The sequence below is a fragment of the Tripterygium wilfordii genome, chromosome 1, assembly GCF_013401445.1.
Source record: "Tripterygium wilfordii isolate XIE 37 chromosome 1, ASM1340144v1, whole genome shotgun sequence".
NCBI lineage: Eukaryota > Viridiplantae > Streptophyta > Magnoliopsida > Celastrales > Celastraceae > Tripterygium > Tripterygium wilfordii.
Genome location: NC_052232.1, coordinates 1,933,182 through 2,000,040, shown reverse-complemented (window position 1 = coordinate 2,000,040; position 66,859 = coordinate 1,933,182). Strand labels below are relative to the sequence as shown.

At 37.1% G+C, this 66,859-nt stretch overlaps 6 protein-coding genes and 1 pseudogene across 10 annotated transcripts in view; 4 read left to right on the top strand and 3 right to left on the bottom strand.

The window, feature by feature from the left end:
* Positions 1-4,316: 4,316 nt before the first annotated feature.
* Positions 4,317-5,058, bottom strand: LOC120002545 (transcriptional regulator SUPERMAN-like). Its single transcript, XM_038851315.1, has one exon. It carries the CDS (start codon positions 5,056-5,058, stop codon positions 4,384-4,386), a length of 675 nt encoding a protein of 224 aa, XP_038707243.1. The 3' UTR covers positions 4,317-4,383.
* A 2,339-nt stretch (positions 5,059-7,397) lies between these two features.
* LOC120003334 (serine/threonine-protein kinase BLUS1) lies at positions 7,398-9,365 on the bottom strand. The gene has a single exon (XM_038852287.1). The coding sequence runs from the start codon at positions 9,363-9,365 to the stop codon at positions 7,629-7,631; it is 1,737 nt and encodes a 578-aa protein (XP_038708215.1). The 3' UTR covers positions 7,398-7,628.
* Positions 9,366-10,649: 1,284 nt separating this feature from the next.
* On the bottom strand, positions 10,650-19,284 carry LOC119995676 (annotated as a pseudogene).
* Positions 19,285-23,304: 4,020 nt separating this feature from the next.
* Positions 23,305-36,780, top strand: LOC119997326 (TNF receptor-associated factor homolog 1a-like). Of its 3 annotated transcripts, none has more exons than XM_038844272.1 (13): positions 23,305-23,653; positions 24,448-24,649; positions 25,907-26,018; positions 26,919-27,007; positions 27,105-27,173; positions 27,249-27,378; positions 29,513-29,671; positions 30,121-30,469; positions 31,217-31,329; positions 33,500-33,650; positions 33,725-34,188; positions 34,268-34,460; positions 35,157-36,780. In XM_038844272.1, the coding sequence occupies exons 2-13, from the start codon at positions 24,475-24,477 to the stop codon at positions 36,555-36,557; spliced, it is 3,405 nt and encodes a 1,134-aa protein (XP_038700200.1). In that variant the 5' UTR covers positions 23,305-23,653; positions 24,448-24,474; the 3' UTR covers positions 36,558-36,780. The 3 variants fall into 3 exon arrangements, with proteins under 3 accessions (XP_038700200.1, XP_038700207.1, XP_038700191.1); XM_038844279.1 differs by having other exon boundaries at positions 24,441-24,649; XM_038844263.1 differs by having other exon boundaries at positions 23,306-23,653; positions 24,432-24,649.
* Positions 36,781-46,533: 9,753 nt separating this feature from the next.
* On the top strand, positions 46,534-48,216 carry LOC119996933 (crocetin glucosyltransferase, chloroplastic-like). Its single transcript, XM_038843715.1, has one exon. The coding sequence runs from the start codon at positions 46,584-46,586 to the stop codon at positions 47,973-47,975; it is 1,392 nt and encodes a 463-aa protein (XP_038699643.1). The 5' UTR covers positions 46,534-46,583; the 3' UTR covers positions 47,976-48,216.
* A 4,411-nt stretch (positions 48,217-52,627) lies between these two features.
* Positions 52,628-61,982, top strand: LOC119999905 (CWF19-like protein 2). Of its 3 annotated transcripts, none has more exons than XM_038847721.1 (11): positions 52,628-52,918; positions 54,106-54,185; positions 54,305-54,713; positions 54,812-54,960; positions 55,205-55,408; positions 55,490-55,657; positions 55,760-56,137; positions 56,977-57,059; positions 59,669-60,023; positions 60,586-60,798; positions 61,278-61,982. In XM_038847721.1, the coding sequence occupies exons 2-11, from the start codon at positions 54,141-54,143 to the stop codon at positions 61,605-61,607; spliced, it is 2,334 nt and encodes a 777-aa protein (XP_038703649.1). In that variant the 5' UTR covers positions 52,628-52,918; positions 54,106-54,140; the 3' UTR covers positions 61,608-61,982. The 3 variants fall into 3 exon arrangements, with proteins under 3 accessions (XP_038703649.1, XP_038703657.1, XP_038703641.1); XM_038847729.1 differs by having other exon boundaries at positions 55,202-55,408; positions 59,696-60,023; XM_038847713.1 differs by having other exon boundaries at positions 55,202-55,408.
* A 3,448-nt stretch (positions 61,983-65,430) lies between these two features.
* LOC119981885 overlaps positions 65,431-66,859 on the top strand; it is a 5,432-nt gene continuing 4,003 nt past the window's right edge. Inside the window, exon 1 of the mRNA XM_038825346.1 lies at positions 65,431-65,988. Within this exon, the coding sequence (XP_038681274.1) occupies positions 65,603-65,988 (386 nt within the window). The 5' untranslated portion in view covers positions 65,431-65,602. The remainder of the gene's footprint in view (positions 65,989-66,859) is intronic.

Sequence of the window (66,859 nt, the reverse complement as noted above, 5' to 3'; positions counted from 1 at the left end):
GTAAATAAAAATTGACTAAGAGTTGTAAGAAGTATAATTGATCAAAGTGATGGTGATGTAAAGAAGGAAAAAGGTAAGAGTGAGAGTTTAGACGGGGTGTGGTATAAACTTTGGAGTTAAGAGGGAGACTGCGATGTGCGCCGACTGGGGGTATAGAGTGGCTTTATGCCATACCATGGCTATGCGCCTTCACTTACACGAAAATAGATATATTGGTATCTTCATCTCCCTCTTATTTGTCTCTCCTTTCTTCTTCTCTAGTCATCTCTAGATTCACCATCTACTTGTCATGTGGGGCCCTCCCTCACTAGCTCTTCGCGGGCCACTATTAATTAATTTAACTCATATATTTTCTGAATATATAAATAAAAAATTATATGTATATATATGAATTGTCCTATGCGAACTTAAAATACGAATAATTTTTTGATAGTGTTGAAAAGTTAAACGACAATTGGGGTCTATTGCTTTGGATTCCACATGTTTCAAATCAACGGTGAAGATATATCATTGACCATCTGTAGACTGTAGTGGTGCACTGATGTGGCGGCTTGAGACCGAATCCTTTGATGGAAGTAAGATTTGCATAACACATACAATGGTAAATGTTACCAACACCCTCTGTAATTTGAGTCATTTCTAGATATATACACTTCCTATAGTGCTAAAATTTTGAGCAACACCCCTTGTACTAATTAAATTTATCTCTTGCGAAATCCTTCTATCCATTCACCTAAAAGGTACGCCAAAACATTCTATATTGTCATTAAGAAATGAAGTTCTCACCTATAACAAAATATGGATGAATGTACCTCATAAACGATAAATCTAAGTATGAGAAGAGCCTTTCAAAGTTTTTGAATGATAGGGGTGCACTTAAAAATGACCTAAACAATAAGGAATACCTGTAACATATATAGCCAACATACAATACCTGGTTCAAATTTTTTAAGGAAAAAAATTTTGAGATCCACGATTACAAATATGCACACATTTTCTTTTATTATAGATAAAACCTCGTCGGATGAAATCAATTGCTGTGTACGTCAGGGTTTGATCATTGTATAAATTAAGGAATTGATTCTCGAACAGAATTGAAGCAGTAGCAATGTGGCCTTCTGTGTAGTAATGGCAAAACATTTTTTTGGTTCATTTGCTTGCAACATATATTGCCAGAAATCTAAAAGGACCTTGTATCATTGTATGTGTAATGATAAGAACATGACGTGGTCTTCAGCCTTCATGAGGTTGTATTGTACTCGATCACATTTCAGTATCTATCTGACTTGCTAACAGACCTAGCTGGGTAGCTTTTTTACATATGGTCATAAAAGAGATGTCATTAATATGTTTTCAAGTTTCAAAAAATTTAAAATATGCTTTTCAATTTTTCTTGCACTTCTTTTGGTTCACATTGAATCATGCATGTTAGAGGGATTGAAGAGATTCAAGTGAGTGAGGGATGATTGAAATCTAAAATTTCTTAAGCATCTATAATTTTCATCCAATGATAGAGAAAACATAAAAGTATATATAATGTGATATGATACATCTCGCAAACCATTAGATGATAATTGTATGAGGATTATATACTTTTTAAGAATTGCAGAGGCCCCAAATCATTCAAGTGGGTCAAGTCGAGTCAACTGAGAATGAAACAAATCAGCTATGAAACTTGGGTTTTCATTAACTATGGCGTTGGCACTACAAAAACCCATCCTGTAATGGCTTCGTTTAGTAATGATAGTTGTTGTGAACTTATACGTCGTGAAAAAAAAGTTAGTTTATAAGTTATAAAATAAACTAGTTTATAGGTTGTGAAAAAAATTGGGACAAACTTTTATTTTTAACGCTATCATTCACGGATGCATAATTTTTGTGTTTGGTTATTTCAAAACTTATTTTCAAAATGCTGCCCCAAAACGCTCTTACCAATACATAGATTGAATTGGTTTTTATGGTTTTTGTTACCTGAATTATTATTTAAAACTTTGTGAAAAAAATCCATAAAAAATTAAAATAAAATAGGCCAATTAATGTTGAATTCAAATGTAAGGACGACAAACAATGTTGGGTGGATTTGTTAGTATGTGTATGTCTCTGCCTTGACTGAGTACTATGTTGGGAAATACTTGGTGTCTCTCAGTTTTCTCTGAAATGCTTTGAACTGACCTCGACTTCTCATTCTATTTAAGGAAACTTCATCATACCATTTCACACCCTCACATTGTCGGGAACATGCAAACCCATCACATTTTCGGGAAAACCATCCAATCACAATTCACACCCTGCACCAATACATAAATACATACATATATATATATATATATGTATCACTCATCATCTCTCTCACCATTTGCTATTGTCAAATAGTATAATAGTAGTGTACCATCTCCATGTAATGAAGACAGATATGAATGATAGAGAGGGATTGCTTACGTACATGCATCCCCTCCACATGAAATGCTTCATTTTTAATCATTTCATGTAATGTGAATAAAAAAGAGTACTATAATTGATACACTATCTCCCTGTGAAAAGCATGTTATGATTCATATCTGAAGTGTTTTTTTTTTTTTTTTACTTTCCCTCATCTTAGAACAGATAGTGAAACGGTGTCGTCCTCCAAGCTAGGGGGGTTTTATCCAGTTTAGAGTCATGATTATGAATTGGTGTTGTGTTGGAACTTGGTTCCAATAATGATGTGGTATCATCATTGATTGATATAAAGTGTTAGATAAGCTGAATGTGCGGAAAATGACTTGTCAATATGTTTATGGAAGTCAGTTTTCCTCGGTCTCTTGTTTGCTTTGTAGGTTTCAAACAATCCAAAAACTAATATCTCTTTTTTATTTCCTTCAACACAGTCTGTGTGTGTGTGTATATATATAGCTACTCAGTGCAATCCTTCCCCTAGTTCAATGCATGCACTCATGATGACTATTTAATGTCAAAACTAATTTATTTAATGCACACTTACAATGGCTAGCTAATTTACTTATGTTTTGGGTTGCTTAACTATAGATATAGTTGGGCAATGCGAAAAATATATACATCTGTAATCCACAAACCACCTAGTTCAACATGTCCTTCAGATAGTTAAATGGGCGTAAATATCGGGTTGTTAGCACAGTCTGCACCACATTAACATATAAGATTAGGCCAAAGCCCTTGCAGGTAGGGACCCGAAAGTGAGACAAGCCCACGAAACCAATATTTTACAAAGAAATGTCTCAATTAATTGGTTCAAACTCCCAACCTAGGGTACCGTAGGACCTAAGTCTGAACAAAAAAACCAACTAAACTATGGTTAAGTATCTATACACCAAATAAGCAAAAATTGTCCAATAAAATTCCACTAGAGCCTCACTAAATGGCTCAATTTCTACATTCATATATATATATATATACAATAATTGAAGGCTTACTCAAGCACAACACTTCAATTCATGCACCAAGCTTTCCAATCATTGCATCATCTGTCTTTGTTGTGTTAAGTTGTTATCTCATGTTAATTAGGTCTCAAGATCATGATGTTGCTGACCGTCAAGTTGATGCTATAGTCATCTTAACTCATTTTACTAGGACAGCATATATGCATGGCATTTTGCAAGAACAAGATAACTCAACTAATTATTAATAAACTAATTCTTATCTTCTTCTTTTTTATCATCATTTCACATATATAACGTACCAAAGAATTATAACCCAATTGGAGTTTCTCTTTGGAGTGGCTATCAATAGAAGTACAAAATTAGGAGGTCAGCCCAGTTAAGATTTTTATTTCTTTCTTGCTTAGTTAAACCATAAATGCAAACCTTATGTTGTTAAGTTGCAGTTAACCTAACAAGAAACACTCACCAATAGCCATACTTGCTATACCTAAAATGAGAAGGGATCCAAATTGAAAGGAGAAATCAATACTTAAAAATGAGATATCTCTTTGGAAAATGAAATAAAATTCCCTCTCTAATATCAATCAATAGCTTACCATTCACAACTTAAGAACTAAAGTCATCATAAATTCACACAATAACATAGACATTAATGATTATATATTAAGCAGAAGCTGTTAGTTATCCATAAAGGAAGAAAAAACAGATGCCAAGAGAAGCAAAATTAATCCAAATGACATACTTTCATCCGGGATAATTAAGTACATTAATTAAGGTGCAAATTAACTTGAAATTAATTAGTAAATAGTAAATACTAAATTAAGGACTTGAAGTCTTACACATTAATTGAACATCTCTCTTCTCCATACATAATCTTCATTTTGATTGAGTTCCGAGTAGTAGTAGTAGTAGTAGGTCTAATTGCAGCTCCTAATGATCACAAACTCAGCGCAATCCTCGACTGATAACTGATATTAGTCTTTGTTCATTAGTACCCTAATCGAAGCTCCAGGTCTAAATCCTCCTTTGATTCACTGATTAGACCAATCTCCAAGTCCAATCTAACAATCTCAGCCTTCTTAAGAATCTTATACTCATCTCCATTTGTATAACCCTCAAATTCTTGGTCATCCCCGAAAAACGGTCTTGCACTCTTCATCTTCCTCCCCAAATTTGCGCTTTTCGGGCTCAAATGATCATGATCCCAAATCTTCTTCTCACCAAGTGACATAGAAGAAGGAGAAACCAAAGAAGGTAATGTGCAAGAAAAAGTAGTAGGAGAAGCCAATGATGTTGACGATGAGGAAGAAGAAGAGAAATTAGGGTTAGCACAATTAGGGCTAAGGTTAAGGTTAAGTAATTTAGGGCACTGACCATGAGCATGATGAAGAACATCTCTTGGAGTTGGAGGTGATTGTCTTAGCCTGGCTCGGTCTCTCCTATGAACATTCATGTGTCCACCAAGTGCTTGAGCAGATCTAAATTCTCTCTTGCAAAAGCTACAAGTGTAAGATCTTGGAGGCCATGAAAACCTAGAAAGATAATTGTCTTCTCCATACCATGAATCTTGAACCATCCTGTTAACGTTGTTGTTGTTGTAGTTGCAATCCCTACTACTACTACCAACAACACCATAGCGATCTTTCAAACTTTTTTTCTCCATTTTTTGTTTCAGTCAAACCTAACAAGGAATCAATAAAGGCACAACAAAGTGTCACTCAAATCATATCAAATAAATTAAATAAAATAACTAAAACGCAAAAAAAAAAAACAAATTATAACACTGACCCTAGGGTTTTGGATCTCCAAGAGAAACGAATGATGAAGTGTGCAGAGAGAAAGCTCATCAAAAGCAGCTCAAAATCCCAAAGAGAGAGAGAGAGAGAGAGTATGTGTGTGTGTCTCATATGCTTGGTCACTAGTTACTATATGTAGAACCTCAAACTGGCAGGTTTATAGTCTTTCTTTCCATATCTGGCTCAATCTAGTGGATGTTGTTTCAGTTGCTCTATATACAATATTAGGTCAAAACTTGGAGAGAGAAATAAGAATTTTTGGGTTACAGCCAGTCAATGTGTCCATGATTAATTATGTGACCACAACCAGCGGAGTAATACAATTTTTGGTCATTGAAAAAATTGATCAGGTTCAAGTACTCATTCATCAAATGTTTAAAAGTTCCAACTTGAGAATTAAAAGTTGAAAATTATTTTAATATAAACACTGAGGTAGATTTTCTGGTAAATCAAACTATTGATGTGACATAAAAATTAATATAAGAAATTTATCCGAGCAGAATAATTTTCAATTTTAGATTCCCAAATTGAAATGTGTGAACATTTGGTGATTGAATTTGAAATTAACGACTATTTCAGTGATCAAAAGTTACATTACGTATCCCGACCATGACCACATTTTCTTGTGGTATCTATAATTAGGGCTACTATTATGGTTTGTTGCACCCTTCTTTGTCGACAATCGATCTCATTACATTCAATATGTGTCAATCATGATTAGTTAAGCGATCACGACCACATTTTAGTAACCCAATCATGACTCTTGTGTTTGGTGGGTCTTTGAATGATTGATTAGGGTTAGTGTTAGCAATCCAAACCCAAATACATTAAGGATATCGTTCATCCTAAGCCAAGAGGCGGTGCAGATTTTTTCTTCGTGGCCTATTGACATTGGTTATAAGGCCAAAAAATTCCTTTTGGGTTCTATATATATCACTTGTTAGAATTAACATAAAATTAAAAATCATATCTATAATTTGATAAAAACGTTTACAATTGTGTTTTCTTAGTTCTCATGTTTTGATAATATTGCATAATAATCTCATTGGGAATCAGATCAAACACTTCTTTCTCTATGTATATAACTAGGCAATTATGAACCATTCATCTCCCATTCGATTTTACAATCACTGTTTTACAATCTTAAAAACTGAAAATGCCCTCTCTACAGTTACAGATGCTACAGATAAAGTCTCTCTTAATAAAGGATGGTTCTGCCCATGATTTGATTATGTCAATCTAATATGAGAAAACCTCAACAGTATTTACTTTTCCTCAATTAGAACAGAGCATATTACTAATTAGCTCCCTGCTAATTTTTCGTTTCATTCAATAAAGCATTGATTTACACACACACACACACGAACAGAAAATCTTAGTGCACCCAACCAGATTTATTACCTAGCACTCTAGCAGTACTTATGGTAAGAAAAGAGAGAAGTTTCATAGGAGAAACCACGTAGACAAAAGATCCTGCCCGAATTTAGGTCTAGATTTATTGAAAAACCAGTAGCCAATTGAGTGAGACCATGCCTGCATGTCATGCCATTTGTAGTTGCGATTATATAAGGTTCTACAGCCGAAGCTGCAGTGTTTACCCGCAGTACATAACACGGTGCCGTATCTTCCACTCATAGTTTTAAGACTGAGGTTGACATTTTATGAAGAGCTTGCTTTTGATATATGATTGCCATGTTTGTCAACGAAGGAATTGACAGAGGAAAAAGAGTCATAATTATACACCAAATTAATTGGCCTAAACATGGAGCTGGGAACTGTAAAAAGACACTCATTGGTAATCGGTGGTTTGGCAATTTTTTGCTGTGTAAAGCCTGTGATCGACAGAGGAACTTTTTTTTTTCTTCATTATGCAATATAAGTTTGTCCTTTAAACATGGGTTTAAACTCGTGACATCAAGTCCGTGCGCACAGAAATTTTTCACATGATAAATTGAGACAGATGTCAACATGTGACCACACAGATATCGAACCCAAGATATTCCTTATTACAAGTTTTCAGTGGCGGCCCTAGGGTGGGGCGACATGGACTGACGCCCCAGACCCCCAAATTTTTATAAAAAATATTAATTTTATAATAGTCCCAACACAAAAAATAAACTTAAAAACAATAATTCTCAACATATTTTAACTAAAAAACCAATAAATAATAAATTTCGATAACACATTATCGAGTGCGGTGCTTACTTATGGATCAGGTTATTGGGCCTACACTATGGTTAAGCCCATTACAAGGTCTAGATGAGCCATTCCTGGATTGAAATTGACTGAGCCCAAGGCCTGCCCCAGGTCCACCTCTCGAGCCAAACATAAAGATCGGGAGCCCAAGATGAGACTTCGGCCCGTTTTAAACCCAGTCCATAACTATCGCTTCAAGAAAAAACTGAAACATGCACTCCATGTGTTTTGATTAATGGCTTCAATCAGTACCACCATTACCAGACAGACCTTGAAGCTGAAGATTAAGAAACTCTATTTGCATCTCCAACTCAAACCTCTTTTCCCTCTCATGGTCCAGCTCCATCTTCAACCTCTCGATCACCTGCATCAGCTGGTCTTCTCTGCTAATTATGACCTCCCCTCCAAACATACCAATCACAATATCCACTTCCTGCCTTTGCTCATCCAAACTCTTCTTCAATGCCATCAATCCCTCCACCATTGTCTCTCTGTCAACAACACCACCGTCACCTCGGTCTCCACTCCCTCCATCCACTTGGCTCTCCTCCTCAGATTGGTTTGGGAAACTCAGATTTGACTCTCCTGACCCACCTCCTGATTCACTTTGGTTTTCTTGAATGATGGTTTCACCCCCAAATTCGACCGGTTTGACTACAAATTCCTCTTCACACTCCACACCACTGCGACCGCCAGATAGAGTGCCCTCCTCAACAGCTTGGCAAGGTGAACTCAAACTTGACTCGTCTGATCCACCCGCCAATTCGCTTCCCCTGTCTTGAATGATCGATTCTCCACCAAATCGGACCCGTTTAGAAACAGAGTCATCTAATTTGGAATCGGCATCATCAGTCTCCATTGTTATGAATACCGGCTCCAGCTGAAAACAGTCTCCATCGAAATTCCACCCACTAATTCTTCTCTGTTTCACAATCGGACCCTCTGACTCCACCTCTTCTCCATCGTTATGAATTTCATTCTTGTTTCCGTCACTTACGATCTTGCTCTTCTTGAACCTCTCTTCAACACTGGGCAACCCATTCAACACATTCTTCACCAGAAGATCAGATCCCTTGCAATTCTTGAAGAAAGAATGCTTCAATAGTTTCTCCGCAGACGGTCTCTTGGACGGATCTTGATCGAGACACGAACCCACCATGTCCTTAAAAGCTTTCGAGAACTTCTTGTGCTTATAATCCAAGTGTTTCGCATAGTCAGAGAACCGGAACCTCTTCGTAATCTTCATAATTAAAGACTTCGAAAGAGGAAGATGAGACAGAGGAGGACGACCATGAGCCAATTCTAACGCCGTGATACCAAAAGACCAAATATCCGCTTTGACCCCGTACCCGTTATGCGAGTGAATAACTTCCGGCGCCATCCAATACGGTGTACCCGCCACGTCGGTGAGCTTCAACGACGGTGAACAACCCGAACTCGAACCCGGACTGGAATAATTAGGCTCGTAAATCGATGCGGACACTCCGAAATCCGCGAGTTTCACGGACCCGTTTGAGTCCACGAGAATGTTACCCGCCTTGACGTCTCGATGCAAGTGTCCTTGATTGTGAAGATACGACAATGCGTTCAGCGTTTCTTTAAGAACAACCGCAATGCATTGCTCTGACAAACCATTAGGGAAAGAAGAAGAGATTATCGACTGTACAGAACCAGCGGACATAAAAGGCATAACCACCCAGAGACGGCGATCAACGGTGAAAGAACAGTGTGCGTTAAGGACGTTAGGGTGCGAGAGAAGCGACATCGTCTTGATTTCACGCCGAATGTCGTCGAAACCGGCACGGGATTGATCAAGATCGATGGCCTTGATTGCGACCACATCACGGTGATGATGATAATGATCATGAGTTGAATCAATGGAGAGACATTGTGCTTTGTAGACGGTGGCGCTTACTCCTACTCCAATCTCGTCGAGGAGCCTGTATGACGCGGAGTCGGGTAGGTATTGAGGCTTCATGAAGTCAGACATTGTTAGAGGAGGGAATGGGCTTGGGGTTTTTGTTGAAGAAAAGTAGGGTTTTAGGCAGTTATCCTGTGAGGATTTAAAAGGGGAAGACAGTTAATAACAGTGGTGATGCATGTGAATTACAGGTTCTCTTTCTTAAATTCTGTGTGGATTTGTAAGGAAGTTTATTGTATTGGATAGGCTGAGCCCACAGAATAGTGAATACGGCCCAATGAATGTCTGGTGGAAGTCCATCACTAAAAATATTGATGGGAAAAGACTATGGCCCAACTCTAATTGAAGACCTGTCCAAGTACTGAATAGACAGAAAGAGGCGTTGGTGGTGGTGGAAGGTCGGAGTATGTTCGTGATGATGTGACCTTCAGTTTAGGTTAGATATCAACGGGCGGCCAACAGTAAGGAGAGAGGAGAGAAATGTAGTTGTTGTGGAAGGAAGAAGACAAGGGTAAGAAAGTAATTAGTATACTAGTGATAAGTATACTAGTGATACCTTAGAGGGATAAAATTTCTTCAACCCTAACTTTAAAAAACAATTTAGATTATCTTCAACCCTAGCTTTGAGAGAGATTGGGGTTAAAACCTGGACTTGATGCAGTTCAGCCTCCGAGGAAAGAGAGTGGCTGTAGAGAAAGAAGTAGAACTCCATGCCTTCAGAAAAGATAACACATGACATATGACAAACCACACACATAGACTCCAGACATATATGCAATATATACAAAGTTAAAAGAGAAGCTTTTCAAAAAAAAATTTCGAACTTCCATAGAGGCAAGGGCATTGCAGAATGGAGAGTAAGGCCGCCAGTGGTGGCAGCACGATGGTCACAAGTCAGGGAAATCCCGTCCTAGAGATCAGAATAGAGAATCCGTTTAATCTGAAAGTGGCTTAGGTCTTCACTGGCTTTGGCATAAACTGTGGTGTTGGCATTGGTGTTGGTCGTCATGGTTATGGTTGCAAATAGAGACTGAGAAACGAAAGAAGGAGATGGTCGATTAAGAAGGGTTGAGAAGGAGATGATGGTGGAAAGAGAAGAAAGAGAGAATGTAGAGGGAAACGGTAGGGTCAAAAGAAGGTGTATATAGGCGAAGGTTTTTTGTGTTTTTTGGGGTTTACTTAATGGAAGTTCGGATGCAAATAAGATTCATCCAACTCTAATGCCCGACCTTAGACTCTTTCGCAATCGCTTGGAAGCCATCACATTTTTTTAATGACATGCCAAACATTTTTTTTCAACATAACCCAACTCACAGCACCATAATTTTGGAACTCACAACATAGCAACTCAAAACACAACACACTCCCAAATAGAATATAAAATTCACCACCCCTCCAACAAAAAATATATGCCAATGTTATAAGCTATATTTTTTTTCAGGCACGATGTTCCACAACTTTCCATGAGACATTCTTTGACATAGGCATTCCAGACTGTCTTAAGCCATTTAACCTGGTTTACAAGTTCCTCCAAACCGGAAATAGCATCCTCTACTGTTTCGCAAGACATGGAATTTATGGAACTCCCTCCATCATCTTTCAAATCAGAACTGTCTTTCAAGGTGCCAGTACCAGTGGTTTCATTGCATGCATCTCGAACATGTGAACTTGAAATGTTATCTGAGCAACTGGCCCTTTCAAGTTCATTGTCTGCCTTGTCAAATCTTGAAGTCGTCCCCGGCATGGATTTCTCCCCAGTTGCAGTAACACTCAAAAATCGTTTTTCTTGTTAGTTTCGGCTTGCACGCAGGCAATGAGCTCTCTGAAGCATCAGAACATGGAGAAACACTTTTCTCAAGGGATGCTCCAGCTGCTTCCTGACCGCCCTCCTCACTTCACCCACAACATCAACCATCAAATTTGCAGCATTCTCTATATCAACAAATAAACCCCATGTCAAAATTGTAGGACAAACTGAGAATTTTAAAGAACAAGAACTGAAAAAAATGCAGAGGGAAAAAAAAAAAAAAAAACTAGCTGTAGCCTTTATGAGAACAGAATAACAAGCATAGCTTCAACATTAAGAGCTCAAAGATCATATCAGCTAAGACTGAACATTTCTCTATGAAGCTGGTTACAAAGCAACCTCAAACACCCGAAAAGGGGCTGGTTATGCACAAAACAACTGCCATTAACCAATATTTTTCTCGCCTTAAAAAAACAATAGTTTTCTCATGCTCGAGCATTGTTTTCATGGCACTTTAGATATTTATAAGAGTGGACAAGAAAGAACTGTTTAACAAGGTGAGTAGAGGCCAACTAATCAGTAGTAATTAAAAATAAAAAAAAAATAAAAAACATGCACTCAAGAACTCCATCCGGCTTGAATCGTCCATTCAATATTTTATCCCAAAAGTACAAAAAGAACCAAGCAACCAATATATGACTAGAGTAAGATGTCATTAGTTATGTGCCCATGCAGTGGTATGTAAAGTTCTAAAAAAAAAAGTATGAGAAATTGAAAAGAGGAAGAGACTCTAAGAGTGCATTTGGATTGAGGAATTTTGGGGGGGGGGTGTGGGGGGGAAGAGAAAGGAAGAATCTATGAGATTAGTCAAGAATGTAGATTCTCACAGGATGAATGGTGACAGAGAATTCATGTCATGGATTCCCATTAATTCCTCAAATGAATTTATGTGGAGAACCCCAACCTTATTTTGGATAAAAGATTCGATGACGATGATGGCATTCAGTGCCTACATCTTATAACAAACACAACCCAAACGAACACTACAATGACCACTACAGCTTAACTCAAACAAGTAAATTAAATTCAAAACTATAAGCAACAGCAGAAGAGAAAGGAAGAATAATGACCAAGAGAAAGTGCAAATGAAGAATAGTGTATCCGCAATCAAATTTTTATTAGACAGCAGTTAAGAAACAAAGAGACATCTTTCCATGTCAAGAGTCTTGCCTTTGGAAATCCGATGAGTTGGGAGAAACGAAAAAATACAATGCCAAGAAGACTACAATATAACTTCACAGGTATATATTAATGGCACAAATTTTCGCAGTTCGCTCACCTGGATCAACTGGCCTGATTAATCGAGTACAATAATGACGACGTTCATTCCCCTATTACCAGTGAGGTGGCAAACATATCAGTGGCACTAGGGCAAAGAGACGCATCAACACATCAAGAGTATCTAAATATGAGGGACAAAAGAAACAGCTAAAAGGAACAAGAAAGAGGTTGCATCATAATCTATGTAAGGACTGATAGTTAACTGCCATGGGGGATCTTTATACTTTGAATAAGACAAGGGGTGGGTTCCAATCACGATGGGAGCTAATCATTCTCTGGGTTGCACCCACATGGTGCTTTAAAGAATATTTAGCAATTCAAAAAATAATGATTGGAAGTTTGGAAACTGTAACTCAACAATCAAAGAGTTCATTCATGCTCTGAAAAATATATCATGAAGTCATAATCTCAAAGTATTACTATTACATAAGAATAAGAAGCTACCATAGGAAGAGGAACTGTCCAACCCTGTTCTGGAGACCATTCTAATGATGGGCGTAAATCCTTGGATGATACTTCATAAGATAACCCTTCACCATAAGGAGGCGGCAGCAATTGAATCTATGGAAACAATAGATTTTAGAAGTGTGAGAAATAAGTTTATTGCTCCTTAACATATACTGATTGGAAGAAGTGAGCACCAAAACTACTCACTTTTTTCATACTGAATTCTTTCAACTCTAGGTTTACAGTACACATTCAAACCCCACAAAGTCAACTTATATAAAGTCCTCAAAAACCCTTGAGGCACTTTTCTTAAATAGACATACCCTAACCGAACATCTTATATGTAAATGAAATTAATAAAGAAGCAAGTTTTGTTGAAATACAGAAAACATATATGTTGAAGCATCTATTCCACATTACTGTGATCAAAAAAATTTCTAACAGGATCAAAGAGGAGACTAACCCTTCAAAAGGTTTTGAATACACCCATGTACCACAGGGATAAATCAATGCAGACCTCATTCAACCTTTCTTCCATTGCAAGAAATAAATCACCCACGAAAATTTTTCAAAGGAAAACTGAGAAAGATTTAAAACAATTTTCCAACTCTTTTTTTTGTTCTTTGTGAATTGCAGCAGAGAAGATGAAGGTAACATAAAGGTCAAGAAAAAGTAAACTCAAAGGCCAAAAAAGGTAGATGCTGAAAGCTGATTTGAGCCATATCTCACTATGTGTGGTCTATTTTTGGTTAGTATTAAGCCTTATTCCTACATTTTCGTTTTAATGTCAGACACTTTCTGGTCTTATCATCTTAAGGTTCTCCATAATTTTGTCAAATATAAGTATTTTGACAATCATAGATTTGCAAGATCAGGTAATCCAAGAAACTATTTAGTTGGTCTATTAGTCAGATTTAGTCTTTATTCTGGTTTAACGTTTGGTCAAAACAGCAATATATTAATTTCCTATCGAGAACCCATATCTTAGTCTCTTGGAGAATTAGGATTGCTAAGTGTTTTAAATAGTGATATACATGTAATTAGCTTAGGGGCAGTATTGTAATCTTACCTCTATTATTCATTCATGAAATATAAGAAAAGAGGATCCCTAATTGAAGCAATGCCGCACCAATACTCTTCTTACTACTGTACACAGTATCACCTCTGTATTCTACACTAAGAAATTCATTATTTGGGTGTAATCTTGTTCTGAAATAGATATCAATCCTTGGGTTTAATGTCCAAAAAATCTAAATTCACTTCCTGGAATTGTTATCTTTTTGGGCAATACTACAAAATTTTCAATCAATGTGAAGTATCAACCATATTGGAATATGATTTACACACATCAGAACTAAAATTTCCAACTTTCAAAGCCCAAACCAACCTTACCCTGGTCTCCTAACATCAAAGAAAAAAAATTTGAAGTCGTTTTCCTTGAATCAGTATTCACAATGAAAATAACAGCCCCAAAATCTCCAATATTCCCTTCTTATCCCATCCCAATATTTGCGCAATCGCTAAACCAATACAAACTGCAATAGAAGCATCGTAAGCCCTTAAAAACACCAACTCAAGTCATTGAAAATGCAACTCAACTTGAATGGAAAGGTCAGAAATCAAAACCAAGTATTAACAAAGAAAATTTTAGACTGCCAACCACGAAGCCATTATAATCTGTTTTGTTCCCAGAAAATCATCTAACGGTAGGGGAAAAAAAGTATTTTGCCAAAAAAGGTTTTTTTTCTCAAGAAAACATAAATTTTCTGTTGTTTGAATTCTATATATTCCATAAACATATAACATATATATAGATACGAGGCAAAACATGAACTGTAGCACAGACTAAGAGTATCAAACACGCAAGGCAGAAAAATGATTCTACTTGGCAAAACAAACAAAAGTCATTTGCCACCCTAAAGAGGAGTTTTCCTGTCAACTAAGTGGAATATTTTCTCTCACCAAAGGTTTTTAGGTTTAACCCAAAATGAAATTTGCTAAGCTATCTTTCATTAAAAAAAATGGAGACTAAATAGGAAAGATGGTTCCATATTTGTAAGTTTCAGAACACCGACATGAATGCATGTTTTGTCCACAAATAAAAGAGAGAGAAAGGGGGAGAAAAAAATGTCAATACTTTCTGAGAGAAAAAATAATTGGTTCCGGACATACATTAGTGTTGAATGAGATTCAGAACAGGCACTTCAACAAAAACCAGTCAAATTTCAAAACAACCACCGAACAAGCATTCATGGTTTCAACTAATTTATCTGATTTTGATGAATATCACCTCCTGGAGCAATCACTAATGAACTCCAAGTCAACTCAGGTTTTCTTCTCTCACTTTTTTGGTTCAAACAATATATACGTTTTGAATCATAGACAAAGTCTATTTTAAGACCTAAGAACCTGTTAAAAATCTAATGGCTTGTTACAGATATAGTGATATACATTATTCAACATACATGACGCAACCTGCGAACCTTGTGTGTGCTCGGGCAAAGGCCAAGCAGAAATATAACCAAATTTTGAGATATATAACCAAGAATCATATGAAAATGACATAGAATATTCAAACAGCTAAAATCTACTTCTAATTAAACTCCATGGGTTGTAATCAACGAAACAAAAAATAATGGTTCTCATAATATTGGTTGCACCATACAAAAGGCGTTTCCCCACCGACAGTAAATGCATAGATCAGTTCTTTGCCAGTACAGACATTTCAATAAAAGGGGAATTTCCAGGAAAAATGGTTAAGATAATATCAACAACTTGAACCCTAGAAACATGTCCTGACGAATGCTAATAAAAGCAACTGGCAACTGCACATAAGTAAAATTAACAGCATAAAACTTGGACAAAATCACAAAAATGCTATCACCCAGACCAAATTACCCACGAGACATTGACCAGAAACAAATTCAAATCAGCAATCCGAACAACATGAGCACATAAGAAGATAAGCAAAAATGTCTTACCCGAAACTTCTCAAGACCCAAGATTTCAGTAATTCTTCCAAAAGCAACCATCAGAAAACCAATCCACTGGATCCCCTACCTTCCAAATATCATTGACAATGACTACCACTTCTGAGATTGTACTGATGTCAGGTATCAGACTTTCTTGATAAACAGGAGGAAAGCGAGGGCATGCCATTAACTGCCTTTTCGCTTCTAACTTACTACCAGAAGATGGTTGCTTTTGATATAACTTTGTCCATCGTACTTCTGCATAGGAAAATGTGAAACTACACTTGTGGAATCAAATTTTAACCACTAACAGGAGCATAATTGAATATCTTTTCTGGTAATTGCACTTATAAGAAGAGATTGAGGTTGGGGTTGGGGGTGGGGTGGGTAGGAAGAATCTGCAAGTATGTCAGAGTTCAGATAAGGATATAAGGGTAAATAGACAAATATTTCAGCTGCCTCCATTCAGCAGTTGCACTGGATTTTAGGAATGGGGTAAGAAGTCCGAAGTTTCCATGCCAGAGCACTATTAAATTTCGGATTGAGATGTATTAACATATAGTAAAATACAACACAAAAACAAAGATTTAAGTCAGATGACGTACTCTCATCTGGAAAGTCACAATATTCCAAGTCAATACCCAGCCCATTTTTCCTCCGGTGAATATCCCTTACCTGATAGAATACACTGAGATTAGTTATGGGATAGAATACACTAAGATTAGTTATGGACTATCTTCAAAGAAACAAAAAAAAAGAATTAAAGCAAAGAAAAATATTTCAATCTAATGTAAGAAACAAAACCTTTTGAAGAGAACCCCTTACTTGAGAAGGAAAATTGATATATAGAAAGAAACCAAGGGGTGCAGACCGTGTATCATTTGTAAAAAGAACAACTACAGTATTTAAATCATGCATTACAGCACGTGCATACTGTTAACATACTAAAGGGCATAATTACTTAGGTTTTTGTCCGAATTTTTTCCAGCTAATATCTTACACATTAGCAAGAGTAATGAAAAAAAAATTAAAAATAACAAGGAGCTCTTGGCCTAGTGGTAGCCTGCTCCTTAAGACTTGAACATTGCCCAGGTTTGAGTCTCATCTCAAGCCAATAGTGATAATAATGAACATGACATCCAAAAAAAGAGTAACGAATGCATGGTACCACAAGAGGAGGCGATTAAAAGTGGGCATCGGAGAAAAGTTCAAGACAGGCCACAAAAAGAAAACATTGCCCATAAGACTCAATAAAAACATTTTTGCATTTTCCACCTGATGACTAATGCTTATCAGTTATCACGTATCTCAGTCAACAAAGAAATGTCACCAACCAAAATCCATCAAAAGATGGCTTCTCTGTCGGATCCTAACTTTTTAGCCACCCTTCCCCATAATATGTCTTACTGGACTAAAGGAATATAAAGAAAATCAAGGGTCGTCATATTTACATTGAGGATTTTTCTTTCGTAGCTCTTGAAGATTCTGATCTATGCAATCCCCGATTATGGATATACCCACTTGCTGTGATGTTGAAATATGAAGGAACAAGAAGTAGACATTATGGAGATTGAAGAAGGGGCATGAATTGGGAAGACTTAACATTTGGAACAAGTATAGACAATGGAACAATGAATCATTCTTGCATCCTACTTTTGAGTCATGATACACACTACCATTGCTATTTATAGGACAAAACTCTCTTGCACATAACTGAAAGGTTTAAATTCCACGGTGCCAACACCATATCTGTTTGTGCCATAATGCTTGCTAGTGGCAAAGATTAGATTGAAAAAATTTATCTATTACTACTAGAGCAAACTTCTTTCCATCTAAGAATATGTTCCATGTAACATTAGTGTTTTATTTTTTGAGAAGGGTAACATTAAATAAGGTTTTAACAAGGTCACAAAGGTTTGAAGTGAAATGGATTGGGATAAAATAAAATTCTGACCATTAATGGGGGCTGTAGCAGCGTCATTCTAAGAAAACAACATGAGGCGCATATATAAACCATAGGTTCCAGCATGTTTTGATCTCTGCGCCTTAATTTGACCCACTGATCACTACAAGAAGTAATTCTAGTAAATACCTTGCAGCGGAACCACGCACCACGATAACCTGATAGAAAAGATCTCGACTCTACAAGTTGGCCCACATCAAACGGAACGTTGTTCTTGTCCTTAGTGTCCATCAACAAGTGATTTGCTCCCGCATAGAATTTACAGGCTTCAGACTTCAGAGCAACTTCAAGCAAAGAAAAAAAATAAAAATTATTTGAACCAAAACTCAAGCAACAGTGAAAGTATGTCAAATATCATAATATCCAAAATTGAATAAACAAGTTCTTTCCTAATCGTAAGTCAAAGCTTCATCAGTTAGATTATGGACAATTGGGCAAAGCAGCCCTTAAAACTACAAACATACAAAATGTAGCAGCCAAAAACAAATTTGAAATCAGATCTCAAAACCTATACATCAAATAAAGCTAGCAACACCACCACCACCATAACTAAATCAAAGAGCATGTTAGGATTATATCCCACATCGGTTGTTGAGGGGCTTGGTGTCTTGCTTATAAGCTTGCCCAAGCCTTCAAACACTTGTCAAGCCTTTTCCAAATGGAAGGGGCTTGGAACTGCCACGGCCCAATGGGCCGAGATGGTGGGGAGGCTTGGCTTGGGTTTGTGCCGTGCTGGGATTTTCTACATGGTATCGGAGCAGGTGTGCGCTCGTCCCCGATAAAAAGTCCACTCGTTGGGCCTTGGGCTTTGATACCCAATCCACGAGTGCGGGGGAGTGTTAGGATTATATCCCACATCGGTTGTTGAGGGGCTTGGTGTCTTGCTTATAAGCTTACCCAAGCCTTCAAACCTTTGTCCCTCCTTTTCCTTATGGAGGGGCTGGGAACTGCCACGGCCGAGATGGTGGGGAGGCTGGGCTTGGGTTTGTGCCATCGTGGGATTTTCTCCTTATGGAGGGGCTGGGAACTGCCACGGCCCAAAGGGCCGAGATGGTGGGGAGGCTGGGCTTGGGTTTGTGCCATCGTGGGATTTTCTACAGAGCACACCCAATATCAATGAGAATGCTTTACGGATTTTCGAGTGGGTGGAAAGCAGTTTTCTAGACTACACAGTCTCGAATGCGTCGTATGAGAGCGCCCACATATAAGCAAGAAACAGCAAATCAAACTAACTCTATGATGCGTGCAATTATTTAGACAATAAAAATAATGGAAGAAAGTGAAGCTTGGGGAGAGGGAAGAGGAGGAGTAAGAAAAAGTTGCAGACAGAAAATGCTTACGCGAGTTACGGCTGCTTCAAAAATCCTTCCCGAGTTGGACCTACTTCGAGACTTGAAATTCCTTCAGTTCTTCCTCTCTTTCTTTTCTTGTTCTCTGTTTCTTCGTCGTTTTCTCCAGTTTCAATCTCATAATTTCACCAATTTTTCGACATTTTAGGCTGCATTTCGTGCACGTATAGGATAGGAGTATAATTTTGACCTCAATAAGTTAATCAATTGTTTGAAAAAAAATATGAATTAGGCTTGCATAGTTTTTTATACCGGAAATGACCTCCAATCATATGATGATTAAGAACACGTGGCAATGACGGATCCACAATTTGTCATGATCAACCAATCTTCAACTGACATGTGACAAGGTTGGTCAGGTTATCTGCCCAGGACCTTGAGGTACAAGATTCTATTCTCACCAAGGGGTTTGGGATTTGGGTAGTTTTCCATCCGCAGTGGTGGTCTTCATGCCCCTCGGGCATGGCTTAGTGTGTGTATGGAAATCAGTGCTAACTAGCATGAAATCCATAATACAGACATACAATTGTTGGAAATCATGTGTGTCTCAAGATTGATGTGCAAAAGGCTATAATTAGGGATATTCTGGTTTAATTTTTTTAATTTTGATTTAAAATAATTTATTGAACAAAAATCGAATTTGTAGTTGGATAAGTGTAGAAGAAGTTGGAGTTTGTTAGGTGTACATTCCTGAATTCTCTCAAACACATTTTTAAGATCTGTACGGCAACGGATGACTTGAAACACGATCGTCCTGCACTTTGAGAAATAAAGAGTCTTCCCACGTTCAGCTAGTAAGAAGAAATTTTACTAATGATGCCTTGTGTTCCCTCTACTCTTGGCCTGTTGAATATGCTCTTCATATTATTAGAGACTGCTATAAAGCTCGGGATCTTTGGCATGTTGTCAGGGTTCCAGGTCAATTGGTGAATTCTTTCTTGATATTAATTCATGGTTGTTGGCTAATCTTAAGTCCAACATTGCCCGGTCTAGAAGCATTTCTTGGAGTAGTCTTTTTATTTTCATATGTCGGTTCCAGAGCCGGCTCCTTGGGGAGGCCGGACAGGCAGTTGCCTAGGGCCTCACTTTTTATTAAGTTGTATAGCTTTTTAGGTGTTTACAAACAATATATAGTGTACTTACAAATTGATATAAGAAAAAAATATCTTAATATATTGCTATTTAAGAAAACAAACTCATTAGCCCAAACACAAAATGACACGCCATCACATATAAAAATTAAAAAGTGTAATTTCTTGACCTAGAACTATGATTGCCGTGTAACAAATCAAATCCGAACCGTACAAGTGAGGCCCCTCCCCCATAAGTTATTTGATTTAGCGTTATTTGGTTTCATTTGATGTAATAAATTTATAAGTTTGAGTTGCTTAATTTATTGGATATTGATGATAATTTATGTGTATTCAAGAACTAATTATATTGCATTTTGGATTTATTAGATATGTTGGATTTCAGATTATAAAAAAATTATTTTAGGAGATGAGGGCTTCATTTTCTTAACTTGTCTAGGGCCTCCAAAATGCTAGAGACGGCTCTGGTTGGTTCTTGTGTTTTTCTTTTCCAAAGGGAAATTAATTTTATTACATGTGAATTGATACATTAGCATCCTCAGCTATTAAATTGAAAAGCCATGAAGGCTCAAAGAACTCCCAAACAAAAGAACCCCGAGCCCGAGAAACAAAAGATACAAGAGCACTACTGAGATGGCGGTCGTTAGCCATTCCTATTCAATTTTAAGAACAATGCCTACAAATCGGGAAGGTGGAGAGAGACACATGTTCCCAATATTCCCACATCGACCGTGAAGAAAGAGCACAACCTAGGATGTTCACCATGATGACTACTACCAAGAGTTTATTGCGGTTATGAAGCACTTTGGCTTAACAACTTTAACGGTAAGCAAGATGATAATTCCCCAAGATTTCTCACGTTTGCACATGTCAAGAACGTGCCTAGGGAACAAGAGTTAAAGAGTGTCATGGTCACCATAAAGAGTATAAAAGGAGTAAGAAGAAAAGTCTACAACCACCACGCGTCAAACACAGACTCCACATCTTCAAATCTTCATTGCTTACTTAGGCAATGACTCCGATCACTTATCTTTTCAGTTAGCATGGTTCCGACCAACTTGTTTCTAGCTTAGCCTTTACTATTCAAGCGTCCGTGGCTATGTTTCTAATTTAGCTTCTAAAATACGCCCAATATGTTCAGGATGTATTCTCATTCAATGAAATTCCTGATGCATTATAGTAATGTATTGTTTTTCATTTTGTTTCCATAGGAGTTATTTCACTTCAGTGGTAGTCTCCTATGTCCCTGCTTTTTTCCTACATGTCACTTTTTCGCATTTTATGTCCTTTTTCCGGAAGACAACAGCAAACCAATGGCCTTGTGTTCTCAATCTGCGTACAACTTGTTTGGTTAAGAGGTCAGATTTGGTGCACCCCCTAATCAAAAATCTTTAAACTGATAACAAATCCTGACACACCTAAACATACACTATTTATAACTCAGACACTCATATTCCCAACTATCGGAAACGTTACATTTCCTTTCTAGTGTAGAAGATATCGAATAGTATAATTCTTATACAATACAATGTTTGGTTTATTGTTAAACACAACGATAGTGTAAAATATGTGGTAATATGTCTGAACTACCCCAACTAAAACAATTACTATGTTTTAATCATTTTACTCTTATTAGTTTTTGTTATGAAAATTTTAAAATTAAAAATGTTTGATTTTTGCATCTAAGGTGTTTTTGTGGCTCGAGTGTTTTTAAGAGTACAAACAATATATAAAGTGGCAAGTGGTTATGATTTTTTTTAATATTATATTTTTTTGTCATTTGTCATGTTTCCTAAGGGTTCCGTATAAAATAAAAACAAGTTAAAGATTTTTTATATTATACAACATGTGCCTCTTTTTTCATAAAGTTTATATTATTATGAATATTTTAAAAATCATCCAAACAACTAATAACATCATTAAAGAATATACAAGATGTGGGGATATACAACCCACAGATAAGAAACACCCAATATTACAAATTAATACTTAAAATTTAACTAAACTCAACAACACATGCACCAAGGATATGCACTCATTGGTTTTGGAAAGCAAGACACATAGCAAAAATGTTCGATTGCCAAAGATAGCAACTCTTTTGTCGGGTTCATGGAGCGGAAAATATTCCTTTGATGTGTTTGGGCCTGAATTTTTAAAAAATCCATCATTTATGTTTGTGTAACATTTGGCTATTTTTTTTAAAGCATTCAAGATCATGCAAGCAAGTATGCAAGTAAAGCCATAAACCAGATAGGCTTGGTTCCATACTTCCATACCCGGTTTGGGTCAAGCAATGGGTCACTGAGGCAAACAACAAAATCCACCTCCTATGCCCGACCCTCAAGTCCAAACCCTAGACTCCTAGTAAACACAGCTTTTATTAAAAAAAGAAGTAGAATACTATGAGCATTCACAACGAGGAATTTTTTTTGCCCATGGATGGCAAAAAATGAATTTTGCTAGGTCAATATACAACTGTTCATGCTCCAATAGTATAATTGTGTTGGTCTTTTTTTATTGTTTCATGGATGTGGGCATGACAAATTCAATGTCTATATGTTTGCTCATGGCTTGCCCACAGTGCACACATTGCACACCAAAATCAATATTGGATTCCACTTCTATTACACAAAAAGTAAATTAACAAATTTATACCTTTGTCTCAATACATTTTGTTGGCTCAACCACGTCAGCAAAATACATCCCCTAAGAGCAATTGCAATGGACAACATTTGTTTGCCCACGGATTATAGATTTTACAAATTTAATGATCCATGGACTCAAAAAGGCTTGCAGTGGAGCTAATTTGTTGGCTCCATTTTGCTTGCACTAATATGGGGAATGACAAAGCCCATGCCTTTATGTTTGCTTTACATGTGGGTCTCGTAACTAACACATTTATATTTTTACACAAAAATTAATATCGAGTCCCACCTCTATTATATAAAAATTAAACTAGTAAAAAATGATCATTGGGATTGCTCTTAATACAACCACATCAATTAAATACACTACCCAAAAAAGCAACCATTTATGATTGCTCTAACGGGGGTCCACGAAATCAACAGGTTCTGATTCTATGCACCAGAAAACGAGTCAAGAAGCACCGACCCTTCCCATTTACAACCATCTTCTCGTTTATTTTAAAATCTCCATTTTCGTTATTTTATATTTTTTTTATTCTCACAGAGAGGAGGAGGAGCTAGATAACAAGCCACCCTCCCCTCCCTTTTCCGTTTATCCTCCTCAGAAAACACTGTTCCTAAATTCCCAATTTACGCGAAAACAATATCGGACAAATTGCGTAACGTCGAAAAAGGATTTTTGTTGTTTTGATAAAAATTCAAATACGATTTTCTCTTTTCGGACCTGAACCTCTCTCTATTTCTGGATTTTCAGAGAAGCTGCCTCATAGCCTTATTTGAGAAGTCTCTGGTACGAGTTTGTATTTACTGTTCGATTTATATGATGTAGTTTTCGTTCCTGAGATTTCAATGAGTAATTGAATTTGTTCTGCCGTTGATTCTTTTGAGGTTTAGGGTTTGGTTTTGATATTGGTGTCTACGAATTTCCGTTAGTGGTCCTGATTATGTTCGGGCCTTGTTAAGTGTAGTTTATTCAATTTGGTCATTCGAGATGGTTTCTCTTTTAGAGGATTTTGGGTTATTTGATTTAAAAGGGAAATAAAAATGTTCGCTCTTAAGCTTGATTGTCAATGTTTGTTCAGAATTTAGATGTGAGGGTTTATTGCTATCGGGTTTCTGTGAGATAATCGTTTCAAATGTGTACAACTTTATGCGTTTGGGTCTGTTTGGCTGCTGATGAAATTGAGAAAACCAATTGTTAGATAAGCAACAAATTTGAACCTTTTCTCTTCTTTGTATGGTCTTATTAAGAAGTCATTAATTGCATTGAGATGACTTGGCTTGAGTTTCCTGGCTCTGGTGGTTCCAAATGAATGCCGAGTTGAATGCTCATTACAGTGGATTTTGTATATTATGAGGAGCCAGACGGATAGTTCGTGTATTTTTTTAGTTTTAACATCTGATATGTTTGGATATAATTATAATCATTATTTGATATTGGGCCTTCGAATTCTATTAGAACTGATGGTTAATGCATAAATGTTCCTCTGTGTTTAATATTTTTTTATCATGCAAAGCAAATTGACTCCTAATTATGACTGTAATTTATCTGGTTGTCTTAAATTTAGCAATTGGAGTTGAAAGTTTGGTTGGAGAAGTTTGGAGTGGGAAATGGTGGGAACTGCGAGTGAGGAGTCTGTAACAGGAAGCTCCGTGGACGGAATTTCAAGTGGCCAGGGCTGCCAATCAGGAGAAGCATTGGCAGAGTGGCGGTATTCTGAACAAGTTGAAAATGGAACCCCATCAACATCACCCCGTTACTGGGACATTGATGAAGATGATGCTGGTGCTTTTCTTTGACTCGGCCATGTTTCTATTAAATTTATTGAGTTGCACACTGATTGCAGCTACTTGCTATCTTGACGATTGATAGTCAGTAGAATTTAAATAAGTTGAAATACGTATTGTATTTATATGATACGTTTAGCTCTATTTGGATTTGAAGAAGCATTTGGTTACCTTCTGTTGATACAATGAAGGTAGTCTAATTGGTCATGGTGACATCCTCCTACTCTTTCTTAGTTCGATGATGCTTTATATGGTAATTAGTTGCCTTTTACATGAAATTCTATGGTTGCATCAGTATCTTGCGATTGGTTAGTGTTTGCTTCCAGCTTACAGTTTGTAAACCTTAGTGGTTAGATAGAACATTGGGAATCTTTGACTGTGAAATACCAATCTATAAGCAAATTCCTATTTTTTTACTTGACCATTGGGGAGATGTTTAGACTTACACATTATTGGTTGGACAGGTGATCATGTGTAACCACTGAAAAAAACCATCATTCTCAATTCTTTTATATTATTATTATATCTCTCCCCTTTTCATCTCCCTGCCTTCGCTCTGTCTTGTTTGAAGTAAGGTTAATCCACATGGGAATGGTTACCTTAATTCCACTTAAATGAGCATTTTTGCGGCCTTCGATATTCTTGGTAGTGAACAGGGAGCAAATGAATGAAGAGGGAGAAAAAGAGGGATTTTCAGGACCCTCTTATTTTATCCAACTCCCATGCTGAATGCTTAGAAATTATATTTATCTGATGGTTGATTTGAAATGCACTGTAGTTCCAGCAAAGTTATTGTCTGTGGGATTTGGTTACGCTGTTGTGGGCTTTAATTCGTGTTTCCAGAAATTTAGTAGTGGATGTATTATTGATTGCACACTGTTTCTTTCTGCGCTAGTACTATATTCAGATTATGAAATAGATGGATTGACTAGCATGGAAATATGAGGGGTTTCTTCTGAGACATATACTAGAGATCGCAAGTGTCATACTTATTTGGATCTAACTTGGAAGCACATGTCTCAACTTCTATGCCTCAAGTCATTCCAGTACTTTGGTTGAAAGAAAAATTAAATCTTCTGGTTTTTTATGTTCTAAATTTCTTATATTAATCCTTCCTGGTGAAATGCATTATTTCCTTTTCCATCACTTATACACAAAAAAGAAATTTGTGATTCCTACTTCTATATGTTTCTTCATTTGTTAGGTCCAAAATTACTTGTGGTTATTGTTCATCAACAGGTTTCCTTCTTTTCAGGGCCAAAACCTTCTGAGTTATTTGGAAGACATACATGGAAGATAGAGAAATTTTCGCAGATCACCAAAAGAGAACTTCATAGTGATGTATTTGATGCTGGCGGCTACAAATGGTATGGGGTTTTACATATGTTGGTTTGTGATGCAGATTTGTGTAGTTTGTGATGCAGATTTGTGTAATTTGTTTCGCTCCTTTTTTTTTTCTTGGTCACAATTTTTTCCTTAGAGGGCAAAGCTTGTAGCCGTAATAAGGTTGATCTATTGTAGCCAAGGTATCATATCTGCAATGTGTGTTAAGGCTCAATACATCAGCCTCCATTGACGCGGTAGTGGTGGCTGGCATAGTCGTTAGAATTGGTGATACATGATTTATATTGTGCAATAGCCCTATCATCACAAATGGATTTACAGTGTATTGTACCCTTGTATTAGAAGGCTGAAAGAAAATGTGGGTATGGTGCATTGATCGCTGGTTACTGTCTGTATTGCAACAAAATAAATATGATTTTCTCTACAATCTCATTGGTGATGGATTCCAGGGGGAAACAAAGATGTCTTTCTAACATCTTTGCTTCTTCATTTTACTGTAAAGTCGAGGCATCACTGATTAGATCATCTGGAAGTGGGAAAGAGAATGTAGATTGGCTGATGTCAGAGCCATAAGTGGAAGCTTCAGGGAGAAAAAGTCTTGGCTTCTCATCAAAGCTTTTCCAGGGAGAGAGAGCTGATGATTATATAACTGAAGTGCAATTCTTTATAAAAGGATGTGCCACTGAAAACAGGGGACCTTCGATTATATCTCAGGATATGGTTAAAGACTTAAAACTATTGGATTACAAACAGGTTATGGTTGTTCTAAAGAAAATTTGCATCTTGATATAATTTAGTTTCTCTTGTAGATAACTCTGCTTTTGTTGTATTCTATGGGTAGCACCCCTTCATGCCTCTTCAATGAATTCCTTCCTTTTATTGCTCAAAACGACTTTTCTATCTAATCCTTCTTTGCATGGCAGGTATATTTTAATTTATCCCCAAGGCTGTGATGTTAGCAACCATCTCTCTTTATTTCTCTGTGTTGCCAACCATGAAAAACTTCTCCCAGGTGTCCTATTATTAATGTGATTGAAATTGTATGTCCATCTTTTTTGTATTTTCTTAATAGTGATAGTCACATATTTTATACTGTTTTTATGAAACAGGTTGGAGTCATTTTGCACAGTTCACGATAGCTGTGGTGAATAAAGATCCTAAGAAGTCAAAATATTCTGGTTGGTTGGTTTATTGTTGGTTTGGCTACTCAGTGCCATTTCCAATTTATGCTATGCTAACATAAATTTTTTCAGATACACTGCATCGATTTTGGAAGAAAGAGCATGACTGGGGTTGGAAGAAGTTCATGGAGCTATCAAAAGTGCGAGATGGGTTTATTGATGCTGACTCTATTATTATAAAGGCTCAAGTGCAAGTGATCAGGTTCTTTTGGTTTCTTATTTTCTGATTTTATATGTGATGCATTGTGTCCTTATCTTTTTACTGTTAACTTTGTATGCTACCCGGTCCTTTTAGATATATAATGATAACTATTCTGCAACTTTCTCTTTTTACTGTGTTAGCACTTATGTTGGCAAGTTGCGGCTGTGTATGTTTGCATCCTTTCCCGATGTTGATGGTTTGGAATTATTGCAAAATTTATTTTCCCGAGGTTTTAACTGTTGCTATCTGAATTGCATTCTGGATTATTTTTTCTAAGCTATTATTTTCTTAGACCTTCATTTTATATTTAAATATATAATAAATATTTTCCTAGACAGTGTATTTTTTTTTGTTCGAGCTACTGTAGATGTGCCCAAATGTATTCGATATAAGCTGGAATTGAGTTGAGAATGGCTGAATGGTTAAAAACTTAAGGATTTTTTTACCAAAGAAACGCTTACATGACTGCTGTGCTTTGGGGCAGTTTACAAGACTTTATTTGATGACGTCATTTGTATTTCCATGTCAGCGTTGAGGTTTCCTTCTAAGAGTAGCCTCCTATTAGAATTCATGTCATATTGAATTTCTGAATTTTTTTTTGTAACTTTACACTGGAGGGGCTGTAGCGGGTTTGGACTTTATGCATCATAAACTGGAAACAGGTTAGAGAGCTGCTGAATAGTAAAAAGCATTTGACTAGTTGCACATGGGATGGTCTGCATCACATGAATAAAGATTTCCATCTCAGATGGTGCTGAAGGTTGTGAGAATTACTCAGGGTTAATTCTTGGAACTGTTACTGTTACACATTTGTTTTTGTCTCTACAACATAAAGTTTTTCCCAATTAGCTTCATCATTCGAGCCTTTATTCCAAAAGTTTGGGGTTGACTACATGAGTTTAGGAGAAAATCAACGGAAATCCACTACGTGTATTCGTTTCCGCCATTTATTTCTATCTAAGATCATAATTTCATCAACTCCTATTGAACTTATATCCTTTTTTATTACTTCAAGGCTCAAGCCACGATTTTTTTTTTTTTAATTTTTTTTTTACGTCTTGATCTTCGATTCCTACCCTCTCCCATACAAATTCTCTCGATTCTCCATACCGCCGCACTACTATCTTTACGTTGAACATGCCCATACCATCTTAAACAATTTTCTCGCAACTTATCTTCAATTGGTGTTACTCTACATTAGATCTATAATCTCGTTTCTTATCCTATTTTTCCCCATGTGATCATACATCGAATGGGGCATTCACATTTTGATAGAGTCGCGCCCATACACGCTCAGCACCCAAGGCCCAACCGACACCCACCCATATGGGCCGGCTGTACCCAAGGCCTCCCAGCCCATACTAGAAAACCTTGGGTACTAAGGGAGGCCCATACCTCCCCCTATAAACAACACCTTAGCTCCCACATCTTTCGATGTGGGACAATCCTATCACATTTCTTCTATATGCCTTTTTTTTGGATATGTTCTCTCTTAATAGCCCAACACTCAAAACCATACACACAGGTCGTGTAGTTGACCTATAGAATTTGCTCTTCAACCTTAAAGGAATCCTTCGATTGCATAAAACTCTGGATGAACTCCTCCATTTCATCCACCGGTTTTTAATCCTATTAAATATTAATTACATTTTCAATAATGTCTCTGTCATCTTGGAAAATCAAGCCAAAATATTTAAAATCATACTTTTTGTTACTCTTCTCCCATCTAATTCTATTATTTGTCTGTTCCATTGTTTGTTTTTACTAAATTTACATTTCATATATTATGTTTTAGTCCCACTTAATTTAAATCCTTTAGATTCTAAGGTTGCCTCCATATCTTGAGTATCCTTTAGACTAAATTTCACCGTGTGATTAGCACACTCCTTATGAGATCTCTCATGGCACTTAAATGGTGGTTACTTTTCCTTTATTGAACTTTTAGTAGTTTTTTTTATTTTGATAAGCCTCCATATCTTGAGTATCCTTTAGACTAAATTTCACCGTGTGATTAGCATACTCCTTATGAGATCTCTCATGGCACTTAAATGGTGGTTACTTTTCCTTTATTGAACTTTTAGTAGTTTTTTATATTTTGATAAGCAACACTTATTTTTTAGCCTTTTGTTTACAGGGAAAAAGCTGATAGGCCTTTTCGTTGCCTTGATTGTCAGTATCGGAGAGAACTCGTTAGGGTATATTTGACAAATGTTGAGCAGAGTTGTCGGCGTTTTGTGGAGGAGAAACGAGGCAAGCTGGCTCGGTTAATAGAAGATAAAGCTAGATGGTCAAGGTATTGTATGCTTTTCTCTAATATTATTAGTCGGTTATAAATGACTGAAAACCTTGATTAAACTTTTGCCCCCCTGAATATTTCGTTTCTCAAAGCTGTGGTGTCTTAAGGCGTGGTATCTGAAGTTCTTCCTGCTTCCTTTAAGAGTGGTTTTAGCTTTTGTGTTGACAGTATTTTTGTTCTTATGGTTGAACTTTTTTCCAGTTGATAGTTCATTGGGTTTTTTCACTGCTTGTTCTTTGATATTGTCTCCTGGTTATTTGATTATGGATTTTACTTGTGCGTTATTGACCTATTGATCTGTTTACTTTACTTAATATTTTTGTGAACTGCACAAATTACTTTCCTGACATGTTGTATTTTGGTATTATGTGTTGCCTTCTTTAGTTACTCTTCTGGACAATGTGGAATTGGTTTGACAATAACTGATGATTTTGAAATGTTTCTAGCTTCCGCGCTTTTTGGTTGGCAATGGATCAAAATACTAAACGACGCATGTCTATGGAGAAAAGAGATGCAATACTTAAAGTAGTTGTAAAGAATTTCTTTATTGAGAAGGAAGTCACTTCAACTTTGGTGATGGATTCCTTATATAGTGGATTGAAGGCTCTTGAGGATCAGGCTAAAGGGGAGAAAGAGAAGGCAAAGTTGTTAGATGTCGAGGAAATGCCAGCTCCTATTGTTCATGTGGACAAAGATATGTTTGTGTTGGGGGATGATGTTCTTCTACTACTTGAGAGGGCTGCACTGGAACCATTGCCTCCCAAAGACGAGAAAGGCCCTCAGAATCGCACAAAGGTGAGGTGCTTCATGCATGTATTGCATGTTAAACCCTCTGTTGTGAGTTGTGACTCTTATACGAATTCCCTGACTCTATGGGACTATGTATACCGCACACGTTCAATTGTCTTGACATGGTTTGTTCATACTTTTCAAAATTTTTATTTTAGCTACTAATTTCTGTAAATAATTCCTTAATTATTCCAAGATTGTTCATCTGATGCGAAGGTGAGCCTTGGTACAGTGCTAAAGTTGTTCCATTGCAAAATAGGAATCGTAATAATAATAATAATAATAATAAAAGAACTCTTGGTCTTCTGGTAGCCTACTTCTTAGGACTTGTCCTGAGGACTTGATTCAGGAAAAGGTTCGAGTCCTTTCTCACTCTAATAATCTAATAATAAAAAATAACTCATAAAAGAAAACATAGGAGTCTTAAATTTTCTTTGAATCAGAGGCTGGGATTTTCATACCAAAGAGCACTTCTGCATTAGAATAGCAACACTGTTCTTTAAGTTCTGGCAAATCAAACTTGGCTTTATGTGAATGATTTTGCAGGTTAATGTGGCTCAATGAGATGAAAATTACCAGAAATGGAAGGCTTTCTGTGCTTATATTGCAATATCACTTACTTTCAAATTTGTTATGGTCTAATTTATCTTCTTTTTTTGTATTTCCCATCTTCTACGAATTGCTTAATACATATACCATCTTGTTTTTAACTTGATAATCATTTGATACGACAACTTTTCCATTTTTGTATAGGATGGAAATTCTGGGGAGGACTTTAACAAGGACTTCATCGAGCGTGATGAAAGTAGGCTTACAGAATTGGGTCGTAGAACTGTGGAAATATTTGCTCTCACCCATATATTCAGGTAGTTTAATTGGGAAAATGCATTTTGGTTGTGTGATATAATTGTCGTGGTGTCAAACATCACTATCATCAAATTGCTAGCAATTTCCTATTGTCTCTGTCACGGAATGGGATCAGCATTATGAGTCTCTTCTTTTGATTTGACACTATGCGTTTGTTACTAAGAGCAACCTTCTAGAAATGAACTAATGAAGTTTCTGTCCTCTTCTGCTAGTTACTTTATGTATGCTAAAAGGGGTCTTACTCTGCAAGGTGGGTCCAATGTGGCACAATTTAACAGCGGTTCCGTGCTCTCAAAAATAAATATTGATATTCCTTCTGTTTCACATTGATGGACTCTCACAAATTTCTCGCAAATCATAAAGTCTTCAGGAAAAGCAGTAGTTGCTTTGCACCTAATATTTATAGTATCGACATATCTCTTGTCTGGGTTGTACCTGCCTTGTGCCCCTTTAATAAATTTTTCCTTACTCAAAGAAAGAAGAAATACCAAATTTTCTTCATATAAGAGTTGGAAAAACAATGCTATCCAAGAATGTAGTGACGTTAATATTGTGAAAATTTAAGTTGAATTGGTGCGCGTGCATGTTTTCCTAGTTTTCCGTAAGATGCAAATTAATGCTAATAGTGATAATGGTCAATACTTGGTAGTAATTAATATTAAGGTACCAGTGTCTTGCACCTTTGTTTGGCCACTCATATATGTGTGATGTTTTGCAGAAGCTACTTTATGCTCATTAATGTTGGGTTGTTTATCTTTTCTTTACCTTATTGGAAGAAACAAAAGTTCATCAATTTTTTTTTTAATTATTTTTTTTGTGTAAACATCCTTGCTTCTTGCTTTCTTCACATGCTTTATAGTTTATGTTCTATGCCTTTTTTTCAAGTGTTCACGCTACTTCCAAAAGGTCAATTTTTCAGGAGCGTAATTATTGTATTCACATAGCTAACATAGTTCTTCTGGGGATTAAGCATTAGTTTTGTAGACTGTAGAGTGTAGATATGGGGAAAATGAGGTACTTTTAGTTTTAGTGATTTATTGAAGTTGGAAAAAAAAAAAAAGGAAGAACATTTTGAGTTGGAGTGACAAGCAGTAGAAAATGAGAAGTTTGTTTTTTGAAGGATAGAAAATGAGAAGTTGAAGCTGAAAAGAAATTCTTTTTGAAAATTTGCTCCACAGTTCTTACGAACGTTTCATGTATAATCATCATAATGAAGGCCTGTCTCAGTCAGTCTGATGTCGGTTATGTGAATTCATAAAAGAAAAAAGTTATTCTCTATTGGGATTGTGTTCATAATATTTGGCAAGGTTCTACGATGGTGACAATTAAAACAAGAGTTGTCAACTGTGCCTTCAGTTAAAATTATTCCTACTCATAGGGGTGGTGCTCCAGCCCCGCTGGCCACCCCCAAACTTCTCTGACCTTGAGGTCAGGCCCATCAGGGGTTCAAAGCCCCCAGCCCTTCTCCCCTAATGTAGAAGCATACTTATACAAAAGGAAAAATAAAATAAAATCATGCCTACGCTTGCGATGTCTGAATTGTTTCTTGATATGGTTATCTGAAGTAGCTTTTTTTCAATGCCTCTTTATTGAAGAATGTTTTCCAGGGACACAGTTATACTTGATTGATAATCTTTAGTGTGGTTTTTGAAATTGTCAGGAAAAGAGAGAAATAATTGAAAATTTAATTTCAGTTCTCTTTGTGCTGGAGGTTTTTAATATAATATATGGAAGGCCTAATCTTATTGTGTTACCAAATCTTGGTTCCTTACCTTTTGCATTTCTGTATTAACCTAGATTTGCTTGGACATTTCACTTATGTAAGCAACTGTTTGCTTAGCGTAATTATATGGATTAGGTTTAGTTAGATTTCATTTTTCTCTTTTTCCTTGTTCTTTTGTCTTCGTTAGTTTGTCTTTGAACTGTTGTCAGATTAAAATGGAGCAATCACAGTCTTGTATATCCCTCTAACTAATGGAGACATGGTAATCAGATTTCAATAAGAATTGTTGAAAGTTTGATCCTTGATAGAAATGAATGGCGGAAACGAATACACGTAGTGTATTCCCATTGATTTTATCGTATACTTATGTAGTCAACCCCAAACTTTTGGGATAAAGGCCCGATGATGATGATGATGATGATGATGATGATAATGACCATGTGCAGCAATAAAATTGAAGTTGCATACCAGGAAGCTGTTGCTTTGAAGAGGCAAGAAGAGCTCATCCGTGAAGAGGAGGCTGCATGGCTAGCTGAGAATGAGCAGAAGGCCAAACGTGGAGCGCTAGAAAAGGAGAAGAAATTAAAGAAGAAACAGGTATAGGATTTCAATGAGGATTGTTGCGGAATAAACATTGATCTTGATTAACGCTGATCTCTTGTATGCTGTAGTCTAAACAAAAGCAGAACAATCGCAAAGGGAAGGACAGAGGGAGGGAGAGTAGTGTTTTGACCCAAGAGAAGCCACTAGATGAACAACCTAGTGAAACAAGAGACTCCATTGTGGATGATGATCCGCCTGTTGTTGAAAAGCCAGATGTGATGGAAGATATTTCCGATGTGTCAGATTCAGTGGATGGTGTTGCTGAGGTAGTTCCACTTGATTCAGAAGAAAGGGATGCCAGTCTCATCAATTGGGATACTGACACGTCAGAAGTTCATCATTCAACAGATGCTGGTAACAGTGAAGTTAGTGGGCTATCATCTGTACCAAATGGGACTGATAAAAGGAACCTGTCTGTGATGGATGATAGCTCCTCAACATGTTCTACAGACTCAGTCCCATCAGTGATAATGACTGGATCCTACAAGGGGAGTTCTTTTTCAAACTATCAAAATAAAAAGTCACCTTGCAGGTAAACTGTTTTCGCTTACTTTTGCACTTCCGATCTAGAATGTGAGATATGTATCTGAATTGGTGTCTGCTATTTATAGAGAAAAGAGTCGACGAGGTAAGGTCAGAGAAGGTTTGGCAAATGAAATGGATAATCAGACATCTATGTCTGTAGTAGATGCAATGGATATTCATGATGCCTCTGGAAGTAGCAAAGCTGGTGAATCAGAATCAGAAACTCCTAACTGCATGCAGGGGCAGACGAATTGCCTTGAGCAGAATGAATTTAAGAAAGTGAGTTATTCTGCTAGTGCCCTCTATTATCTGATTTACATTATATGCAGGCATTGGGAATGTTTGTAGCTAAGAAAAGTCTTAACAAGCATGAAAGCTTTGTATATCTTTTGTGTTAATTTAATCTTTTTGTTAGCTTTTCTCTTAACCAAACAAGGAGCTTTGTTTGGAGCACTTCGACTAGTGGTAGCCACTCGTTAGGATTTTGAATAGGTTGAAGGTTCGAATCTTCCCACGCACTAAGAACAACTAATAACAAAATGAATATTATTCATCAAAAAAAGAAGAAGCTTCTCTCTTAACCAGCCTGGTAGATATCATGTTTCTTAGGGTTCCCTCCCACCCTCCTTTTCCATATTGTGGTGACTGAATGTAGTACTATGATTTTATTAAGGCAAAGAAATGATTCAAAATTATCTCTGAAGTAAAGAACGGGTTTTCTCTCCTAGAAGGGCCCCACCCCACCTATCCAAAAAAATTGATGAGAAAATCATTGGACTGCTTTTCGTAGCTTGATTCAATGCTGAATGTTGAAGGCTTCTCTCTTGTGCTTTTATGTTTAAGCTCTCATGGTAAATTACTGGAACCCTCTGACGCTTTTTTGCTTTCTTCTGCTTCTTATTCAAATCACATGATGTTTGCATTTTTCTTTTAACTTCCCTGTCATGGATGATCATTTCCTTTTCTATTTGATAGGAAGAAGTTGTACCACCACAGAAGAAACTGGAATCGAAACATCTCGATGTGGACAGATCTAATAAAGAAAAGGCAATAACTTCACTGTCATCTCCCAAAAGCCCTCCCAAAAATCTGCCATCCGGTCTTCCGTTGAAGTCGGGGCAAAATATTCTGTTGAAGTCAGAGCAGAAGAGTGCCGCTCCAGTGGATCCTACAGTTAAGAAAGTTTCATTAAATAGCTCACCACAGAGTGGAAAAGTCACATCTTTAACTGCTTCGTCCCAGAACTCAGGCACGTCGAAACTTGAGGCCCAGAACATAATAGCTGCAAAACCAACAGAAAAACTCATGCCACAGCAAGGGCTTTCAGTGTCAAGGCCTTCTAGTGCTCCTCTAGTCCCTGCTCCCCGTGCAACTGCCCCTGTTGTATCCATGGTTCAGACAGACCCGTTACTTGCCCGTTTGGTTAGTGCAGCTGGCCGGTTGGGTCCTGATCCGTCACCAGCTACTCATAGTTATGGTCCACAGTCCTATCGAAATGCCATAATGAGTCATCCCGTTGGTTCAGGTTCTGCTGCTTTCAACCATCCCAGCCCTCCAAGTTCAGGAATAAGTCCATCTATGGCGTACTCACAATCACGGTCTTTGTTATCTGCCCCGGTGTTTTTACCACAGAGCTCTGAAAGGGTAGAGCCAAACTCTGTTCAGTCTGGCTTCTCTTATGGCATGGGGACTGAGAATGTTGCACAGAATGGGCCTCAATGGCTTGAAGTTTCTCAAAGTGATGGCAATAGGAATCTTCATCATGTTCCTTCTACTCTGCTTAATGGCATTCAAAACCTCGACTTGTACAAGCCTGTGAACTGTGGATCACGGGAGCATTTCTACACTGAATTTCCAGCTTATACTTCTGGACGACCCACCCAAGGCGTGGTAACAGATGAGTTTCCACATCTTGATATCATCAATGATTTGCTTGATGACGAAAATGGGATGAAAGTAGACAAGGCAAACCCAGTTTTCCAGTCTCTTTGCAATGGGTCACTCTTAAAGCGACAATTCACATTTCCTTGTGAAGTGGGTGAATCAGGTGACTTGGGGACCTCAACCAGTTCTGGCAGGATTGAGCGAACACAGAGTTACCAAGATGATGGATTCCGGCGGCGATATAGCCCACCTAGCAGTCATTTTGACTCAATGGGGAGTTTTTTTCCCCGCTCTAGAAGTTCATTACCTTATGCTAATGGGCATATTGATGGGCTGATGCCAAACCATTGGCAGATGACTAGTTCCGACATTTCTTTACCAGGCGGCATGAGCAATCCGGATGGTGATGTTTACCCTTATAGTCCAAATTATTCAAATTTAGCATGTGGTGTCGATGGCTATACCGTATTTCGGCCTTCAAATGGACATTGAAGAAACCATGTTGGAAATTTGAAATTTGCCTGCTAACCTGTGGGGGTGGTGGTTCATTGTAATAATGTGTGAAGAAGGGATGGCTTTGGGTCTCAGATTGTATTGAGGCTGCAATTTTTACTATCAAAAAGAACGTTTTGTAAAGAGTATTTTTTTTTCCCTGCTTTGCCTCCGGTCTTTGCTATAATGAGGCTCTAATATACATTGGGTTTTTGGGTTCATATTCGAAGTGAGCATGATGAATTTTTATTGACATTATTTCTTGTCTGCTTTGTTGCAGGCTGTGGCTGTGGCTGTGGCTGTTCCCGTTAGGGTTAATCCGAGATTGCCAAGCTACACTAGTGGAAACTGACAGTAAGAAATGTAATCAAACGGCAATCAGAAAATTCTCCTCGTTAATCTGGATGGACTTGGTTAGTGTCTTTAACTATTATGGAGTCTTCGTCTTGACCTTTTCTTCAGAGAAATCAGTTCCTTATTGCTACATTCTTTTTCGAGGCAACATTATTTTAGTAAAATAGTAATATAGATAAATATCAGAAAATATTAAAAAAAAATATATATTTATCACAAGATATTTAGATTTTTTTTCAATTGAGTCCAATCGTTGACTACCAACGGTTATATTGTGATTTCTCAACATTCAAAATTCATAATTAATCCCTTAATTAATTATGATTAACTATTTCCCTAATTAATTATAGATGATCAAATATTTTACCACATTCTTTTTTGTTATATACACTTAATTATTGTTATATACATTTTTTGTCTGGAAAGTTAATCATCGATTAATTATATACTTAATTGATAATTAATTATCATGTATGAGAACACTATAACACCCCATTCTTCATAAGAACAAGATGAGTATTATTTACACCCTTCATTTAACTAAGTATACTCCATTAACGCTCAAAAAACTCTCATTTAACTAAGCCCCCGCTCAATTCATTTTCTGGATTCGCCCTTGGTCATGTGTTCCACTAAGATTGCATGTTTGATGGTTGATTAGCAGCGGGACATGATGTCCCACATATATTCTATAATATATTGTTTTTCGCCACATAGCAGATCACTATAGCCCAACGCTACTTTGGTGGGCAGATAGCAGAGTTGATGGAGTAGAATATTTGTACCAATTTCAACTCTCATCCTCTAAAACAAGATGTAGGACCTATTTACAAGAGTTGTTGGAGATGCTTTTGCGTAAGAATATTATTATCAAGTACTTTCAAGATGGTGAAATGGGCTATTACAAAAAAAGAAAAAAAAACAACTTTTCTAAAAGATGAATTTTACTGATGCACCTATATATTTCTCGTTTGAAAAAAATTAAATTATCGCGAGAGAAACATGAAATATTTTGTGATTCATATATTTTTATGTTTTTGATTTTTATTATAATTTATTTGGTTTGTTTTAAAAGAAGATGAGGACTATTTACACCCACTATTTAACTGAGTACATCCTATTCTAAATAAACTTCAATAAAAAACATAACATTTATGAATTCACCCCAATTTCATTTTTTGTTTAATTTTTGCAGTTTACACCCCATAATCTCAGCCGTTGGATCTCATCAACGGCTGAGATTAAAGAAAATTAAAACCGTTGGATCTCATCAACGGCTGAGATTAAAGAAAATTAAAAAATAAAAAATTAACCAATTCATCTTCTTCATCAAAACCTTAAATTCTTCACCTAAACCCTAAATCAGTCTCACATTCACATATCTATGTAAAGAGAGAAGAAGAAATCACACATTTCACATGTCTATGTAAAGAAAGAAGAAGAAATAGCATACCAAAGACTGAAAGAAGTTGCGCATATCAGCGAACAGGTGGTACTCAGAGGATAGTGGTATCTTGGGAGTGGCCAACATAAGGCAAACTCAGCACAGAAACGCTCCCCCCCATAATCGACTTCTATTCCCCTTCATTATCTCCGAATTTATCATCCACACCATCTTTCTTTAATCACTCGACTTTCTCCTCCCTCCAAGAAATTCTTTGAACCTTTTTTCCCTTTATTGAATATTCCAAATGCTGTTTTGGATCTTCCATCTGGGTTTTTTTGAAGATCCTCTCCTATGGTAAAGGAAGAAGGAGGAGAGAAGGACATAGGCTGAGATCTGGGAAGGAGGAAAAGGAGAGAAGGAGAAGGAGAACGGGAGAAAGGAAAGAAATTGGGGGAATTTGGTAGGGTCAATAGGGGTGTTGTTAGATTGAATTTTTTTTGGGTGTACTTAATTAACTAAGGGGTGTAAATAGTCCTCATCATATATGTATATTATACTATGAGAAGAAGCCCTTGCAGAAAAAGTTTTACAATACAAGGTTGCAATCATCTGATCTCTGTGCTTGTTTGAATTTTCATGTGGGCTTATCAAAGATGTGCGAGCCTGAGGGCCTAGCAAGGCACTGATGTAGTGATGTTGCGCCTAGGATAACAACGGGTTTAACCATGGACAATGACTAGCTTTTGTCTACCAAGTTAAATAACAAGTTGTTCGAATAAATAATTTACCTGCTTATTTATGGAAAACTATTGGTCCGTGATCTTTTATTGTTGTTTAGCATATCATTTGAAAATCTGGTTCTTTTAACGTGGTCATGCACTAAAGGCATCACACCCTCTGTATTTGAATCTCTTGCAGTTGATAACCTGGTCACTTCTATTAGTCAATTCTGACTGCTTGGATGAACCATATTACCTCTCCTTAGAGAGAGTAGTTTCTTTATATTAACCTCTCTGTTACTCAGCTTTGGTTTTCATATTGTTGACCTTTTTTTGCTGTTGGCCTTTTGATTAAGTGCTTTCGTAAGAAACAAGCACATGTGCTGTGTTGAGCGGCTACGAAATTTCCACTTCCTTGATTAATCAAACACCATAGTAATTTTTAAACTGCTTTGACGGTGTTTATAGACTTAACGTACATAAATATGCTATATTAAGCAATAAATTTTAATTTTAGTAGAGGAGACTGGCAATTATCTGGCTTACAGTTGTCTAACATCCTTCTCCTTTTTCTTGATAAAGAATTCAAAGTCAACTTTCTTCTGTTTCCTCATTCTTATTTGACCAAGCTTTTTCCTGTTTTTGTTCTCGTCACCCTGCCCTGCCTTCTAATATGTTTTGCAACCTTTTTCTTTCAGGAGGAGCCCAAGGAAGAGAGTGACGATGATATGGGATTCAGTTTATTTGATTAGATTTTTAGTTTGGGAAATCTTGCTTTGGTCAATGTTTACTTTTTCTAGGGTTTATAGCTTACCATCCAACTTTGTGGTTGGGAAAATTTTGATGACAACGTTGAGTTAGACCGACAATTACGGTTTTCTGACCCCATTTTATGATGATCAATTAATTTTTAACTTTAGGGACCCCATTTTAGATGAATCCGAATCGTCTGATTGATATATTTTGGATGAATCCGAATCGTTTGATTTATCAGAAATGTAAACAAACATGATTTTAGAATATATTTGTTTACTGTTTTACTGTATTGTTCAGGGTCTTTTTGCCATTGCTTATTCGATGAAATACCCGATTACCTCATCCCTTGTTCATATCTTTAACTTTGTGGGAGTTAGAGTGTGTTTGGATTGAGGGATTTGGGGAGAAGGGAAGAGAAGGGAGGGGAGGGGGAGAGAAGGGAAGGGAGGGGAAGGGGGATTATTTTTCCCTCTCCCATGTTTGGATAGATAAAAAAAAGAAGGAAGGAAAATTTGTTTAATTTACTAATTTATCCTTATTTTTGTGTTAAAATATTATGTACAAGGGTAAAATAGATATTTAACTTACAAATGACTTAATTAGTAATCCCTTCCCTCCAAATGACTCCATTTTGGAGAGAAAGAATTTTAACAAAAATTTAATGAAATCTTCCTTCCAAATCCCCTCAAATCCCTCCCCTTAATTTTTAATAAACTATCCAAACAAGGGAATTGGAAGGAAACTCTATTTCCCTTCCTTTCCCTTCCCTCCAAATCCCTCAATCCAAACACACTCTTAGCGTTTACGAATGAAACCACATTCTAGCCAGTCCTCTTTACACGTTCAAAGTCATGAAACTGTTTTGCTTTCCAGTCTCATTAGTCACATTCAGAGAAACCCATTTTATATACATTAATTAATATTGTAAATGGCAAAATATAACATTTAGGCTCTCAACTACATCCCTAGTTTCACCATTTTATATACCTTAATCTTGTAAACGACAAAATATACCTTAATCTTAAACTTTTTTTGCTCTTAACTTCGTCTTTCGACTATTGAAAGGTATCTATTTTATCATTCAAGTGAGAGAGTAGCAGGAAAAATCCTACATGACATCTATTTGGCATATCGGGGTAATCTTAGTTGAGAGACTTTGACAAACGTGAACGATATTATGCCTAAACTATTAATGTCTAAGTGTCTAACACTCTTAGTGTTTAAACTATAGAACAAAATAGTTTGGGGATTTCGAAGAAATAGGTATTGCGGTGATTGTGTGAGGTGACAAGTGTAAAATTTAAGCTAAGTGAGGTGACAAATGTAAAAATTACGCCAATTGAGATATTATGTATGATTTTTTTTATGTAATAATCATTTGAGGGATGAACAAGTACTTTTGAATAGTTGAGGGACGATTTTAAGAGAAAAAAAATTTAAGGACAAAAATGAAATCAAATGTATAATTGAAGGACCAAATGTATATTTTTGCCTCTTGTAAACCAATACACCTTTCCATAGATTAGACAACGAAATGGAAAACCTTGGGATTGAAGTTCAACACCACCTCCCTCCCTATTTCCCCCTTGTGACCAATTCAACTATTTGAATGAACAATTTATATATATATCAACAGTCAACAGTCAAATTCTTAATTCTTTCAACATCTAAAACAATAAACAAATCACTCTATTATAAATACTCCTCTTCTTTATGTGGTTTCATTGATTGTTGTTATCAATACAAGAAACATGTGGCACCGATATCTTAATGTGCTAGTGGGGCTTCTTCTTCTTCTTTTACTTGTCCAACCACACAATGCTAGCAGGGTATTATTACATGATAGAAGCGGCCAGTTTATGGAAAAGATGGGATCAATAGCGTCTCTTCAAAGAGGAGACGTACCTCCTTCCACTGGTTCAGGCTGCACTTACATTCCGGGCACCGGAAAACCGCCCTGTCAGCTCGAGGAGAGGAACTTTGCAGGCCGGACTCATGCTAGCGCTTATCCCCAGCTCATGGTACCAGTTGGTGTTGCCACAACTCAGAAATGAAAAAGGGCTCATTATACTTATACTTTGATTAATTACAGATCATTCTTTGTTTGAGTATTGGAGTAGTTGTAAAGCAAAGTTGTGTAAATATCCAGAAAATAAATGCTAAAGAGAATTGTAGATTGAATCTCTTCTCTTGCATTAATCCCAGATTGGATTGTCTTGTTATGGGATTGTGTCTTAATAATAAAATATAGTATGATTAATGTATTTGTGAACATATACTTTCAAAGACTAAATATATCAAATCGATCTGGCATAATCCAACAAAATGGTTTAAAAGTATATCCAAGCTTCTCTCACATTGAACACACATTTTTTGGACCTAAGAACCAACGACGACGGCTCATGAAGAACAAATCTGTGCAAACCTGTAACCCAAAATAGATAATATGATAAATATATTTGGGTTAGGAATTTCAACGTTTGTACTCTCTACTTCTCCTAACTCTTTTTAATGGGTACTGACTCATCAAAAGATGGCTTATCGTTTAAATTAGAATTGAGAAGGTTTAGGTTTCCAAAGTTGGATTCAAATGCTTTGACTGTGGTGCATTTGGTAGGCAGCTTTTCACTTGGACCGACCAAGTCAAAAGCTGATTTAAGTATCAATAAGTTCTTTGATTTTAATATATTCAACAACTCGAGTGATAGTTTAGTCTATGAGGCAAAACTGTAGGAATTAGGAAAAGTTATGAGTTCGATTTTTATGGGGAACAATGCTCTTGTGATGATCCAGTGGGATTTTGCCCATATCGAATGTACCAAGAATAAATTTGTATAATGTCATTTTTTGTTATTAAAAAAAGAGAGAATAATGTTTTAATCTGGTCATAATTATGTATCGATCAAAATTAAGGTCATTATTCTATTATAGTCATACAGAATCGTCAAAGTAAAATTTTGTGTTCTTATTTTTAAGCAGTACATCTCCATATTTTTGAACGAAGACCAAGAAGATTAAAAAGATGGAAAATCATGTGATAAGCCACAAGAGAAAATCATTGACTTCGATTCTTTCAAAAAAAAAAAACGACCTTGAGCTTTAACAGTTTTACTGTGATTGCATAGCTATTATAACAAACCAAACTAGGATAGCTCAGCTTGGTTATCGGCTTCGGCCAAAGGGGTATGCCTGCAGGATTCTGTGGCTCAATTCTCAATGGGCTCTATTCTCGTTCGATTTCGTCCTGGGCCTCGATCCAACTTATCTATCTATCCCTGGTTGTGCATGCGGCATGTTCGTCCCGGATTTATGCCTAACTTGACTATCAAAATGGCAAGCCCGTGGTCTCATTATTGGTTAAAAAAAGATATTATACTATTTTCATGTTATTTTTCCCAATATACATTATATTTTTTAGCCATTTTATTTTGTTTACGTTTTAAGTTCCGATATACTAAACCATAAATAAATCAATTTATCTATTGACGGTTGTACGTGCGACCTGTTCAACCCAAATTTAACCCAACTTGGCTGTCAAATTGGAAGCCCAGTGTTGTCATTCTTGATTATAAAAAAATGTTATAAACACCGAAAACACTGAAATAGCTCTTAATTGGAAGCATACATATATAAATACATACATACACACACACATATATATTTAAACTAATTCTTCCTTTTGGTTGAGTCGTTAGTTTTGATTCAAGTATTTCTTGTATAAGAGGAGTGATTCTTTGGAATGATTCTTACCCTTTGAGATTGATTCTCATCTTATTGTTCTTGTTTTGTCATCATTCTTCCTAGCAAATCGATTATGTTGAGATTTCAATATTAGTTTGCATCTGTGGTGGATAAGGAACTATCTGCTCCGGTCACCTGTACACCGATTAGTCCAATCCCCCATGGGGTAAGTCTGCCCACAAATACATCAATCTCACGGATTTATTTCAAGAAAATATCCCGTTTCTCCTCACTCGAACCCATGACCTCTTGGTGATGAGAGACTGAGTATCCAACTTATCATTTGGAAGACTGATTTGAGCGTCGGAGTGCCCTTTGGTTGTCCAACGGCCGTTGGGTCACTAATCACCTTTGTTTTCAGGGTGAGCGGTGGCGAAGCCACGTTCAACCAAGGGGGGTCAGCTGACCCCCTCCAAAAAAAATAATAACACTAAATATATAATAATTTCAATTTAGACCCTTTGAATTTTCAATTTACACCCCCCTTATTGTAAAAATTATGATCGTGGTTGAAATAATAAGGCATATGACAAATATTACTTATCATATTTTATAATTTTTTGATTCTCAGTGTTATTTTTTTGTATTTTGAAAAGTATAATTAATAGATAACCCAAAAAATTTACGGGGGCGTTGCCCCTGGACCCCCACTTAGCTTTGTTTGCCCTAATACTATCCGCCACTACGGTACCCCTCACATTAAGTCCTGGCTTCGCCCCTGAGGGTGAGGGCAGCCGGATTACAGAGAAGCTTTAGGCCGACCACCCTCTTACCATTCAAGGAAGAGTTCCGCTAGCTTGGTGTTCATTTTTTTTTGTTGATTACAGCATCAATGATCTTGATAATCACACAACACAAGCCCATATGGGGAAGTCTGGACTATCCTTCCTTAGTTACTTGAATTACAATTAACGTTTGAGTAACTGATTAGTGACCAGTTGGAACTAGTTAGTGCTGAATTTACCCCCAAAAAAGATAATTAGCTATAGGTCTCTCAAAACTAATTTTCATTCTAATTGCTATACTCTAATTTTTTCAACCCATAAAATCCATAAATAGATAAGATTTATTCCATTAAAGAGAGATATGAGGATATTTTGAGAATATTAGAGATTTTAGTTATTTTTTTACATTTTTCAATTGAATCAGTTATCGCTTGTTGGATTATGAGGTGATAGAACTAATAATAATTAGGGTGCCGATATTTGCACAATCAAACTCATTACACACATATTTTTTAGAAAAGTGGCCTTAAAATTTATTAAGTTATCCTTGTATGAAATTATCGAACATGTTTACCTTAAAAACTTATTCTTGCATAGGCCATTTCGTTTGACCAAACACACTCTCTTAACACGGTCAAAACACACAACTTTGGTCCTATCTAATCCTTCTTTATCTATAGCCTCTATATCAGTGCAGAGTGAACAATGGAGAACAAGCAAAGCGAAAGGACACAAAGATCTTGAAGTTACACTTCGATCTGCATTGAATTTCTATAACCCTCCGTTTAGTCCTGAGAAAGATCACAAGATCAGACATTCAAAACTCAGGCAACATTAACAAGTTTCGCACAGAGGAGTAATTTTCGGCCCGATTGTATGTGTCAATAATTCCGGCCGAAGCTCGTCGAAAATCAAAGAATGAAGACATGTATGAAACACAAGATGAGGCAACATCAACGATAAGAGGAAATTGTAATTAATGAATTAGATATTCATGTTCATATCAGAAGATGGAAAGCTGTCCTTCACAAAAATAAATCAAAAAAATAGCTCGAACACATAGTGTGGGAGGGGGGGAGGTTACTGGGTAGATAATAGATTATGTGGGTGGGAAGGGGTAATTTTGAAAACTCAATGTGTGTAAGAAAAAAAAAATTAAGGGTGTGTTACGTAAGTGTGTGCATTGAGTCTAATTATGTGTGCAAAATTACTACCAACTAGAAAGGTTGTGTTCTCTTTTCCATCTTTAAGATTTGAAAATGCTAGAATATTATCAGCTTCACGAGCCGCAAGTTGCACTACCTTCTTCCTTTGAATGGTAGAACGACCTATTTCCGCCGCGACCTATTTCCGCCGCGATCCATTTGCAATTGAAAGCATTTGTCCTCGTCCGCCCCGAGAATAGGTTACCACAAGGATCCAAAAGAATTAGATCAAGGTATATGCCGCTTCACGAAGAACTGTGATTCATAAAGAAGCATTGCAACACTACCAACTCAGTTAGTGGCGTACCTTAGTATTCAGGGACCTTAGACGAACTCTAAAAAAAGTGCACTCTTAAAAAAATTTAAAGGCCGCATATTACTTAAATATAATTTTTCTAGTATTTTGAGATGCAAAATCATTAATTATATTGATGTAATCAATTTTTTTCCGCCAAATCACTTTCGATAGACAACAGAACTAACCCATCTAGCCTTTCTTGTGATATAGTAGAACGGAGATATGCCGTTGCCAAATTGAACTTTAAAAGCTTGTCTCTAAGGAGGCTATCTTTATTGGAATTGTCAACAGTATTTTATATGCAATCCATACATTTGAAAAATCATCATATATTGTTTGCAAATGATTTACTACTTCAATAACTTTTTTACTTATTAAGGTAAAGTACTCCACAAGACCTTGAACTATAAAGCTAAAATTCTTGCATCAATATCATAAAGAGTTCCATGATTCGAAAAATTCTCAAATTTGGTGTTATTCGAGATCAAACTTTCATTATCTAACAGATTGTAACTTGTTTTTAAGGCCAGAAAACATAAATCCAAATCACTGTTCAAATTTGGATTTAATTGGCTACATTATGATCTGTGTATCAGACTCAAATTAATAAATGTACCTTATTTGTCCATTTGCAATTCTCTTCTTGCACGGAAGAATAAACAATAAACGTCACCGTATAATATGTAACTCATCTTCACTGAGTACATTCTCAAACACATCACTGCGGACGTCATCGTTTCAACACCCATCACCCCACCACTATATCTATATATGTATCATGTAACCCCCACACTCCTCCTCCATACACTCCAACACTCATCAGATAACCAAACAACCAACAATGTCGAAACCACACATCTTCATCGTAACATTCCCTGGGCAAGGCCACATTAACCCAGCTCTCCAGCTCGCCAAACGCCTTATCCGCACCGGTGCACACGTCACCTTCGCCACAACCATCTCGGCCCACCTCCGCATGCCGAAAGACCAAACTACCCTTCCCAAAGGCTTGTCTTTCGTCACCTTCTCCGACGGTTTCGACCACGGGTTTAACCCAAATGATGGTTTGGATCACTTCATGTTTCAGTTCAAGCATCGCAGCATGAAAAATGTCAGAAACCTCATCATGACCATTAATCAAGACCGTCCGATCACGCGCGTGATATACTCTCTACTACTTCCTTGGGTTGCCACTATGGCGCGTGAGTTTCGCATTCCTTCCACGCTTCTTTGGGATGAGCCAGCTGCTCTGTTAAACATATATTATCATTACTTCAGCGGTTATGGAGGTTTGATTAAAGAGAAAGTCGTTAGTGACCCCTCGTTTTCAGTTGAATTATCGGGACTGCCTCCGTTGACTAGCGTTGACCTCCCCTCGTTTTTTCTTCCTTCAAATGTGTATGCGTTTGCACTCCCTTCGTTTAAGGAGCATGTGGAGGTATTAAATTCTGAAACCAATCCAAAAGTGCTTGTGAACACTTTTGATGAATTAGAATTCGAGTCGTTGAAAGCTATGGACAAGTACAATTTGGTTGGCGTTGGGCCTTTGATTCCATCTGCTTTTCTGGATGAAACAGATCCCTCCGATACTTGCTTTGGTTGTGATTTGTTCAAAAAAGGACCCAATGATTACATAGACTGGTTGAACTCAAAACGTTCAGGATCGGTGGTTTATATCTCATTTGGAAGTCTGTCTGTGCTGGCGAAGCCTCAAATGGAGGAAATGGGACGTGCTTTGCTTCATACTGGAAGGCCATTTTTGTGGGTTATAAGAGAACAAATGGGAGAAGCTAATGCAAAAGAAGAGTTGAGTTGCAAGGGAGAATTGGAGAAACAGGGGATGATAGTGCCGTGGTGTTCACAAGTTGAAGTTCTGTCTCATTCTTCGATCGGATGCTTTGTGAGTCATTGTGGGTGGAATTCGACTTTTGAGAGCTTGACTTGTGGGGTTCCAATGGTGGGATTTCCACAGTGGACTGATCAACCCACCAATGCAAAGCTTGTCCAAGATGTGTGGAAAATAGGGGTGAGGGTTGCAGAGAGAACTGATGGGTTAGTTGAAGCTGATGAGATTAAGAGGTGTTTGGATTTGGTTATGGGGAGTAATGAAAGAGGAGAAGAGATTATAAGAAATGCCAAGAAATGGAAGGAATTGGCAAGAAAGGCTGCCATGGAGGGTGGGTCTTCAGACAAGCATCTCAAGACATTTGTGGAAGAAGCTGCACAAGAATAGGATAAGAAAGTGATAGTTTGGCGATTTAAGTTTTCTGGTATGAATGCTTTGCAGTATGAGTTGTTTTTGGGCTTCTTCTTTTTTTCCTTAAATGTTTGGAAGGGTCCGATTCTTGTCTAGTTGTTATTTTTTTCTTTCCCTTCATAAATGTTTGGAAGGGTCTGATTCTTGTCTAGTTGAAAATACATAATAAGAATGAAAACTCTTATCTTCCATAAAGCAAATGTATATCAGCTCTCCAGCATGTTGATAAGGATCTCCTAACAACCAAGGCCCAACCGGACTCCCAACGAGTGGGCCGGCTGTAACCAAGGCCCAGTCAGGCCCGGGCCCGTGGCCCTACCCTCATGAAAACCTTGGCTACTAGGGAAAGGAGACCCTTTCCCCTTATAAACCATATCTCAACTCCCACATCTACCGATGTGGGACAAGTGCGTAACATACCCCCGCTCTTACAGGACCAACGCCCACGTTGGTCAAGCACCACTGGTCAAGCACCATGGCCCGGGCCCGTGGCCCTACCATGGCTGGCCACTATGGCTGGCCACTCCGCAGACGCAGTCCCGCCGCGGCCCTCCACGGACAGGGGAGCACACACAGGCCCCACAGGCGGGAGCTGGGTGGCTTCGATACCAATTGATAAGGATCTCCTAACAACCAAGGCCCAACCGGACTCCCAACGAGTGGGCCGGCTGTAACCAAGGCCTCAGTCAGGCCCGGGCCCGCGGCCCTACCCTCATGAAAACCTTGGCTACTAGGGAAAGGAGACCCTTTCCCCTTATAAACCATATCTCAACTCCCACATCTACCGATGTGGGACAAGTGCGTAACACATGTCAATTTTAAGAGTTTCAATTTTATTAGGATTTCATTTCTCTCTCCGATCTATCTTTTATTCTCTCTGCCTCTCTCCCTCCTTCTATCTCTATCCTCTCCATCACTCCCTTTACCCATCAGTCCTCCCTCTCTCTTCTTTGCCTTCTCCCTCCTTTGATGAACTCAGATCTAGATATGGTAAAAAATGGGTGATAGTTCTTGGTCGCAGTTATGAATCTAGAGAGAAATGGATGGTATATCTAAGATCTGGATCTTGAGAGAAATGGGTGGCTGTTTTGAAGGAAGCTCCGAAGAACTGTCAAGGGAGATGAAAGGATAATAATTTCTCACATGTCGAGGTGCGATCTTGACAATGTTCTTCTTGGAGAGCTCCTAAACACTAGGTATGCTCTAGAAATCAATGTGGGTTCCATGGGTGATCGATGAGCCAAAATTGACTGCTTCTGTATCTTAGTTTTGGTAATGATGACCTATGGGGTATGGAGAAGCCATTGCTTTGGTAGATTTTTGGTTTGTTTGTTGGTTAGATGGTTTGATGTGGCTTGGGGGAGATGGACGTGTAAAGAGAGGTGTGGGTGTGGGTGTTGGTGGTGTGAAATTTGGAGTCTACTTGTTAAGTAATAAAATACTTTAACAATGTAATAAAACACTTAAACAATGTAATAAGTAGATGAACAATGTAATAAAAGACTTAAACAAAGTAATAAGAAGATGAACAATGTAATAAAACAAATGTCTAGTTGATAAAAAACAATGTAATAAAATAATGAAATTTCTCAATGCGTCCAAGAACAAGATAGGGCTAGAAAAGTGAAAACAAAAAAGCTTGAAAAAAATCTCAGGCCAAAAAGAAACATCCAACAAGAGAATTCCACTTTGTAGGTTGTAGTAGCTTGAACATACTCTTGCTTCAGTCAAGTCATGTGAACAAAGAACCAGCACACAATGTAATAAGAAGCTTAAACAGTGTCATAAGAAGCTTAAACAATGTAATAAGAAGCTTAAACAATGTCATAAGAGGCTGAAACAATATAAAAACAATGTAATTTAAGTAATTACATAGAAAATAATGATTTATCCTTCTTTGAAACGTTAATTTAGTCTAAATTCCACCTTATAAGGCATAATTTGAAGAACAACGTATTTTTATTAATATTTTAGTATTGTAAATTGTTATTACATTATTCGGAGTGCTCCAGATCTTATTACACTGTTTACGAAAACAGTGTAATTAAGAATGATCGGGTAAAATATATCGACAATGAGTATTGTTAGAAAGAGTTTTACATGTTGATTCTGAATATGCAATTTATTTTGAAATCTGACATGTATTTTGAGAGAAAAAAATGTTATGTGAGAGAAAAGTAGATATTTGAAAATTGATTTTTTTTACATATCTATGAGAGAGCACTTTTTTTATCTAATGATTTTGAATTTGTTGAAGTTTTCAATTAGCCATGTCATCTTTTATATGTGGCATGCCACATGTTTGTGGATAATAAGTGATACCGTAATAAGAAAGACAATGCTTCTTCGTTGACTCTTTTTTCTTTATCATAAGATGGCTTATCGTTTAGAATTGAGAAGGTTTAGGTTTGCATAGTTGGATTCAAATGCTTTGACTGTGGTGCTTTTGGTAGGCAGCGTTTCACTTTGACTGATCAAGTCAAAAACTGATTTGAGTATCAATAAGTTGTTCGATTTTAATCCATTCAACAACTCGGGCGATAGTTTGATTTGAGTATCAATAAGTTGTTTGATTTTAATCCATTCAACAACTCGGGTGATAATTTGATTTGAGTATCAATAAGTTGTTCGATTTTAATCTATTCAACAACTTGGGTGATAGTTTAGTCTATGGGGCAAAACTGTATGAATTCAAAAAAGTTCTGTGTTAGATTTTTATTGGGAGTAATACCCTTGTAGTGATGCAGTGGGTTATGGCATATCGAATGTACAAAAGATAAACTTGTATAATGTCATTTTTTATTAGTTAAAAAAAAGAGAGAATAATGTTTTAATCTGTTCATAATTATGTATCGATCAAAATCAAGGTCATTATTCCATTATAATCATAGAGAATCGTCCAACTAAAATTTTGTGTTCTTATTGCTAAATCATGCGTGGATTGCACGAAATAAACAAGTCCATGAAGATAACCAAGGTGATGATCTGATGTCCAATTCCTCTATCCTAGCGACTACCCTAAAGCTTCTGCGAGACTTTCGCGAGGCTCATGCCCCTTCTCACCCTTCTCCACAAACTCAGCAAGCCTCTAATAATTGGGAATGCCCGCAGCCAGGTCTCTACAAAATCAATAATGTTGATGGAAGTTGGGTGAATGGTGATCAATTTGTAGGGATCGCTGTCATTATCCGAGATCACAATGGTGGAGTGAAAGCTTCAGGATTTAAGTGAGTATACTCAGCTGGTGGGGTAGCTACAGTTGAAGCAACTGCTTTTCTTTTCGGCATTCAGATGGCTGTGACTGTGAGATTGAATATTTCCAGTGCAGTTCTTGAAGGAGATGCCATGGAGATTGTAAATGCGATTCGAAACTCAAATTGTGACCTCATAAGTTATGGTCATTAGCTAACAATTTCATAATATCATCGTTATTTGGAGACCTCAAGTATTCGTTTCCAAAATTCATTGACAATACCATCATGCCCTCTCCAATTCGCACCTATTCATCCAAAAGGTCGGAAGAGAGCCAGAGACACCATATGCAAGCATTCGCAACGTAACCGTTATCTTTTGAAGTGAAGATAACCTTAGCTTTCCACCCGCATCCATTTTTTTGTTGGAAATAAGGTTGATGAGCCTCTAGTGTAGACTGGATGTGAAGAAATAAGTCAGGTCCCATTCAAAATCTTCTTCAAATCGATCATGAGAATAAACCGGATTCTTAGCAAAATAATCATTAAAAAGTCGTTCGTGACACGGAACAAAGTCATGATCAATGTACAATCGTGGAGTACGTGATGCTGAAGCCCTCATCCTCTCCACCCTTTGTTGCTCTACTTCGAATATTAGCATCTCTTATATCTCTTCATCGGAGGAAGAGTCGAAAACACATTCTTAAAAATATTTTTTAGAAAAAGAACTCGTTGATTATATAGGAGTGATGATATCAAATACAATAGAGTTGAAATTGAAAAGCAATAATGAAAGGAAGCAATTGTTGTACAATGATGTTGCCTATATTTCAAATTTTAGAAATAGAGTCGTTGGGAATTTTTATTTTTCAAATACAACCGTTGAGAATCTTTATTTTTCCAATATAGTCGTTGCAAATCTTTGTTTTTAGTTTATTCTAAATTAATAAATACTTTAATTTGTATTAATTAATTTTTTTACTAGTATAATTATAATTAATATTAATTATTTTTCTAAAATTAATACATAAATTAGAATATAGTTTGTAAACATTTTAATTTTTACTTGAAATCAAATAATATACAAATTTAATAATAAAAGAAGAAGAAACTAATATTTTAATGCAACAGTAGAGATCTAAAATGGAGATTCTGATATAATTGTTATTGAATAGAAAATCTGTAAATTATCAAAAAATAATATTTGAATTGGTAAAATAAAAGATATCTTAAAAGATACCAATATTAATGCTCTAAGATTATTGCTCTCAAGTCTCAATACTCACCATATAAAAGGATTGTCCATAAAATAGAGTACCCAAAATACAGAATTAAAGAAATTCAGTATCAACAGTGAATCTGTATAATCTATTTCACAAAAAGACAAAGTCTGTAAAACGAAAAAAAATATATACACACTTAAAATATTGACTCCGCTCTTCATCTGGACTTCTCTCTCCTTCTCTTCCTCCCACTGTCTTTGTCCGTCTATTCCTATACGTCGTCGTTCTCCTCTCCGTCCTTGCACTCTGTCCGTCTCTGCTTTGCACTCTCTTCGACACACGCCCCCCTCCAGCTCGCAGTCGTAGTCGAATCGCAACCCCCTCCTTGCATTCCTCCGAGTCAGAATCGCAACACACGCCACCTCCTTCTGCGCGACTTCTCCTCTGCAGGTGACTCTCTTCTGTCCGGTAAAAGTAATCAAAAGTTGCTACCGATAAGCCTCAGGTAGGGATTTTGTTTTTAATTTTACTTTTAATTTAGAAAAAAACTGTTTTTCATTGTTCGATTGAATGTGAAACCCTTTGTGATTTGATTGGCAATCTAGTTTATGATTCCTGAATTTTATTTTTTGGTCTATGTGATTAATCTAGTTTATGATTCCTGAATTTTATTTTTTGGTCTATGTGATTAAGATATGAATTGCAGTTACAGATTTGATTGTGAATGAGTGCAATAGTCAATTAATTCTAATTGGTTTCAGGAAGTCCTGCTCTAGCAAATTTGATGGAGCTGAAACACTTGAGAATCGTATCACTGATGTGCACTCTGTTAGTTGTTGCAGCAGAATTAACTGCAAATGGGCTAAATTGTTTAATTTACCAGGAGATGTGTTCAGATAAACAGTGTTTTGGTGCCTCTTATGTAATTTTCAGATAAACAATGATAAACATTTTAATTTTTATTAGAATATATAAACAATTAATAATAAAGTAAGAGAAAATTAATATTTTAATGTTGTAGGGATTGGAATAGAGATTCTAATGCAGTTGTTGTCGAATAGAGATTATGCAAATTGTCAAAAAGTGGTATCTTGACGAGTGACAATAGAGAATTAAGAGACATTGATGCGAGTGCTCTGCTGTTCTATATATATTTTTTTAATGATGCGATGATACCCCCAAACCCAGAGTTTCCTACTCGGGCCGGACTTCTCGAACGAGGGATCCAAGTAAAAGATGTATTTGTTTTGGGTCTATCATTCAGAGGAGAGAAATTCTTAGACCTACCTTCAAATTCACCTGCGGAACTTTCCTGCATATGAAGATGATTGGAACCCTAACTTAGAATTGCAATTCTCGTGCACTCTGTGTCAAGTTTGGGTTGTTTAGGTGATACGTTTGATAGTTTTGGATTTATTTGCACAAAGTAGGATTCCAGTTAAGTCAATTTGATTTTCCGTGTAACATATACTGGTACGTGTTTGATTGATCCCTTTAATATTTAATTTTTCGCAGTAATATGCAAAATCATTAGCATTCATCCAAAATACCACTGAATTGCTTCTTTTTTTTCCAATTGATAACTTCTGGAATTGAATTTCCCCCTTATCCATGTATGTGTGTATATCTTTTGACTGACTGCTTCATTATGTCAAACTATAATATTGAGTCGTTTCGTTTTCTACCTTGCAGAAGTTTTGAATTATATTGAGAGCTAGAGTTTAGATATGCTCAGTGGAATCAAATTTATACCCCGTGAGGAGTTTGAGAAGGTAAATATCTATAGTGGTTTGTGTTAAGTTTACTGCTTCCCTTTTAGTATCATTGATATGAATTTCTGTGTATCTTATTTTTTTGCTTGACTTCTCTCAATTTGGAAATTGGGTTTTAGGTACAAGATGACAAGGGAAAGAAATCAGGCAATAAAGTCTATGGGAAAGGAAAAGATGGAAGAAGAAGTAGAAAAAAGAGTTACAGTAGTTCAGATGATGAGCTCAAAAAAATAAAAAGAAGGTCCAGAAAAAGCAAGAAGTGGAGCTCATCTGAGGAGGATATTAGCCCGAGTGAGAGTGATTACAGTTCTGATAGAGATGAAAAGAGGAATAGGAATAGAATTAGGAAAAAGAATAAGAGGAGGAGTGATGATTGTCTAGGGGATAGCAAGGGATCAAAAAGAAGATCAAACGGATCCGAAAAACACTATTCATCTGAGTATTCTTTATCTACTTCCGAGGATGAGCATCAAGGCGGAAGTCGACAAGATAGAAAGAAAAGGGAGAGTTTGGTCGGGGATTTATCAGGTGAGCATCATATAATGATTTTATAGTACAATGGTTATTTTCTAATTGAGTTGCAAGTTACGACATTATTTGATACTTAATATTATGTCCGTCTTTAGATGACGGTAGAAGGACTAATTCAGTGAAGGAGACAGAAATTGTGAGGAAAGAAATGGGGCTGGAGTGGATGCTTAGACCTGGAGAGAGGATTGGCGGAAAGCCAAAGGAGGTTGTGGACAAAGAACCAGAGGAACCTGCTACTGAGGAGGTAAGAGTTGTATTAGCATTGGAAACTCTTTTGGATGGGGGTGGTTTTTGTATGTTTGGTGCACACGTAGTATAGAAATGGAAACTCTTTTAGTATTTATTTGAACAATTTACATTAGTTAGACACCGGGAATACCTCACACACTTGCTTATCCATGATCGATTGAGTAGCATTATACGCTTGTCTTATTTGTACATAAAATTTGTCTTTTTTTCATTGACAACTCAATTGTGTTTTCCAGCAGATAAAAAGAGTGAATCCCAAAGAGTTGAATCCATATTTAAAGGATGATGGAAGTGGTTATCCTGAAGATGCAGATGATCGAAAAGCTGGTGGAGACAAACTCTTAACTTCGTCAGTTGTTGGGGACGGTGGTGCCAGTTGGAGACTGAAAGCGTTGAAGCGTGCACAAGAGCAAGCAGCTCGTGAGGGGCGAAATCTTTCGGATGTACGTCTCATTTTAGTTACTGTTCTTGTTAAATTTGACCTCATTTTGTTGATTTGTGATTTACGCTTTGAAATCATGCAGGTTGTAGGGGAACGATGGAGTTCTCTTGGTGAACTTACAGTCTCTGCGGCATCTCATATTGCTGCCCCGTCCCGTGCTCATTTGCATGCCATAAAGAATAGAAAGAAGGGGCTAACTGAGGAACACCAAAGTGGTACAGACAATGAAACCAAAAAAGTTATGGAAAAGGTATTTCTTTACTAACATTGATAATTGAAGTTCTTGATTGTTTCCAAGTAGAACTATTCATTTCTTTCTTGTTTTGTTAACATGTTAAATTCTTTTGTTCAGAGCATCGGTCGCGACTACCTCAAAGATGTTTCTGTCCGCCATCCTAAAATGAAGGCCCCTAAAGTTCATGGTTCTTTATCATGGGGAAAACGAAAAGCTCAAAATTTATCTATGGAAGATGCTGCTGTGATAACTGCTGCAACAGCTAGCTTGAATAAATTTTCCAATGATGGAAGTTTCATGAGTGAAGTTCTAAGTCAAAGTACTAATCTTGGTGGTTCAGGGGGTACGAGTTCTAATCATGAGGGAAAATCAGAGCCACAACTACCTAGTGAAGGTAGTGTTGTGGTTAAAGAGGTATTAAGTGCAAATCAACTGGCAGCTAAAGCTTTGCAGCTTCGAATGAAAGGAAAATATGAAGAAGCTGAGAAACTTTTGGTAAGACAGTATTTCATTCCTGGTAACTTTTCTTTTGCACCAAGCCACCAACATTTATTATTTATTATCATCATCATCAAAACCTTGATCCAATAACTTGAGGTTGGTGAGATGAATAACTGGGAGCGGGAGGTCTTAGTCAGAATCAAGTAAAAAATAAAATATCAGCGGTAAAAGCCTTTGGAAAGTAAAGCTGGAACTATTAAAATTACATAGAAGTCTCTTTGAATAAAATTAAACTATAGAATGGGTCTTTGAAAGTGGTTTTAGGTATGGAAAATTAAACTATAGAATGGGTCTTTGAAAGTGGTTTAAACTGTAATTGTATTAGTGTTTGTTTTGCTCTCTCTCTGATCATCTTATGATAGTAATCATTGCAAGATGCATGTCCTAGCTTATTGCGTAGTTTAGAAATTTTCTCTTGACTAATTCTTTCTGGGGATTTGTATTTAATTGAAATATTTTACATTCTTCATTTTTCTGTTGTAAGTGCACTGCTAGTTGGAGTTGCTTGACACTCACTTAACATTCAACTGATTCTTAATGGAATTGATCACATTAAAAGTTAAAGCCCTTTCTTGTGTGCAAGGAAATATATCCTGGCTCTAGTTTATAAGGAAGATAATGAAAAGATTCTCTAGAATAGTTGTTTGTATTATTCCACTTGAAAAGTGGTCCTGAGAGATTGAACATTGTGTATTGGTATTCTGTCTTAACTAGGGCATGTGTAAGCACTTGTATAACATTTTCTACTTTTTCAAAGTCAATAATTATGACCTTTACGTTTTCATTCAGTAGTTAACTGAATTTCTTCTCCTTTTTCCACTCAAACTTATTAGCAAGAAGGTGAAAACATGAAGGTGAATCACAGTGCGCTGGATGGTGGTGCAACTAGACCACAAAAATCTGAAAATATTAGCAGGTAAATTTTTGTCCTTTTAGTATTTTCTGTTCAGTGAAAGTATTTCATTTAAGATATCATAACTTTGATATTCGCTAGCTATTTGGTTAACTATGTCTGTTCCTTTTCGGCGGCTGTACGTTTAAGGAATGCCATAATCTTCTCTATTAAACAGCTTTGTAGAACTTGTTTGTTGAAGAAGATGCTTAGTGTATTATCGGGAAACCTATTTTGATCTTCTGGAGTTGTAAGGGTATTAAACATGAAAACAACTTGGAAAGTAGATGTTCACATACTAATGGAGAGGTTAACTCGCTGGGGAACAGAAAAAAATAACCTTGGAGAGAACATTGAGGAGAGTGGTATATGATTTAGTAATTTTGCAAGTGATTGATGTGTTATTTGTGTCGGTGTAGGAGTCAGCGATATTATGAAATTGTGTCTTTTTTAGTTTTTTTTTTTTCACATGGAAAAGAATTTGTGAAGGATATTATTCAGGATGGAAAAACAGCATGATATTGTTAAAGGGTTCGTGTGACAGGCTAATCATTCAAAGCCATTTCTTTGATGTTGTTCTGCTCGATAAACCCCTCCTTGAGTCTGTTGCTTCTTTTAATAAAATTTTTCCATTCAAAAAAAAAAAAGATAAACCCCTCCTTGAGTGACCTTTTGACAAAAAGACATGTCACCGTGCTCGAATCCTTGGGATCTTGCATGAAATTGTACTTCCAACCTGTCTTTTTGCCGCTATTATACAAGTTCGAGGATGGGTTGATGAACTTGTATTCGTATCCGTTGCCATCTTTCTACTTCTCTTACAAACCTATAACATAAGTGAGCAAAGTAGCAAACAATTAAGTGATTCACCAATTCAGAATGTAATTATGTAAGTAAAGTAAAATCGAAAGCTAAACCTTCAATACTAGAGTTCTGAGTTCAGTAGTTCAGAATTAAATATTAATCTCAAGTCTTAACTGACTGGGTCCCCAATTTCACCAATCACCCAACAAGTCAACGACAACCTAGTATCAACATTTTAAACTACTTTAAGAGGTAGAGGACATCATGAGACATGAATCGTTTACTGTTCTAATATAGCAGAAATAGAAGGAAAAAAAAAAAAAAAAAGAAGAAAGAAAAAGAAGAAGGAAAGGAAAGGAAAGGAAATGCTAAGAGCATAAAGAGCAGAACTTTCAAAAGGCTCAAAGCACAAGTGAATGTCTTATATCTTGATGTTTTGGTTCAGTTGAATCTCTTACACCAAAAAACAGAACCTAGGATTAGACATGAAACACAAAGTCACAAACTGATTAACACCCCTACTTGCCTCAATTTATATTAATTGTTCTGTATAAAATGAATATGTCTATGATAAGAGTATGATTTTGTGAAAGAAGTAAGTACCTGTGGAGAATAACAGGGTTGTCTCTGCAAGGACAGCAACCTGATTTCAGGAGTATAGGCAATGAGAGGAAATCAGCGATCAGCACCGACGATCCATTCTTCCTCTTTGGTAACACGGATTGTGAAGTAGTGGGTCATGGCTGGCTCGCGAAAGAGATGGCGAATCGGAGACGCTGAGGCTGATATATGACCTTCAGTTCTTCACTTGTTTTGTTTTAGGGCTTCTTTTTCTTTTTGCATGGGCAGGCTAGTGGGTGGGCATTTCTGTTTTTACTTTCTATTGGGCTTGGCTTGTTTTAAAAATTTTAAGTGAGGCTCACTCTTTTCGTTACCATTTCAGCCCAATTACACAGAAAAATTAGTAGAATATAAAAAGCTGTGGCTTTGCGCTTCATGCGAAGTGCGCGCTTAAGCAGGGAAAGGGCTGCACCTCAAGGCCGATGAAGCCCTGGCCCTGCGCCTCGACTTCCTTCAGCACTTGAGCGCGCGCTCTGAAGTCTTTTGGCAACTGTGGTCAAAATTAAAAGATAGTGATTGGAATATCTGGTGGGAGTCGTGTGCATGAGGAAAACAGATGTTGGTTTCCTTGTGTTCTAGTAAGGAGGAGTTAGAATGAAGATTTCAAGATTGCCAGATGAGTTTAGAAAACCATATATTTAGGATATCATTGAAGATGCTATGTTTTGAAAATGATTGACCGTTTATGTGGCGGAGATTTGCTATTTGTTTCTTTGAACTTGGTTAGCACCCCTTGGCCTTTAAATTTTATTAATATTCTACCTTCTGACAGGAAAATAAAAGGATTTTTTAGACATAATTTGGAGTGCAGAAAAGTTTAGAGTTGCTACCCTAGAGATGGAGAATATAGAGAATGAGAGAAAGGTGAGAATTTAGAAGAACGCTTGATTTGGGGTTTATTAGAAAATAATAGTATTTATTTAGGGAAAATTTTGATATGTTTAAAGGCAAAGCTTGGGTTTTGTTTGTTAAAAACAAGATTCTGAGAGAGAGCTAGACACGTGAAAAGGAATGGATTTTTTGCCTGGTAGTTAGAGTTGCTAGGGTAGATATTGACAATACAACGAGAATGGGGTAAAGTGGAACAAGACATGTTATTTACAAGAAACAAGAACTCCAATGGTACAAATGGGCTCTTAATTTATAAAATCATCTGTCTTTTTTTTCTTGTTTGTAGGTATGTTTATTTTAGTTTTCTTTCAACGCAGATATATAATTACGGATTTATCTACCAGAAAGGAGGAGGATGCTGATAGGCATCTAGCTCATAAGATTATGCAGAACAAGCAGTACAGTTTATCTGGTCGAGCAGATGATGAATATGATTTTGAAGATGGTCCCAAGAAAAAGTCCCGGAAGAAAGGGGGAGATGATGATCACAAAGTTTCTGGGAAGAACAGTTTTGCGAAGCGCATCTTGACTCAGCAAGAACGCTGTATCTTTTGCTTCGAGAACCCAAGTAGACCAAAACATCTTGTTGTATCCATAGCAAATTTCTCTTATTTGATGTTGCCGAAGTACCAGCCTCTAGTGCCAGGACATTGCTGCATCTTAACGTTGCAGGTAATCTTAATCTACTCCTCCTTTTATTTTCATTCTTTATTGTCATTTTATGATGTGAATTAGTTTTATCGGATGATTTTCAATTGTAGTTTTGGCTCCATGTCTTCAGAATATTTTTGATGCTTCAACAAAATGAAGATGTTTTCTCCCCTTTTTCTTTCACCTGAATGCACAATATTCTTTACAGTGGTCCAACTAATAGTAGGATTATCCTCGAACTGCCCAAAAAATGAATCATTCCGAAATTTTTTTGAATGGTAAAATTTTTATTGAAGCACCAAAGGGGTGCAACCCCCAAATCATTCCGAAATTTTGTAGTAAAAAAATCTGAAAATGCGTCACTTCTTGAGCCTTGACTCGTTTCAAAATGTGGAGCACTTGTTCTGGGGAGTAAATTGAACTTACATCCGAGAATGGTTTTATTTACATGGAAATGTAATTATGGATGCTCTCTCTCTCTCTCTCTCTCTATATATATATATATATATATATATATATATATAATGAGGCAGTTTGTTAACTTCGTTAGATTTTAACTTAATAATGTTCTTTGCTTCTGTAGCATGAGTCAGCCACGAGGACTGTTGATGATAACGTATGGGGTGAAATTCGCAACTTCAAGAAATGCCTCATAATGATGTTTGCAAAGCAAGAAAAGGATTTGGTGTTTATCGAAACAGTGATGGGATTGGCTCAGCAACGTCGTCATTGTATGATTGAGTGCATTCCGGTGCCTAGAGAAATTGCAAAACAGGCCCCACTTTATTTTAAAAAGGTAAGGTCTCCTAACGATATTATATTTTGATATGTTTTGCTTTGTCTATTTTTTATGTAATATGTCCCTCGTACAGTTTTTGGAAGTCATCTTGAAAACTTCAACTCTCTGTGCTGTTCCCCCTTTCTATAAAACCATACAATCTTTTTAATAAAAAAAGGATGTGCAATTAGTTTCTGGCTTTCTGCAAATGTATATTTTATATATGGGAAAGTTCTTGTCTTAATGTTAGGCAATAATTCTTAAGCTGGTTCAGCTTGGGTTAGCATGTTATGGATTGAAGGTTCATTCATTTTCAAATCACAGCTCAAGTTACATGACTTCTTTTGTTTTAGAGTAATTGAAAGGTTCAGATGTTACAATAAGTATTTTGAGTATTTTTTTTTCTTAAACATACATACACAATTGCAATGTTAGTTATAGCGTGGAATATTTTCTTGCCGGCTACTGTAAAAATTCCTAACAGCAATTTGTTTTAGGCGATTGACGAAGCTGAAGATGAGTGGAGCCAGCATGATGCAAAGAAGCTCATTGATACAAGTGTGAAGGGTTTGCGTGGTTCAATCCCCAAGAATTTTCCATACTTCCATGTGGAATTTGGTTTGCATAAGGGGTTTGTCCATGTCATTGATGATGAGACCAATTTCAAAAGCAGCCTTGGCCTTAACGTTATAAGAGGCATGCTACAATTGCCAGAGGAAGACATGTACCGTCGCCGGCAGCACGAGACAATTGAGGCTCAAAAGCAAGCTGTTGCAAAATTTGCTCAAGAATGGGAGCCTTTCGATTGGACGAAACAGCTCGATTAAGTGATATGGGGCCATTGTACATGCAAATTTCTAAAGGTGGGATCGATCGAGAGCGGAGATCAGTGATTCAGTGGGTTTGTCCAGGAAGGATTAGTGAAGAAGTTGAAGGAGTTGGTTATTTGTGATATTTTATATATACAACTACCAGAGAATTGACATGAACCAAGCATCATTCATACATACAGGAGCACACTTGGGGTGTGATTCATAAGGGTTGAGTCTGTATACTTGGGAGGTTACCATATTTTAATCCCAAGTCATGTCTAATTGTAGGGCAAAATTTGTTTTCTTTGTTAATTTATATAGACCCCTAAAACAGAACATGATTTTCGTTCTCCTATGTGGAATCAGGGCATGAGATAGGGACTTCATTGTCTTTGCATTCATCATTGTTTTTTTTTTTTTTTCCTCCTGAGAACTATATTATCTTAAACAAGAAATAATTAAGATCCCAACATTTATCATCCAGTAGCATGTGGCACTCAAGTGTGATTTTCAATGGGAGCTGTGCTATGATGTTATCGCATCTAATGAATGAGTGATACAAGGTACTAGGATGTTTTTGAAATGAATGAGTGACACACATTTCAGATGCTTTTGGGATGATAAATATTGGGATGTGTAACACTTTTGATACACATGGTATAAGTAGGGGCCAATATACCATGAGGAATCAAGAAAAGCGGAGATGGTGAAACCAAAATTAATCCTTTCTTGTAAATGGTTTAGCCCACAAACTTGTACGATGGGCCGCAGAAGGGCTATGGTCCGGCCTTACTCCCGACTCTACTTTAAACCCCCCGATGTGTATCTTATTATGAATTATGATTATTTTAATAAAATAATAAATCCAATTAATCCGTCACAATAATTGTTTTCTAATTGAGGTTGAATGCAAAAGTACAAAACCAAACACGTCAGCGTGACAAGTGGAGTCTAGGGTTTCATTGGGCGATTGGTGAACACGTAACTTGGGGCTTGTATTCCTCCTATAAAGACCCCCACCCAAGCTTACCCTAAAAACACATATCTCCACCTCTCTCTTGGATCTCGTACGACTGTTGGGCCTATTTCAGGTATTTGGCCAGTGAAATCACGGTTGAGTCTTCAGAGGGACTGTCTCTCTCTCTCTCTATCAATCGTGTTTCCCTGGGCAAATCTCTGAACTAGGTCTTTTTTATTAGACCTGACGTACGTACTGCCTTCTCCATATGCCAAATTCTGAGTCTGATGGATTGTAATATTCTTGCAGGAGCATATCGCAGTCCAGGTCGTGTTGCGTGGCTGGGCATGTTATCCCCTTTAATTTTCTGAACTACTTTTATGAGATACCCAGAGGAGGACATCCTGGATTTTATGAAATACCCAGAGGAGGGTTTCTGATCATTTCTTTGCCAAAAAATTTGTGTTAGCTAGTCATCACCAGCATCTCTAGAGAACACTTCATATATATTTGACATTGCATTACAGTTTTGATTAATCGTGGTCATTATAAACATTGTTCGGATGCCTGATTGATGCTTTTTACAGCAAAGGCAAAACAGGATATGCAATTGGAATCTCTCTTGAAATCACTTTAGTACAAAAGAAAGACCTATAACATGGCAGAAGAGAGAAGTGTCAAATATAAATCATAAAAGATTACGTGAAAACCAGGGAAAAAAAACAGACAAATCTAGCTTTAGCCTTTCCATAGATTTTGGACCGTTTTGGGTTGGTTCCCGATGATACATCCGACCCGCACAGTTTTATTCTTCTCAAGCTCAGCTACCGGCTTTGTTCCTCCTTAACTCAATTACCATAGGCCGAAACCCATGGATCAAAACTCACTTGGATTAGGAAAAAGGTATTGTTGTATATAGGGAGTGGGCTTGGCCCATATAAACCACTAGGTTGGGAGTTACCCAGTCGATGTGTCACAATGACGATGAGAATCCCACATCGGAAGATGATGGAATTTGTAGTCTAGCTTATAAGGGAGGACAAACCTCCTATTGTCAATCTAAGTTTTCAATAGAGAGTTAGACTCAAACTTGTGATGCTAGACTTGGGCCCCCATCCCTTGTGACGAGTATTCATCATTGGTGCTTTCATTGAGAGGGTGTTTGTCTACGTGCAGGCCCGTGGGCTGATACTATCGTAGGTAGGCCTATCCTAGAGCGCATCCCTTGTCGAGTTGAGTTAGCAGACAGTGGGTCAAATCCATTGTGGACAAGTTGGAAAAGAGAAAAGGCATAAAAAAAGAGAAGAAAAAAACCGTTCAAGTAACTGGGAAAGCCTTGATCCACTGGATTGACAAGACTATGTGATCCTGGCTCACAGGTTTAGGGCGGTAAGTGGGCCGACGGTTCAATGGTTCAGCCCTAGCCATGCACGATCCCTGATCCACTAGATTTGCAAGGCTATGTGATCCTGACTCACAGGTCTAGGGTGGTAAGTGGGCCGATGGTCGAAATGGTCCATCCTTAATCCACTGGATTGACAAGGCTATGTGATCCTGGCTCACAGGTCTGAGGCGCTAAGTGGGTCGACGGTCGAAATGGTCCAGCCCTAGCCATGCACGAGGACGTGCATACTCCCAGGGGTGAGATTGATGAGAAACCCACATCGGAAGATAATGGATTTGGAGTCTAGCTTATAAGGGATGAGGATTTGGAGTCTAGCTTATAAGGGATGATAAACATCCTATTGTCAACTTGTGTTTTCACCTACATCGGAAAATGGTGGATTTGAAGTCTAGCTTATAAGGGATGATAAGCCTCCTATTGTCAACCGAGTTTTCAATAGAGAGTTAGGTCCAAACTTGTGATGCTAGACTTGAGCCCACATCCCTTGTGACGGGTATTCGTCAAATGGTTTTAACATGGCAAGGCATATTTTCACAATCCGTACACAAAATGATAAGAAATGGCATCATGTTTCTTTGTATACATTCCATGTATCATTGACAATAATCATGAGACATGACATCATTTGTTATCCACGTAACAAAGAAAGAACATTCAAAAAGAACATTAAAAATTGCTTGAAGAAAGTCCCATTTAAAGGTATTTTATTCGGCATCACATTCAACAAAATTTTGCTCATACAGCAACTTTGGTACTTCCTTGTGTTTATTCAAATCTTTATGATCACGATGAGTTTTGACCCAACTTATCCTGTCATTAAGTGAAAATTTTATGTACACAAGTCGAAGGTTGAGTTTAAATTCACATCAGATATTCAAATGACGAACTTATATGATAACATTTTCGGTTAAAAAAATGTTTATTTAACAAAGTTTTTCGAAAACAACCACACACAAGCAACAATAAGACACAAACACCAATACAGCACCCCGAAGGGCAAAAACCTGTGTTGGTAACCGAACTTATCAACTACTCACACACACTCTAAACTACCGATGTGGGATAATCTGTGGTAGACACAGTGTCAACCAGACATCACACACACACACTAGGCTTCAAGCCGTTCGCTTTTTTTTGAAAACAACCACACACAAACAGCAATAAGACACGAACACCAACACAACACCCCGAAGTATTTAACAAAGTTTTGATCATACAAAGTTGCTGAAAGTAATGTAATTTTCTTCACGTCTAAAAGATTAGGCCCATGGGCTTTAGGTACCCAGCCCAATCCGAAGGATGAAATCCATTATAACGATTAACAACGGCCTGTAGCCGCCACTATACATATGCGGATATGCCAAATATCTATTTTCCCTCGAAAGTCAATATTTAACGTGATCCACTTTTTAAAGAAAACATTCAGCTTGCCTATCAACGGTTCCTAATCTGCCACGTAACATCGACGGACAAACGAATTTTCACTGACTCCGTCCCTGAGAACAACTCTCCTATGCTTCTGAAAGTCTCTCTCGCTCTCGTTGAGATATAACGGAGGAAAAAGATCTTCCCATGTAGCTTTACTATTCTCGCCGAGATCTCTTGTTTTCCTGGGAAATTTCTGTTTTCACGGAAAATATCGAGGAGATGGACGGGGGATTATTCGATCTGATGGAGTTCTTTAGGAGGCCATCGATCACCGAAACATTTGTCGACATTTTACTCTGCGCAGTACCTATTTGGCTCGCTGTGATGATAGGGCTTGTCATCGGTTGGTCCTGGCGCCCGCGTTGGACCGGCTTGGTCTTCCTGGGGATGCGCAGCAAATTGCGGTTCGTATGGACAGCGCCGCCGGGATTTGGGGCACGACGTCTCTGGCTGGCATTCACGGCTCTCTCGGTTTTCTCCGCTTGCCGCACGATTTTGTCCAATTTGAAATTGAAGCGTGAGAAAGCGGCAAGCCGAGCGCGGCCACCACCTCCGGTAGCGGCGAGCATGGAAAATACAGCAGATATGATTTGCGATGCCGCCTGGTCAGTGTTTAAATATAATGTGCGTACTTTATGTTAAATTGTATGTATTATACATTTGTTATAGCTTTGCTTTCTGTATGTAGTAATACTGAAACTGAATTTAATTTTGATTAGACCATAGTAGGCATTTCAAAATAGCTGAAACCTCCAAAGCCTTGTCTTGATTGTTTATCAACTTCTCCACTCCTAAGTAACCAAGAAAATTGTATTGAAGCCCACAGTGGGCGCCTCTCAGGAACATACATTAACCGCAGCTAAGTCTATAGCTTCTAAAAGGTTGTTACAGGTGGTAGGCAGCTTAAATTTCAAGGTATTGAGGAGAATTAGAGCTAATTAGGCTTTTGTTGAAGGACAACTGTTAGGATACCAACCTGTTATTAGAAGTAGAGCTAGAGGGACTTTTGTCGAGAAGACTATCTGTTAAGAATGGATAGTTTGGTTGGAATACCCTCTTCCAAACAGATGCCATGGAATAGAGGTAGATCCTTTTGCAAACTTTTTATTGTCACTTATAATCATATTCCAAATATTCAACGGGATGAATGCGTAGGCACCGTAACATAAGAAAGTCTTGGTCAAAGCCTGCAATCAAGCTTGATGGCAAAAATGTGATCTGCTTGGATTTCAAAAAAAAATAATAATAAAGAAGAAGAAGAAGAAGACAAAAATATAGGGTAATGCCCAGAGGGATTTTCCGTAGAAGTCCCCAAAATTCCGATCAGGTCTGCATTCTTTACTTGGGAAGTTATGTGGGAAAGAACTTCCACATTTGATAACGTTAGAGTGAGACGAGATGCAATTACTGACTAATGGGCTTATGTTAAAAACTTGGGTGAATCAATTAAATCTTATTTTACTCCATTGTGAGTGA

What these genes read in the sequence shown, in the direction of transcription:
- LOC120002545 (XM_038851315.1), bottom strand. Translation starts at nt 5,058, where the DNA reads ATGGAGAAAAAAAGTTTGAAAGATCGCTATGGTGTTGTTGGTAGTAGT.
- LOC120003334 (XM_038852287.1), bottom strand. Translation starts at nt 9,365, where the DNA reads ATGAAGCCTCAATACCTACCCGACTCCGCGTCATACAGGCTCCTCGAC.
- LOC119997326 (XM_038844272.1), top strand. Translation starts at nt 24,475, where the DNA reads ATGGTGGGAACTGCGAGTGAGGAGTCTGTAACAGGAAGCTCCGTGGAC. An exon ending in TAAGAAGTCAAAATATTCTG is followed by an intron (nt 27,174 to 27,248) that starts GTTGGTTGGTTT and finishes AAATTTTTTCAG; the next exon opens with ATACACTGCATCGATTTTGG. An exon ending in GCTCAAGTGCAAGTGATCAG is followed by an intron (nt 27,379 to 29,512) that starts GTTCTTTTGGTT and finishes TTTTGTTTACAG; the next exon opens with GGAAAAAGCTGATAGGCCTT.
- LOC119996933 (XM_038843715.1), top strand. Translation starts at nt 46,584, where the DNA reads ATGTCGAAACCACACATCTTCATCGTAACATTCCCTGGGCAAGGCCAC.
- LOC119999905 (XM_038847713.1), top strand. Translation starts at nt 54,141, where the DNA reads ATGCTCAGTGGAATCAAATTTATACCCCGTGAGGAGTTTGAGAAG. An exon ending in AGGGGCGAAATCTTTCGGAT is followed by an intron (nt 55,409 to 55,489) that starts GTACGTCTCATT and finishes GAAATCATGCAG; the next exon opens with GTTGTAGGGGAACGATGGAG. An exon ending in AAATCTGAAAATATTAGCAG is followed by an intron (nt 57,060 to 59,668) that starts GTAAATTTTTGT and finishes CTTTCAACGCAG; the next exon opens with ATATATAATTACGGATTTAT.